The sequence below is a fragment of the Podarcis muralis genome, chromosome Z (assembly GCF_964188315.1).
Source record: "Podarcis muralis chromosome Z, rPodMur119.hap1.1, whole genome shotgun sequence".
Lineage (NCBI taxonomy): Eukaryota > Metazoa > Chordata > Lepidosauria > Squamata > Lacertidae > Podarcis > Podarcis muralis.
Genome location: NC_135673.1, coordinates 3953253 through 4025341, shown reverse-complemented (window position 1 = coordinate 4025341; position 72089 = coordinate 3953253). Strand labels below are relative to the sequence as shown.

The following is a 72089-nucleotide window of genomic DNA, read 5'->3' as shown; positions in this document are numbered from 1 at the left end:
AATTCAATTTAACATGCCTATATTGACAGTTTAAAACCTGTTGGATCAGTGCCATCCTGATAGGTCTCTGGAAAGTGGGGCATGTCTGTAGCATGGAAATAACCACACAAAAACCAGAACCAGCTCAACCATTTTGCCCCTTATGGCAAAGGACAATATTGTGCTCCCACCCCAATTCAACCACATGGAGTGGTGGCTGAATTATAATTCAAAGAGCAGCAACAGGGCAGCGTGTCCTTAATTGGATAGCATCCTCCACTACATCTGAGGGCAGCATGCTAGGCAGTCATACAGGTTACAAGGCACACAGTTCATCACTCTGGAACTTGTGGACATCCAACTTGTGGAGCTGAATGTAAGAAGATTCAGAAAGGATAAAAGAAAGTATGAAAGATGGGTAAATACTTCCATCCTTTAGTCTTTTTATATATTCCATTTCTTTAGATTAGACTCTTCTGGTATCCTACAGGCCCACAGAAAACTCTCACAGTGACTTGCGCCATCTGATGCAAAAACCCTTTGCTCTCCATAAAATACTGCTTCAATTAAAAAGAAGAAGACAGTTTGATATCTTCATTGTACTTTGTGGCTCAAGGTGTTTTATCCCTCATTTAACTCGCAGCATAAGTTTCTGAATTCTGCAGATCCTCTATACATCTGGCCTAATTCTTTGAATGTGTTTTTTAAAAAAATAATAATAATGGGAGGAGTTTTCTTTATATCCTCTTCCCGCCCCTAATAAATTCCATCACTTTAAAAGAAAGAGGGGAAAGGAGGGGGGAGGGGAGAAGGACCCCTTCCAAATTCTTCAGCTAGGCTCTCTAAAGTCTGGACACAGAAGTGTTTGGCCTGGAGGGGTGGGAAAACCCTCTAGGAAGCACTGACCCATACTTTCCCAATCCCCCCTCTCCCTCCTTTCTCTCCCACCCACCAGGACTTCGGTCAGTCCTAGTCCAAACCCGGGCAGCTGTGACCAAAAACAAAGCTATTTTCACACACAATGCCCTTCTGTCCATTCCCAGATGCTGACCGATGCAGTGGACAGAGGCCGAAGCTAGAGCCATTCAAGGTCCGTGCCAGGACCCTGCTGGCAAAAGACAATATTGGCAGTGATGAAGGGTAGATATTCTCAAAAGGATTTGTTGTCATATGACCCACAGAGACAGGCTGACCCTTCAACACCCCCCCCCCAACCACCCAGGCTCCACCGCCCCAATAGCAACTGTCCACATTCCTGACCTCGGGAGGGGGGAAAGTTTAAAAACTCTTAGTGGAGAAACAATAACAGTGTCATGGAATTGATTTAGGAGGGAACTCTTTCCATTACAAAGGATGGACAAAAGGACTTAGAGTGGGGGGGGGGAGTGCTCCCTCGCAAATCTCTGGAAGGAAACCGAATGTAGATAGAGCAACCATCTTTTGATGGACTGACAGTGGGGGTGGGGCGGATTTCACCTGTTATCCACACAGTCTTCTCCCCCCGCCCCAACTGTCGTCGGCAACTCACCCAGATTTCGGGGGCACCTCCAAGTTGTATTACATTTTAATCTGGTATGGAGTCAAATCTCCATGTTCTGTATTGCCACCTTTAACTCCCAGAGGAATCCCATTTCCCCACCCTCTGAAGGGGGGGGGGGAGGGCAGACAGGAGGGAAAGCAGAGAAAATCATCCTATGGGCCCCTCCAGGCTGGTTTTCTGCTCTGTTTTCTTCTGATGCGATTGAAACGGTAATAGTGTGTTGGATGTATACTAGACTGTCCACACATCATTCTGCTTTTTTCCTTGTTTTGCATTGCTTCCCTGATGTCACCACATTGCTATTGTTCAGAGGGGCACTCTTGCACTACAGCGCAATGAAACTGAGACCAAAAATCCCCAACAACCCTGGGACATTTCAGAGAATTTCAGGAGGAAGCTACAAAGCACAGACAGATTGGAAACCAAGGAACCGTGTCTGCCCTGAAACGTTTGCAGATGCACACGGTGTTGAAAGCAGCGTAGCATATAACTTCACCAATACCATCATGAGCACAAATCATCATGAATGCACAATGAAAAGGACACCTGTAACTTCCTGTTGAAATTCCACTGGGATGGTAGAGCTTACTTTTTATCTTATTTAAAGCCAAATCTACAAAATTCACACTCACGTGAACTGAAACACAGCTGTCCTTTGGAATTCACACTCTCTGAACTTTGTGATCCAGTTCTCCAACCAAGCGATGTTTACAAAAGTGATTACATGAGGTGAAGTCGTGCATAAAAATAAATATAATGGTAAAATTAACATACAAATTGTTTTATCTTCAGGGTATTTACTTGCAAAAAATGTGTACATAAGTCAAAACTGCATACAAAAACGTGCTAAAGGAGACAAATTTCCATAAAAATGCTCATTAATTTTCATAAGTGTATTTTTTAAAAAGAAAATCACAAATTTATGCAGAAATGTGGAATAGCAAATTTAAGATTGGAAAATTGAGAAACTGAGAAAACCAGAACTAACAGAACTTTCCATCCTGAGCAAAAATGGTCCATTTTGTTCTTGTCCCACCTTTCTTGCGCTGAAACCTTAGATGATCAGCAGCAATAATGTGGCAGCCAGTGCTATTTTTCTAGAAAAAGAGCTGCAGGAACTCACCATGAACACCTCCCTTGTTCTCTTAGAATATCAGTCGTGCCCACCTGAGAGCTTGTCAGGGAAGAAGTTTTCTGAGTGTAGGAGCTACCAGAACAGCACAGCTGCTGTTTAATAGACTGTTTACAACACTTGCTCTGGAGATAGCCTATATCTACTGTCTACTGTTATTCTCCTTCTATCCCCCCCCTCTTACTGGACTGTATTTTTTTATAAAAACTTTCATTTTTGCATTATATTGTATGGTGTATTTTTTACTGCTGGAAGCCAGATTTGCTCTAAATGAGCTAAATTTACATTGGTAGGGAGCTAGCAACGAACTGTACACCATGTGTCCACTACTTTTCTGATTAAAGGAGACGGGGGTGTCTCTGGTTTTGGAGCACCGTTTTCTCCTCAGAACTGGGTTCTGGCTAGTTCCAGCTGAAAAAAAATGTCCTGGTGGTAGCCTTGGGGAAGCATCACAGAACAAACTAAAGCAGAATAAATCCACCACTAATACACTATTATTGTGTCAAGAATGTGTTTCAAAATACATTCCCAATAAAAAGATAATCTGAAACCCTGGAGACCTGTTGCCAGTCAGTGCAAACAATACTGAGTTAGATGGACGAATGGTCTCACTGAGTCTAAGGGAGCTTTCTATGTTGCTAAAACAAAACAAAAGCATGCTAAAGCTGGTGCCAAAGGGCCCGCTCACACGTGGGGGGTGCAGGGGGGGCCGGCCGCACCGGGCGCAACATCTGGGATTAGGGCAAATCCACAGGTTAGGGGGCGCAAATCCACGGGTTAGGGGGCGCAAATCCACGGGTTAGGGCGCGCAAATTACTTGCCTTGCCCCGGGTGCTGACAACCCACGCTACACCACTGTGCAGGAACAACAAAGGCTTCTAGCCTGGCTAGTTAGCTGAGCTTATAGGTCATCATTATCATACAGGCACACCCAGAAAACTAGACAAGACTGCTTGCAAGACCCTATTGGTTGGGCAGCGTATTAACCTTGCTTGTTTATAGGGGAACAGAGCTTAGCAGAATTCCTTTTGTAGCATGATCTGACATAACACCGTATACACAGCAGTTAAGTGAGCAATTACCATTATGATCTATCTGCTGTTTTTTTGCACAGGCACCTCTTCCCCGCAGCTTTTGAAAGCAAGGACTCGTGCAGGTAATGCTTAAGTACAAAGGTACACTACAACATCATTTCTGAGCTTTCTGAGTCAACCATACCCTTCGATGCTCGGCTGGAAATTCTAACAGCACCAGATGTCTTAAACTAATGAAAAAGAGACAGCCAATCAAGGGCCCAGTTAATGCCATAGCTCAGTGATGGAACATTTGCTTCACAAGGATAAAGTACCATGTTCAACCTCTGCCATCTCCAGCAAGAAGATCTGGCGAGATGCTTGGGAGCCGCTTGCGGGGCTAAGTGGAAAAACAGTCTGGGCTGTATAAGGCAGCTTCAATCCAGCAATGTACCCAAATGGAGTTGCAGAATTATAAACTCAGGACAGAGATGCTTCCCAGAGACAATATATTAACATTGGTGCCTAGTAATTTGGTCCAGGGGTGGGGAACCTTTCTTAGCCCGAGGGCCACATTCTGTTCTGAACAAGCTTCCAGGGGCCACATATCAGGGGTGGGCGTGGCCAGAGAGCAAAAAAATGGGGCAGAGCAACAAATGTAAATTTCACTTGTAGCCTGGTTTCTACACCCCCCCCACCTCCCTCCACCCAGGCAAGCAAAAATCATCACCACTTTTAGCAGCCATGGGTTCCCTCAAAGAATTCTGGAGTTTGTTCAGGGTGTAGTTTGTTCAGGGTGCTGAGAATTAGTTAGGAGACTCCCTACTTCTATTCCCTTCACAGACCTGCATTTCCCAGAGTTCCCTGCTAAACTGCAGCTCCCAGAATTCTTTGGGGGAAACCACGACTATCCTAAGTGGCATCATAGTGCTTTAAAAGTGGCCTAATGGGAGCTGGGGGGGGGGAGAGATGAAAAAGGGAAAAAGGGGTGAAGATTTTGCAAGAAATGTAGGGCCTTCATCAGAGGAAAGCACACATCCACCCCTTGCATGACTTAACCCTCTCAAAACCTTGCACTAACTTAAATACTTTTTAAATTACATTTGCAGTGCCTGCTTTCTGCAGCAGAGCTATTGGAAAGAGCTGCAACTCCATAGCAGAGCCAACTAAAGTTTGTTCTTGGTATGAGCTTTCGTGCACATGCACACTTCTTCAGATGCACACGAAAGCTTATACCAAGAACAAACTTAGTTGGTCTCTAAGGTAAGGTAAAGGGACCCCTGACCATTAGGTCCAGTCATGACCGACTCTGGGGTTGCGGTGCTCATCTTGCTTTATTGGCCGAGGGAGTCGGCGTACAGCTTCCGGGTCATGTGGCCAGAATGACTAAGCCACTTCTGGCGAACCAGAGCAGCACATGTAAATGCTGTTTACCTTCCCGCTGGAGTGGTACCTATTTATCTACTTGCACTTTGACATGCTTTTGAACTGCTAGGTAGGCAGGAGCTGGGACAGAACAACGGGAGCTCACCCTGTCACGGGGATTCGAACTGCCGACCTTCTGATTGGCAAGTCCTAGGCTCTGTGATTTAACTCACAGCGCCACCCACGTCCCTATCTCTAAGGTGCTACTGGACAATTTTTATTTTTTTATATGTATATTTGAGTGCATCAGAGCAACACAGCTACCTACCTGAATCTAGATCCATAGCAGAGCATCTGCCTTAAATCCTGATTCAATCCCTGGTATCTCCAGGTGGGGTTGGGAGAGCCTCTGCCCAAAACCCTGGAGAGCCTCTGCCAGTGTAGATGGTATTAGGGGGGATACACCAGCATTCCAACATAGCATATGGCCACTTCCTGTGCTTTTTAACTGGACCCACCCTTATTTTTAGGTGAAGGACAGCAGCTCAGCGGTGGAGCGTCTGTGTCACATTTTCCATAGAATGGTAGAATTGTGGAGTTGGAAACGACCCCGAGGGCCATCTAGTCCAACCCCCTGCAATACAGGAACTCCCCTGGTTCAGTCCCTGGCATCTCCACATCAGTGCTTGGAGGAACCTCAGTCTGAAGCCCTGTAGAGCTGTGGCTAGTCATTGTGAGCCAGAAGTCTGACTCCTATGTTCGTACATCTCGGGACAGCTAATAACGATCAAATTGAAACAACAAGATGTAAAAACTAAAAGGAAACAGCATTTTTCTGAAAGAAGTGAAGAGTTAAAAGTAGCTGCCCAAACCAATTTCAATAACATAGCTTCTGACAGGTCAGCAACCCCACTAAAAAACATCTAACTAACCCACTTCTTGCCCACAGCCCATAACTTTATTTGTTCCGCACTCTTTTTCTTTCATGGGACAGAAGAGGAGATGAAAGACCCAAGAATTCTCTTCCGTGTGTGTGTGTGTGTGTGTGTGTGAGAGAGAGAGAGAGAGAGAGAGAGAGAGAGAGAGAGATTGCAGGGGAGACAAAAGTGACATATACGGTACGCACACGCACAGTACGAGGAAGTCCACTGGCCGAAGAAGAGAATGGATAATTCATTCAAGGCTCAGTCAAAAGTCCATTGTTAAGGCCCTTAACCCTTTGGCAAGCCTTGGAGATGTTTGCAATCTGCACCACCAGACACACCAGTGACACTGGGTCTCTCCCCGCCGCACCACCGGACTTATAACACAACAGAGGCTGAGATTACTGATGAAGAGAGAGGCAGAAAGGACACAAGAAAGGTGGTATTCAAGTAAGCTTTACTCAAAGGTGGCTCTATTCATTTCCAAGTAGAACATGGCTGCATGCAACCAAAGTACGTTTCAATCCCACCAAGCCATTTCAAGTGAAATGGTTCCAATGAGCAGACAAAACAGTTTGACTTTGATTGAAGCCACAATGTGTGTCTTTCTTTCTACACCAGAAGAAACACCTAAATAAGAATTATGTCACATGGCCTAAATAATATTATTTATTAATTACGCATATTCTGGAGTGCATAGGGTGTTATGGGAGGGGTAGTATCTCTGGTGGGGGGCATGCAGTGCTCCTTCTGGGGTAGTTCATCCCCCTTTGGTCCCCACCCTACACTCAGCTCTCACTGTGAGAAGCGAAGTTACAGGGAACCAGGAAGAGGGCCTTCTCAGTATTGGCGCCCGCCCTGTGGAACACCCTCCCATCAGATGTCAAAGACATTTAGAAGACATCTGAAGGCAGCCCTGTTTAGGGAAGTTTATAATGTGTGACATTTTAATGTATTTTTAATCTTTGTTGGAAGCCGCCCAGAATGGCTGGGGAAACCCAGCTGGGGGGGGGGGTTTACAAACAAACAAACAAATAATTATCATCATCATCATCTGTGGGGTAGGGCAGGTTCATAGACAGAGTGATTGGTTAAAGATTCACATACAAGCAGGGACCTGAATTGAAAGTTCAGTCTGTCGCTATTTCCACAACCTCACAAAATCTGGCTTTGTGGCTGTTCTGCTATATATTTGAAGTTCTGCTTATTTCTTGTCAACTAAAAATGAGGTGGCATGACAGAAGATAAAATGAAGCATGGCATGGAGAAAGCGTATAGAGGAAAGTTTCCCCCCTCTCTCACAACCCCAGAACTCATAGACATCCCGTGAAGCAGAATGCTGAAAGATTCACAAGCGGCATAGTTAAACTATGGAACTCCCTCCAGGGATGGCCATCAACTTGTATGGCTTTAGAAGAGGACTGGGGAAATTTATGAATACCAGTTGTCGGAAGCCACAGGAGAGGAGAGTGCTCTTGTGCTTGGTTCCTACCTGAGAGTTTCCAGGTGGACCCTGTGAGAAAGGGTTGCTGGATTAGATAAGCCATTGGCCTGATTGAGAGGGATCTTCTTATGATCCTTATTAAATTAACTCTGACCACCACTTTCCCTTCCAGCCCTTCTACTCTCCTTCGCAAAAGAGGCATACGATATCTGTACTCTTGAGGAAACCCTTCCTGATACCCCCAATAATAAATGCAGAAAAATTGAACTTCTAACATATCTGCAAATATAGAAAAACAGTTTGGAAAAAATCTCCAACTTACAGGGTTTTCACAAGGCTGGTCTCTGCTGCCATCAACATCACTCCAGCACTGAAGACATTCTGCTAAAACAGTTATTTGCTTCTAGAGGAGAAATATTTGTCCTGCTTTTTTGGAAGGATCTGTAGAAAGGGGGGCTGGGACTGGAAATAACTTCACTGGGTTGCGTTTTCTGACTGGCCCCTCCCTCTTGACCTATTTTCTTTCCTGGCAAAGTCAGGAAGGAAAGGGGGAAAGTTGGCACATGTGGGATTTATTTCATTTACCTTGCCAAAAGAATTTGCCTCTGTTTGGGGATTTTGGAATAATCTGATTATTGTTTTCAGTGGATCTCCAAAATGAGATTTGTGCCAGAAGAGAAATGGTTTTAAAAAACAACTACAACCAACGGCTAAAGAAAGTGGTTTGGGTGCCAGGGGCCCAGGTGACCAGTATTTTGGTTTCCTCTCCTGTCCACACCAGCAACTTGGAACCTAAAAGGCAGGTGGAAGGGCGGGTTACAGCACTCTATTTACTTTGCTCTCATATGTCATATATGGTTTTTTCCAGGTTGAAATTTCATTTGCAGAAATTACATCTGCAGAAAGGATGCCTTTATGCTTCAGGCTGCAAAGGAAATATAAAAAGAACCTGCTGGATCAGACCAAAGGCCGTTCTAGGCGACATTCTCACTTACCTTCCAATGTTCCTCAGATGAACACAGGGACATTTCTCACTCTCCCCACAACTGACCATCCTATAAACCCCCATTTTTTTTGTATGTCCCCTCCCCCGAGCATTTCCTTTCAGAAGAAGGGCAAGTGCCCCCACCACGACACCAAGAGGACACAGAACGCATGCCCTCTAAGGTCTTGAGAAAACCCTTTAATCCCAAATTTATGTTTATTCTTTGGTAGATTTACAAAAAGAAAAACACCCACCAATACCAATGGTACCTTGGGTTACAGACGCTTCAGGTTACAGGCTCTTCTAACCCAGAAATAGTACCTCAGGTTAAGAACTTTACCTCAGGATGAGAACAGAAATCACACGGCGGCAGCGGGAGGCCCCATTAGCTAAAGTGGTACCTCAGGTTAAGAACACTTTAAAGGTTAAGAACGGACCTCCAGAATGAATTAAGTTCTTAATCAGAGGTACCACTGTGAATAAATTTTTAGAAAGAGGCAAGATTAGATGTGGACGCACAAAGCATTTTTTAAAACAATCAAGACTCTTTGTGCTCCACTCTGCTCCCCCTTTCTTCCCGCCCAGGGCGGCCCTGCCCTCTGCCTGCCCCTCAGAGCTGGTGTGTCACACAGGGTGGGGCCTCGGTGGCAGCAGCCCCTTCTCCTCCCCACCTGCTCTCCAGCAGCAGCCATGGAGAGGCAATGGGATGCCCCCCACAACTGCCACCACCGCCATCGTCATCACTTGGGACAAGTGGCAGCTCACCCTGGCAGGTGGCACTGGCAGGGGAAATAGGAACATTCCAGGATGAAATCAGAAGATGGGATGGCTTTGTGATTCCAGAACTGTCCTTGGAAAATCGGGAGACTTGGAGGGTGTTCTTAATATACATGATACCACTTTAAACAGTCATGGTTCCCCCCAAAGAATCCTGGGTGCTGTAGTTTGTTCAGGGTGCTGAGAGTTCTTACAAGACCCCTGCTTCTATTCCCCCAAACCAAATATTCACACGCCAACCAAATATTGCCCTGCTTGGGGAAGTGGAGAGAGTTCGTGTTATGGGGCTATCCTGGTCAAAAACTGTCCCAAATATGTTCACATTTCTCATCCAGGTGTCCTCCTGGACTTGGGCCACATTCACAACACACATTTAAAGCCTCATGACACCACTTTCAGCAGCCATGGCTTCCCTCAAAGAATTCTGGAAGCTGTAGTTTGTTCAGGGTGCTGAGAATGTTTTCTGGAATAACATATATAATAAAATACTGCCCCTTACAATTATGCTAAAACTACATTAGCAAGAAGGGAAACACCACTTTAAAAAAAAAGGGGGGGAGATGAAAAAAAGGAGGGTGTGAGCAGGAAGAAAGCAACTCTGATGGCCTGGACGAACAGGGAAGCCTGAGGAGTTTCAGGGCCTGCATGAAAGGAGTGTTGATCTGGAACTAGCTATGAGCAACCTAGTGTGTGAGACACAGGCCTCCTCCAGGTGCTCTGACATGCTTGCAGAGAGGTCAGTCTTCACAGAGCATCCGTCCTGATTTGTTTGTGGGCAGTGTTATATAGAATCATAGAATCATAGAGTTGGAATAGACCACAAGGGCCATCGAGTCCAACCCCCTGCCAAGCAATGACAATGATCATCTGTCCTGTTCTCACTGATCACTTATAGGTCTTCCCATTAATCACTTCTTCACTCCATGCTTTCCTGTGCCTTTCCCCACCACATTCCTAACCGCAAAAGTCTGCTTTTTTCTTTGGGGAGGTGGCAATGGCTTTAAAGTGGATTTATGGCACCTGGGCAACAGAGTGCTTTAATCAGCTTGTATTGGTTTCTGGTATGCCCTTGCATCCCTCCTGCCAAATACTGGCAGTCTGAAGGCAACCAGAAAGGCCACATAGGCCTCTAGGGGAACATTCCTAAGTAATACTCACCAAATTCTCCGTGATCTCTTTTGGATGAATGGATGAAAGCATTTAATGTTGTTTTCCAAGGCTGCTCCAAAAATCTTCAAGAAGGCTTTGCAACTCACTTTAGCTGGATCATGGCCTAATCAACTCTTTGGCACCTGCAGAAGTTTCGACTTACTCGATGATTCTACATGGGCTTTACTATAATGGAAGGGAAACATCTTATCCTCTGGAATTTGTGCCCAGAGTTATAGATTCTCCCATGGAACAATGACATTGAGATTCTTAGCAACCTTCCCACCACCCTGATTTGGATGAAATAATGTGGAATCCAAAAGTTTCTCCTTACTGGAGGCATTTTCCTCCTCCCCTTTCTACCGTCCCCAAAGGTTCAAATGGGAGGTTCAAATTTAGTCAAGCGAAATTTCTCCCTCTTCCTCCTGTCCTGGCAAGGGGCTCCAGAATCTTCAGGTTCCCTCCTTTTGACTTTTCCCTGTTAATTTTGTTTAGCCGCTTGTCAGGATGGTACATAAATGGGGTGCAAAGATCAATCCAATCTTTTCAGCACTGTGGGAAAAAAGTATTTCACTAATCCATATTTATTGGTGTAAGAGAGTGAAGGGGGAGCCCCCTCTCACCCCACACTGGTCAGGAGCAAAAGACAGAAGGGACGTTTTTAAGACTGCCCTTTTTCATACAAGGGTCACATGTCACCAAAATCTTTAGCTTTGTCTTTGAATTGGTTACATTTTGTCCAGACTCTGTGTGTGCGCGCGTATGTATGTGTGTGTTTCAATCGGGGTTGCCAAGCAACTAGAAAAGACTAGCTAAGATATTTTCTTTATTACAAGTGAAGCAGAAAAGCATCGAGGAAAGGAAAGCTTCTTCTTCTGCTTCTGCTTTTTTAAAGGAAGAGACATTTTAGACAATCAATATGTATAAGATCACATAACTTAATTAATTCTGACACTGATTTGGGGGGAAGCAGAAAATCAGGAAAAAAGAAAAGATGAGAACCATTAAGAAATAAAGTTCATAGAGGGACACAGAGATATTTCCCCCTATGATCTTTAAAAAGTTGTTATCAACTAGCATCATCACCTATTATTATTATTATTATTATTATTATTATTATTATTATTACTACTACTACTATTATTATTACTACTATGATTACCACTACTATCACTTTAGAAGCTCAGCTTTAGGCATGGGCAAATATATCACTTTCAATTTCTCTCAGTTTCTCATGTTCCCAATATTAGTTCAATTCTCATTTACACATCAGTTTGCATCTTCTTCTTTTTTTTAAAAAAGGCCTAAAAAAAATAATCAGCATTTTTAGTGTGGGTTTCTACAAATATACATGTTTTTGGAGCACATTTTTCCTAAATATAATGCATTTTTTGTATGTTATTTTTGCTAATGTATGCATTTATACTTTATCCTAGTATGCGCATATTTGTACACATTACTTGGCTGGAGAACTGCAAAATTCAAAGAAGTGCAAATTTTTAAGGATGGCTGTGTTTCAATTTGGGTGAATTAGCCAAGTTTGTCCTTAAGCATGAACTGAAACAAAATTTATCCTCAAACTGTATCCCCATCCCAACTCATGGCCCAAGTAAACTGAGGAAGAAGTGTGCAAAAGCTTGGTTAGTCATTGCAGTGTACAAGAGTATTTCTTGATATGATTTTTGTGTGTTCCTTGTTGTTGCTTAAAATGGACAATAAGGAAAAAATCAGAAGCAAAGGCTTTCCCCAGATGTTACACAAGCAGCATTTAAAAAGTCACAGGTGAACATTTGTTTCCCTTTAGCATTACATTGGTTAATTTACAATAACACACACCATACATGGTGTGATGGCCTGGGATTCGGACTCGGATGCTGAACCGGAGGGATCCCAGTCTGCACAGGATTCCCCATCTCAGAACCAGCTGAGCTGGGGCTGGGGCTTGAGCCTGAAGGGTCCTCACCTGTGCTGGATCCTCAGGTGCAGGCATCAGCTCTGGCTCCTGAGGTGATGGAGGACCCATTGCCTGCAGGTGTTCCACTCTCAGCCCTGTCAGAGGAAGCTGAGGTTGCCTCTGGGTCCGGTAATCCTCCAGCCTCTCCTGAGCTGCAGAGGCTCAGGGCAGAGAGGCAGAGGGAACTAAGTTCCCGCAAGAGGAGTGTTCGCCTCCAGGCCAGGAGAGGGGAGTCACCAGAGGATCGGGGCCACCCTATGCCTTGGGGCAGATAAAAGCCGGCCAGCCCCAGTACCAAGTTGCGGGAGCAACATTGTTGGTTGCTAGTACCTGCCTGAACCCTGTCCTGCTTTCCTGCCTGAGCTCCTGACCCGCTTGAATGCCTGTTCCTGACTTCACCCAATCTTCATGCACCCCTTCTTCTCTGGTGGGGAGGGGGGCACACCTTTTTGTGGACCACCTCAGGTGCCAAAATGTCTTGGGCAGGCCCTGGTAGGGTACATTGTAGCCATGCAAAGCCAGAGATTTATTCACATATACACTCCTGTCTAGGTGAACAGGAGGCATTACCCCAGCTCAGCAACACTCCAGATGGGCAAAAGAGCCAGGACAGTAAGGGGTGGCATTTGCAAGGCCACATTTTGCCTATGGGTTAGAGGGTCCACAACCTTTCCCACAACCTTTCAAAGAATCTCCTGTTACCTGTGAATTTGCTCCTCCATGTTGATGGAGCATGCTTCCCCCAAAGGTCCTCCAGAGCTTCAGCTTATGCTGTACTCAGCTCCTTGAATAGAATGCCATCATATATATAATATAAAAAATATTTTTTAAGAGCCCTTCTGTTTTGTAAGGCATCATGGCAGGTTCAGGAAATTGTGGGAGTATTTTTAATTAGCTTTATAAAATTGTACTTTTCATGATCCTACCTGCTAAGCCTTGAGATAAGTAACTCTCAGATAAATAAGATATCCTTCGGAATAATAATAACAAAAATATATACCAGAAGAGATTTTGCAAAGTTTTTTCTGCCAAAGTATGATGTCTGTTTTCTTTGTAGTAAGAGCTTACTCGATCTGGATTTACAGAGAGGCCTAGGTGAGGGCAGCCTTTTGCTCTGACTCCCATAGCCATTTAGAAAGCTATGGTAGGGCACAATTTGGCTAAAACTGGGGAGAGTCGTTAAGAGCCCTGCTCCATTCTCTCTCTCAATTAAAACACTGAGTGCCCATAGATTCTGAGGTGCTTGACAACTACCACCCGGTCCCTAATACCTGCTTTTTGCTTACGGCACTTGAGAGGGTGGCAGTCTCTCAATTACAAGCACATTTCCAAAAAGCAGATTATCTGGACTCATCCCAGTCTGGGTTCAGGCTGGGTTTTGGCACTGAATTGGTGCTGGTCATCCTGGCCAGGGTTGCCAGAACTGCAGATCTGTCCTGAAGTCTCCATATTTGCTTAGCTCCCTTCTGGTGGTAGGTGGAGGGCTTGAATCTCCAAAGTGGGTGAGAGCACTGCTCTCCTCCGCTCCCCTCTCCCAATTAATCTCTGTCCCCAAGGCCTCCACTATATAACATCACCGGGGGCTCCCCAAGGTCTCGGGTCTGGGCCTTGAAAACTGTCGCTCAGCGGTAAATTAATCACGCAGAGTCTTCTTCATAAACAGAATAAAACTTTACTGAAGAAAATAAAGTTGTTCAGAAACAGCATAGTCAAAGAGCATACACAGAGTGCTCATAGCAGCTATCTGACTCTTCACAGAGGCACAGTCTTAGTTAGTGATTAACTGGAGTCCTGGAGCCACTCTTGTCTGCAATAATTATACACAGGCACATACTGACACTATGAACCGGACTGAAGAAGGACTGAAACCCATAGAGAGGCTGGCTACTTTTTATAGGGATAATGACTCATCACCCAAGATGAGTCACGAGTCACAGTGACTTAGCAGTTTGCTGTTAAAAGTTAACAGTTAGCAGGCCTAGGCTTGAATGATTGTGTAGGCCTTCCAGGCCTTACTGCTTCTTCCGCTCTCAATAACCTTTGTCTCATGACAAAAACATCAAAAACATTATACTTGGCAGTTGGCCTCCTTGCAAGAGACAGAAGGAGTGCATCCTGACTTTGAATCTCTTAGCAACTTGGCAACCTCCAGGACCATCTCCATGAGCTGCAAGCTGGAGGCATTGTTTTACAGTAGTTCCACTGCTACCCGCATGAATGGTAGAAGAGAAAAGCATTGGAAGACCACTAAATATCTTAGGGGTGCCACAAGGCACTGCTTTGTCCCCAATGCTATTTAACACCTAAATGAAACTGCTGGGAGCAATGATCAGGAGGACTGGGCCACGGTGTTATCACTATGCTGGTGGAACTTGCCTCTACTTTTCTAGTAAATCTGAGTCATTCTGTAAAATAAAAATGCAGCTGATTTTGTTCTTATTTTGAATAGTTTGCAAGTGGTTCAGGTGCTAGCAATAAAAGGAACAGTGATGGAGGGCAGGCTTGATTAATACCTTTATGTGCATCAAATGTGGAAGGAGTCCTGCCCATTAACTCTTAACTGCTGCCTTGCTGTTAGTATACAGATAATGTAATGCTGATATGAAACTATAATCAAAGTTCATTTCAGAGAGGAGGAGATACAAATAATTCGAAAGTGCATCTAACGAAGAAATCACACCTTGATTCCTCGACAGTTGTGCACAATATACTGCATTTGGCACCTATGTATGGGTTCTGCTATATATCTATGTTTAGCAAAACCTACTTGATCTGCATTTACCAATCTATTAGTTAAAAGTGCCAGTGAATATTTTAGGATCCTGCCCAATGAATGAAATGGGTCCATATATGATTCTGGAGTCTCTTCATCTTTGCCTCATTTCAATATTACCATTATTCTAAACTCTTTCCAGGATCTTGGGAGCCTTGCCCCTGTTAGAGTGCTGTTAAACAACCTGCTGATATGGTGGATCAGTGTTTCAGAAAATTTCTTATAAAAGTTACCTGTCGTATCATATATACCATGGCACTTCTTTGGTTCCACTGGAACTTAGTGTCAGATCACCCACATCCACAGAAGTAAAAACACCTGATCTAATTCATGTCCATGGCTATGAGTCAGGCCAAACTTATTCAGGAACATCCCCATGGAGGCCATGCTTTACACAAAGTCCCAAGAGGCTCCTTGTAATGTTATGTCGGCATGGATGTTAAAATCCCCCAGGACAACCAAACTAGGCGTCTCCAGGAGAACATGTGTCATGACCCGAAGCAGCTCTGGCAGGGAATCCTTGGTGCAGCAAGGAGATAGGTCCACAATAGGAATGCTGTACTGCTCCTATTGCCCAAGTTCTCGAACATGCACTCAGAAAACTGGGTCTCTCTCCCTAATAGGACACCTGGTGATAACTAATAACTTCCTAAAAATCACTGCAACCCCCCTTCCCACTCACATGCCCTGGGCTGCTGTGCATAAGAGAAACCTGGTAGACAAGCAGGAGCAAGAACATCTGCCATGTCTAACCAAGTTTCTGTTACACATGCCAGGTCAACTCCTCCATCCATGTTCATATTATGGATGGCAGTGGTCTTATGAATCTTTGACCTGGCATTGCACAATAGCACCTTAAGGTCATGTGGGACACCCTTGTTGATACCTGCATCCTTCTGGTCAGGACCAGACCTGCAGGCAATGACTAAACCTGCCTCCTTGGTAATGACATGGTCTGGCCCTTGAGTAACTCCTCCTCCTGCCCCCATCACTGAGACTGGGTATTCCAATGCATCCCCCCTGTGGAACTTCCCCCAGACATTGTGTTATACACCAAAGAAAATCCCATGTTCCAAAACAGAACACTCTAAACAACAAACAACACATCAGGTAATAAAATACTGACAATATTTTTATGACATTATACTATTTCAAAATTCATAAACAGAAGACATATAATATGTGCATGGAGTCACAAACACCATCATGCAGATACAGACCTACTTTACACGGTCCGATGGGTTAATCAGAGAAAATTTGAGGTGAGGAGAGACCATGTCAAATTACTGCACCAACAAGAAACCAGACTGATATACCTATTTAAATCCTTGCACCCGGGGAGGGGGGGTTGAATACTGAATTAGATTTCAATGGTTTTATTTAAGTTTTCTGACAAGGTGGGTACTGTTTGTATTCTCTTTGCTAGATTTTGGATACTGTATCTTTAAATTTCCTGAAATTTGATGTGATTGATTGCACCTGTGGGTAGCCTTTATAATGCTACTAGGGTTTTGCCAACAATATCAGCTTGCTACACTTTTAAGTGATTGCTGATCCATAGCCATTTGATGGACCTTTGGGGACAGTTTATTTGGTATGTATTTATTATTGGTTGTTTATTGCAGGCCTGCCTTTTCAATTTCTGTTTTGTATTGGAATGTAATGGATTTCATTGTATATTATTGCTAGCTGGTGAAGAATTATCATTGAAACAGTTCATTATCCTGGAAGAACTGTTCTGTCTGCTGCTGTGCTTGGAGCACCCTATTGCAATGTTCAGAGTACCCATTATCTCACATTTGGAGGATATTGACTGAGGAAAGGCATTCTGCCTCCATTTTAGTGATCATTGATAGTGACTTACCACTCCTACCATTTCTGTTTACCAGACATTGTGTTGGCTAGGACCCACTCCTGGGACAGCCCTGCCCCTCTTCCCTTAAAAACAGATTACATAATTAAACTATTAAAAATAGAAAAATAAAAATAAATCAATTTATTCTTCTTTGGCGATCACTCGTAGGTGAGTACAGTGGTACCTCGGGTTACAAACACCTCAGGTTACAAACACTTTCGGTAACAGACTCTGCTAACTTAGAAGTAGTATATTGGGTTAAGAACTTTGCTTCAGGATGAAGTGGCAGTGGGAGGCCCCATTAGCTAAAGTGGTACCTCAGGTTAAGAACAGTTTCAGGTGAAGAACGGACCTCCAGAACGAATTAAGTTTGTAACCAGAGGTACCACTGTAATATTGTCTTCCATTAACATGGCCTTAACTGTAAGTGACTGTGGAGGCCAATTCTGGAGCCACACTTCCTTCCACAGTGGGGACATAGGTTTCCGTGTGGGAGTTGATCAAGGTGAGGGTTTGCCAAGCATGCCTTCCTCTTAGCTTATTTCTCCTTTTCTCCCTGAGCTCATGCTTCTTCAAAGTCCACAGCACCATTGGTAAAGGCTGTTCTCCAATTGGAGCACTCACTGACGCACAGCATAAATTAATAATGCAGAGTTTTAAAGTGAAAGAATAAGAGCTTTATTGAGTTAAAATAAGCTTCTTCATAAACAACATGGCTCCAAACAGTTTGACTGAGAATACATACTGACTGACTGATATCTTACTGAGAACACAGAGAGAAAATGGCCGCCACTTATAAGGAGAATGAGTAGAATGAGTCACATGTCAGAGTGACTCAGCAGTTAGCAGTTAGGCCTGAATAACTTTAGTAGGCCCAAGTGATTGTGCAGTCCCAGCACTTCCCAGCCTGTTTTGCTGCTTCTGCTCTTATATGTCTTATATGTCACATGACACTCACAGGCCAGTGTTTCCCAATTATCAGTGCTTATACTGAAGGGGACAGGTTAGGTTACCCAAAAACCTGTGTAGTCACCTCCCCCCAACCAGGTCTCAAGACTTTTAAATTAATTTCTGAGGATTCACTAGCTAAAAAAGCATTAGCTAGCATTAGCTTTGCTGTAATTTAAAAGTCTTGAGGCCTGGTTGGGGGGGGGGTGACTACACAGATTTTTGGGTAACCTAACCTGTCCCCTTCAATAATGCATTTTTAAAAAATTGCTTTGAGAGCATCTTTAAACCTCTTATTATTCACTGGTATTTCACTTTCAATTCTGAAGTTGCTTTGGAAAATGATAATTAGGTATCCAAACAACATGACCAGTCCAACGAAGAATCATTGCTTCGACAACGGTGATCTTTGTTTCTTCCAGCACACTGATATTAGTTCACTTGTCTTCTCAAGTGATGTGTAAAATTGTTTGGAACCACCGTTGATGGAATCTTTTGAGGAGTTGGAGATGGAGTTTATGTGGGCCATGTTTCACAAGCATACAGTAAGGTTGCTAGTACAATAGCTTTGTAAACAAGCACTTTGGTTTCCCTGCGAATGTCGCGGTCCTCAAACACTCTGCACTTCAATCAGGAGAAACCTGCACTTGCAGAGCTCAGGTGATGCTTGATTTCCGGCATCAATGTTGGCCCTTGTGGAAAGATAACTGTCTAGGTAGGAGAAGTGATTGATATTTTCCAACGTTACACTATTAAGTTCGATTTGTGGCGCTACAGAGGGGTTGTTTTGTGCTTGTTGGTACAGCACTTTGGTTTTTTGGATGTTGAGCGATATGCCAAGCTTTTTGGTAGCTTCTGTGAAGATATTTAGAATGGTTTGAACGTCATCCTCTGAGCGTGCACACACTAAGTTGTCATCAGCATACTGAAGCTCTATGACGGAAGTTGCGGTAACCTTACTCTTTGCTTTCAGCCTGCTCAGATTAAATAGCTTTCCATCTGTTCAATATATGATTTCTACCCTGGTGGGGAGTTTCCCTTCAGCAATGTGAAGGATCATCCACCATCATATTATCATGGAGGAGCTAAAGGATGTTCACAAATTTATCTGGGCAGCTGATTTTCAGAAGCACAATCCATAGGGGAGTGCAATTTACAGTGTCAAAGGCCTTAGTCAGGTCAATAAATGCCATATACAGAGATTGGTTTTGCTCTCTGCATTTTTCTTGAAGCTGTCAAGCAGGGAAAATCATATCTGCTGTCCCCCTAGAAGGTTGAAAACTATTTTGGGATTCAGGAAGTGTATCCTTGGATATAGTTAGGAGATGGTTTGCCAAGATCCTTACAATAATTTTGCTGGCTGCAGCTAATAAAGAGATGCTTCGATAATTTCCGCAGTCCATTCTGTCATCTTTTTTAAAAAAGATTGATTTTTTTGGTATCCCTAAAGTCTGCTGGAATCTCCTCTCTCTCCCAGATTTTGTTGTTGTTAAAATTTTATTCATTTTCAATAACAATCTTCCTATTAATGACAAATTAAATCAGTCCAAATTACAATAATACCACCAATTATATATTCCAATTATAAAGATTTTGGGCGGGACTTCCCATGTTCCAGATGTCTAGAGATGATCGTCCTCATTCATGTCTCTGCATTTTCGGCTATTTTTCAAATTCAAAACTAATATTATCCATCCTTATTCTCAGTCTGATCAGTCGTCGTTTCTGTGGCTCACATATTCTGTAGCAAAGTTTTTACAATGTTAACACACAGGAGGCATCCCCCCCCCCATCTTATTCTCTGTCCAATTATATTGGTGTTCAGTCCTCTTATATCTCCTTTGTTCGTCAAGTTCTCATTAAAGGCACTGGGCTTCGTTCCAAAAATAGAGTTTATAAATGGCAAGTCAACAAGTTCTCTCTGATGTCTCTTAATGAGTTGATGTCCGTATATGTCTGTATATAATGCTGCATTGTGGGGCATGCTTCCCAGCTGTATATTATGTGAGAATTATTAAAAGTCCTCAAAGAACAAAAGGAAACCCCCCCCCCCAGCTCCTCCGGGCCCTAGAAGAGGGATCCAGCACACTCTGTCCTTCTGTCCACAATTTCTGTCCACAATCATGTATAAAATAATCCATACAAGCAGATGTATTTTAGAACAAAGTACACCCCAAGTCCAAAGGAGTTCTTTTCCATAAGAATTCCTTTCTTTTTGTAACTGTTCAATAATGATCGCCATTTTGTTTCCGTCTTCAGCCCAAGCTGCCATATCTGATCTTGTTTTGCCAGCTCTAATTCTCATTAAAGTTCTCCTTTGAGGGCTGTGTATCATACATTCAATTATAATTTTCGCCTCTTGTGTTTCATTTTAAGTAATTAAATTCTTTCTGGCTGAGCTTCGCCAAATCATGATGTAATATAGCAAGTATGGTAAGATAGTGGTTGCTCACCTCCTTCACCAACATTTCAAGATGAGAGTCAATTTAAAGTCCAAAATTCAGCATCCAAAGACTGTATAATTTGGTAGTTTTTTTCTTTTTTCTCCTCCATTTGGAACATGCCTATTTTTTGTGAAAAACTTATTATTTAAAAAAACAGGTGTCTCTTGCATGTAGGAGTGGCTCTGGAGAGTGCCAGCCGTGCTGTGCTCTTAGACCCAGCGTCCTCCCACACCCTGGGGAGTCTGCCCCCCATATTACCCCCATATCAACCCTGAATTACTGGCACGACTGGGGTCCGTTCGTGTGGGAGGCAGCCATTTCCCACAGCAAGAAACCAGAAGTCCTCTCCCAGATTTTTTCGATTGAGCTTGTGAAGTTGTTGTGTAAGTTCAATTCTGCCCACTTTGATTACTTTGGCAGGTATATCATCAGGTCTGCTGGCTTTGTTTTTCATTTGGTTAATAGCTGTACACAACTCTCCCAGATCTGGAGATACTGCAAGCGCATTTCTACTTTGTTTTTCTGCAGTTTGTGAGAGGACCTCAGCAGTACAGGGGAGTTGCAATTAGGGAGATGCTCACAATGTTCTTTCCAGCACAGTGCAATAGCTTCTTTACCATTTAAAAGTGTGGTACTGTCTATTGAGTATAGGGGGCATATGCCATGATTTATTGGCCCAAAGAGGCTGTAAAGAAACTCTGTGCATCATGAGTGTTGGCTAAGTGCTGGATTTCTTGAGCTTTTTTTATCCACCAGGTAGTCTTTAGTACTCTGGTTCTTATTTGAACTTCAGCCTTTCACAACCCCATCAAAACTGGTGCACTTTTTCCAGCACCTCCACATACACAGCCAGCTTGTCTCACAATTCTTTGTGCAAGGTATCCTTGGGCAGTGCCTAGTTCAGGGCAACATCAGGCTGGCTGGGGAGACTGAACTTGTCCCTTGGGTAGAAAGTGGACAGGCTCTCATGCTGCTGCTCCTTGAGCTTGAAGAGCCCTTCCAGGCTGCAGGTGTTGGGCATGGGGCCCAGACTGTTGGAGAAGATGTACTTATCCACCTCCCTTTTCCAAGCCTCAGCATCCACACTTGCAACAAAGACCCACAGCTGTTCTCTATGTGTGACTGATCTTCCTGGTGGGTACCTGCATTCAGATGGTACTTCTCTTGCTATAAAAAGTTCCATGTTGTTTTAATAAGTTTTTAACACCTAATGTTGTTCAGCCTGTTGTTGTTGTTGTTGAGCAAATTCTTTTCTCAAGCTCTCTTCTGTCTCTCATGGGGGAGATTCCATGTTATTTTTGGCATGTTCAAATCATGATTCAGCTATGCTTTTTGTCTCCTGGAGTTTCACAAAGTTTGTGAGATGTCTTTTATTGCTTTGTGAAGGACATTGATATCCAGGCATGATATGCTGCCCTAAACAGCCTGGGAACATGATATCTAAAGGTTTTTATTATTATTATTAAGAAAATGTATAAACAGCTTGCTTTTAAAATAAATAGATCTCCAGGCAGTGTACAAGTTCAATTTTACATGAAACACAGAAATCAATTAAAGCCAATATTCAAAGCACCATTTTTATGAATAATGGAACTGGCACATTCTGCATCTTTTAGAAATTGATCTTTTAGTGTGTCAGCACCTGCACTTTGGAACTCCCTGCTTATTGACCTCAGACAGGAGCTTTCACTGTACTCTTTTCATTGACTGCTAAAATGTTTTTGTTTAGACAAGCCCATGCAGATATGTAGAATATTGGTGTGTGTTGTAATCTGCTTTTAGTTTACTGCTGGTTTTAATTTTATAAAATATTTTAAACAGTTGTTTTTAACTGTTGTTTTCTCTTTGCAAATCACTTTAAGGTTTGTTTGTTTTGTTTGTTTTTTGCAATCAAGTGGTGTATAAATTTTATGAAATAAATTAAGAAAATTATTAAAAACAAGGATAAAAATAATCAGTAAAACATTTAAAGCAGCTGTAACTTAGATTATTTGCCTGGATAGATTTGCTGAAACAGAAAAGTTTTCAGCAAGCACCTAAAAGAGTACGGTGGAGGTGCCTCCCTCGTGTCAATAGGCAGGGAGTTCTGCACAGTGCTTTTTTTCTTAAAAAAAGAAAATGTTTAGGGGTACTCTCATTTTCCTACTCATATTGAAATACTGCCCCTCAATGAGGCCAAACTTAGATTCACAAAATGTTTAGGGGTATGCATACCCTTGCGTCCCCTCAGGAAAAAAAAGCACAGCATAGGTGTTGCCACACAAAGCAATGACTCCTTGTCAGTTCAGAACAAACTTTGATTGCAACGCTCATTTAAGTTCAACTTGCCCATCCACTGTGATCTTCAGGCAGGTACCTCCACCTCTGGAGTTGAAGCATGTAGAGAGAATTGTTTTCTGTTGTTGCATCCTGGCTCCTCTTCATGCTCTCCTAGGAAGCTTGCCTGGCCCTTGTTTGGGACACCAGGAAAAGGCCTTTCTCTTTCCCCAGAGCATTGCAGATAACTGATCAGCTATTTTAACCTCCGGTGCTGTTCTGTTAATGCTCTTTTCCTGCTAATTTATTCTTATTTATTGCTTTGCTGTTATTGCATGGCTTATTGGGTTATATTCGCTGCTGTTAAAAACCACTCCACAACATCTTTTTTAATAAAAAAGAATAGAAATAACTGTTTGGGGCTCTGCTCTGGGTGCCCCGATCTAAGGACCTCCCTCCTGAGATGCATTAGCCTGCCACCAACGCTTCTGTCCTTTTGGTAACATGTTGAAAAAAACAGTCTTCTTCTGTCAAACTTCTCTGATGATCAAACACATCAACCAGATTTTTATTTTTAATGGTTGCCTAGCTGAGCCGTTTTAGATGCCTATATGGTTTTAGGCTGTGTGGGTTTTTCCTGGCCTGTTTACTATGGGATTTTACACTGTTTGCAAATGGAGTCAGCTACCTGCTCAGTGTGGTGGACAGATGTGGGGGAGAGTGGAACAAAAGGGGAGGGTATAAAACATTTGTTATATCCCCTATCACATGTCAGCACAATACTTCAGGGCTCTAAATTTGCTTGTGGTCAATCTATGTCTCCTTTTTATCCATAATCCTAAATTTTTGCCTTAAACAGCCATTGGAATGTGGCCCTTCAACCTCTTTTGGATGTGAGGCCTCAGACTATCTGAAGCCATTTTAATGGCAACAGTGCCTTGGAGCACACACAGAGTGCCTCGCCTTCAACACTAAACACAGTCCACATCTCACAACCTTGGGACAAAGAGATGGACATCCTGACCAGCTTTCAGGCAGATTTGACTCCTGGGCACCACCACCTAAGCCAGCCTAAGTTACTGGTTTACCTAAAGAGCATCTTGCAACTTCCCTTTAGATGGGGGAGTGAGCAAGGTCTGATTATGCTCCTTTGCAGGGTTCTTTTTTTAAAGGTGGGGGATCCTCAACAGCTCTTCATCACCTTCTTGGAGGGGAAGTTCACTTCTCTGGCCACCCATCACTGCAATAGTCAAGAGTTCCCCATTCTCCATCCCCATTCATTGGCCTTTCTGCATTCCAAGAGGTTAAGCTGGACCCTTTGCTCATCTGGCTGTTTTGTTTGCTGGTTTCATTTATTTATGTATTTACAGGCTGCGACCTCAGTCTCTGCACTCTCCTTCCCCTACACACACACACACACACACACACACACACACACACACACACTTTCTGTCGTCCCTCCTTTGATAGGCTCTCTGTCTCCCAGCACCCAGCATCTAAGTGAGCACTGCTGATCTAGGATTCATCTGCTGCAGCTGCAATCCAATGGGTGTCAAGTACTATAGTATTCATGAGTGGGAAACAATGAGTATTATTTTGTGGCTCCCATTTCTGCTTGCAGCGGAAGGCAAAGGCCCAGGATGTTGGGCTCTTAAACAACCACTTTAAGAAGCCAAGGCCCCTACTGTTGAAAGGCTATGTGTGTGAGAGGATGTTTGTGTGTGCACCTGCTATTTAAAGTGAATTTAAGTAGCAACATTTTCCTGCAACGTTCCTATACAAAGACACAAGTCTTCATCTGTTACCACCTAGCACCACTACCCCCAACCATCTTTGGAGCGGCTGTGTATACACCCCTCAAAGGTTGTATTTTAAAAGTTGTAAAATGGTTCCAAACATATAACATATGCCTCTGCTTTGAAGGCCTGCAGTGCAGAGTGTGTGCGTGTTTTAAAAAGCTAATGCTGCAATATTGAAGTAAAAATCTTATCCTTTGTGGGGCTTACTGCTGAGTAGACATGTGAGGGGTGTGTGTGTGTTGGGGTGTGTGTTTTAATCAACTTCAACTACAGATTTACTTGGATTCTATATGAGCATGTGTTTCCTGCATGCTGAAAATCAATTACTCCTTTAAATATGTGGACATAATTAAAAAGGCACCATATGATCTGTGAAATATTGTATATCAGACCTGCAGAAATTAGTATCCCTTCCTAACACTTCCTCTCTGTTCACTTTCACAAAATCTTATAGCAAGAAAAGAAACACAAGGGTGATAGGTGCTTTGCAAAATACAGTTCACAACAAACCTTTAAAATTGTGTGCTTCATCAAGGCTGCTTCATTTTTAAAAGACAGAGAGAATGGACGCCTGATTGTTTAGGATAATATCCTTGTCCAACTTTTATTTTTATTTTTAAAGAATGAATAGAAATATTCTCTCTCTCTCTCTCTCTCTCACACACACACAAACACACACACACACACACACACACACACACACACACACACACACACCATTAGCTGACTAAACAGCTTGGCTTCCTTAACTTTGGGCCCAGGCTTTGGGTTGCTGTGTCTTTAAGAGATGGCCGGCTCCAGGTTGCAGCTGCTGTTTCTGAGCTCTGAAGAGAGCGGGAGATTCATTACCCCCTAAAACACAATGGACATTTATCACCCTGTGGTGTTATTCAAATCCAGTACCAATTGCAGACCATCCCCATTCTTTGCTAGCCCTCCTCTGCAACACACTTATTGTTGCCGGGCTCCAGTAAAAACCCTGCTCCAGCCAGACCCAGCCTTCAGTTAGCTGCTTCCTGAGCGACTTCGTGCATCACAGCTCCGGAGGCCTTTTCTGGACCAAGCCAGAGGATGCTCTGCCTCGCCGGCGCGCTCTCGTCTCCTGCATCCCCGGCAGCGAATGGGAAGCCGGCAGTGGATGCTGCTCGCTCGGACGGATTTGCGGGAAGCATCAAAGGATACAAGGCAGAGAAGGAGGGGGGGGAGCGAAGGGGGCAGAGGGGGGGCGCGGGTAAAATAAATAAAATAAAAACCTATCCAGAGGCAAAACAACCCGCGCAGGAGATTTGGGAAGGGGAAAATTTGGAAGGAAAACACCCAGCGTCTTGATATTCCGGCCCGCTTCCCCCCCTCGCGCCCCGCTCAAAAAAGTCACTTGGGGATATCTGCGAGCTGCTGCAGAAAGGTCTTGGCCAAGATCCACGTGCACGCTGCCTGGCTCGGAAGGAAAGGGGTAACAGGTGTAAGGATGGAAGGAACTCGGCTGGCAATTGCGGGTTCTCCACGTTGCATGGATTGGCAATGCGGGGGAGTGGAATCGTGCTTAGATATTGCTTCGACAGTAACTTTTGTAGACCAGTGTTAAAAAATACTGTATACTATTATTATTATTGTTGTTGTTATTACTATCTATTATGCTGCTCTCGTTTTTGTTTTAGTGCTTTGGTTTCTGGATGCTTGCCCCCACTTTCCTATCGGTAGGCGATTGATACTCACCGGTATCTGGATGAAAAAATCTAAGGCATTCCAGGGGGTGAAGGGAGAGAGATAGAGAGTAATTGAGTGCACATACCAAACTAACGGATCAACAGCTGTGTCTGTTGGGATCCAGTCGCTCCTGCTTCAAATTGCCGCGCCTGTGTTTTGTTTTGCTTTCAAGTAATTATCATTATAATCGTCATCAGTGGTTTGTGGGGGTTTCAAAAATATTAATGCTTCCCCTCTCTTTCTTTCTCTTGTCATCTGGATTGACTCTTATATAATCTGACTAGTGAGATTTTAATTTTCACACGTGTGTGTGTATATATGTGTGCCTGCGTGGGGAGGGGTGGTGGTTTGTAATATTTTCCTCTCCGCTAGCGACTCCACTTTAGGTTTACTAGACCAGTTCTGTGGGACCCATCTCCTTAGAATCAGCTGAGATGAAATTTCAATCTCCATTTGGACCCTTTCTGCAGTTTTCTAGACTAGAGGGCAAGCTGAGTCTCAGATGAGAGGTCTAACTATTTCAAGGGGAAAGATAAGCAAATGAGCGCAGAAACACTTCTATACAAAAGAAGTGAGGCTTTTCTAATTCGGATACCCGTAGATTCAAGTCCAGGGTGTTTATTACAGCAATAAAAAATAAAACACCGGACCACTGCAAAGATAAACCTTTAGGTTTGGTACCAGGAGGGAGAAAGAGACAGGCGACGTAATGGACCATTTGCTGCTCATCTTTTGAATCCCATTTTTGATCATGCAATTGAAACAGAGAAATGAAATAATGTGGTCAGGATTCGATAGTGCAAGAGAGCCTGCACAATGTTGTTATGAAGGGAGGGGGATTTCATCCTGAAAATTGGATGCCTGGCCTTTGCTGCTGGAAGCAGGAAAACTGCATCTAATTTTTACGGAGGAAAAACTGGATCTGGAAAAAGAGTGAGGATTCTGGAAGAGAATCCTAACTGCATTTCCTTCTTTCTGGTCCTGTTACACCAAGCTGGGAATGAAATGGTCCAAAATGCAGAACCACTATATTTATTTCACACACACGAATTTTCTTTTTTAAAACAATCATTTTGAATTTTTGTGACAAGGTGGTGGTGGTTGGAGATTGAAAATGTGTTCTCCGGAGGATGTTGGGCATCTCGGAGCCTGGCAACCTGTTCCGAGATCCCATTAAAAAAAGAGAAAAGAAAGAGTTTTATCCCGAAGGTGATATCTTTCACTGCACCCACGAGGAAGGGGGTCCACAGTGATCTCTTCAAATCTTCTGTGGGGTTTATGTGTGGAAGGGAGTGCGAGACCCACTCACACGCCATCCCTTTTATTTTATCACTTAAGCATACAACTTGGGCGTTATTATTTTAAAAGCCTAGTCAGTTTTACTGCTAAACAGCAGAACAGCAGAAGCTTAGAAGGGGTGGATCCCTCAAAATGCGTTTTCATCCCTCCCCCCCCCCCCCCCCGCAAAACGATCTGGCGAATTAGATGAAAAGTGAGAAAGGAGGAAACGACGCGAGAGGCAGAAAGTAGGAGGGGAGAAGTGGGAGAGGGAGGGAGGGAGAGAGAGAGATAAAGAGAGAGGACCGAGGAGGAGGGCAGCTGTGGCCGAGAGGGCAGTTTGGGCACACTGCATTTTTCCCTAGGAAAAGAACTATTTTGGTTTGCTTGTTGCTGCTGCTTCTTGGGTTGGTTTATTTCTCCCCTCGCAAGAGAGATGTCAACACAAAACACGGAGATGTCCTGGAACCTTTGCTTCTGATTGTCCAAACGCAATTCTTGTTCTGTTATACAAACCAAGAATTGTGTCTGGACATCTGTGGCCGAGTCTTCAACTTCATCGTCAACTCGCTCGCGTCGGCCTTCCGAGACGCAGAACAGCATCCGAACGAGCTCCTTCGGGTCTACGGCAAGCAAGGTAATATTTGCCTCTTAAACTGCTCTCTTCTGTGGAACTGGAATGTCTCAAAAGTTGGGACCTGCGATTTCGCAATGAAATAGGTGTGGAGTTATTTTATGATCGCTTGTTCTTCAGCTGACTACAGGATGCCCTGAAAAGCCCGACAGTTTGAGCGGTTAAAATATCTGCTTAATAGCAAGAGATTTTCCCTTGTTGGGAAAAAAAAGACGTTAAAGCAGAATTTAGATATCGTTTCCGTGTGTGTGTATTCGTATGTTTTCCTTCTTTGCTTAATTTTCATTTAATTGTTCTGAACCTGAATAAAGAATTTAGACTAATTTCCCATTGATTTTTTTTTAATTTTTTTCTCTGTTAAAAGAAATAAGGTACGGGATTTTTTGAAAGTCGATTAAAAAAAATGAAGCCATTGGTTTGAAATTCAATGGGATTTATAAATTATTATTATTTTAAGAAGGGAAGGAAGGAAAGGAAAGAGAAAGAAAGAAAGAAAGAAAGAAAGAAAGAAAGAAAGAAAGAAAGAAAGAAAGAAAGAGAGAGATGGGCAGAATGAACTGGGCGCAACATTCAGATAGGAAGAACGGCAGCCAGGCAGAGTACGGTGTGTCTTGAAATTTCCCTCCGTGGATGAATTTGAGTAACTCCCGGATTAAGCGCGTGTGTGAAGTCATGCAAATTGGAGCAGAGAGCAGCGCCCGGATTGTTTCGATTTTATTTTATCTTTTTTTGGAAGATGAGTTTGAGCTGCTTAAAAATGTAATATAAACATGAACGTGGTTGGCGCCCCACGTAGATTAGAAGGAACAAAACATCGCTCCATACCCCCAAATTCTCGCATCTTTGATTCTTCCTTCCTATTTAGAGGTGGGGAGAGAGAGATAATATTCTGACAGCAATCGAAACGAGGTCTCTTTCCGTCATTGCCAGGGACGAACGCCTTTTTGGAAATTATGTTTTGTTCTGGAGCGCCTATTTAGGTGTTCCGTTGCAGTTTTATCTGGTGCAGGCCACCAAGGTGGTAGGGGCCAGCCAGGACCCGCGGTTCCTCTCCCCTTAGTGATGTGATGACTGAGGGGAAAACCCGAGACAGTTGCTGGCTGGCAGTACCTGGAAGGGATGAGGAGGAAGGTGTCGCCACGTGGTTTCAAAAGGCCCACACTCTGGGAACTAGAAAGAGTCGCACATACAAGGGAGGGGGAGGCTTTGCAACGGTCCCTGGCCCTTCCAAAGGCAACGCATCTGGATCTCCCCACCATATAGCCTCCTCCTTGTCTCCATTTTCTAGAGCGTCCAGCTTCTAGAAATGCTCCTCTCTCCCCGAGGCTTGTCTTTTTTGCTTGTGCAGGTTTTGTAGAAGTCAGACTTCACCTCACAGTGAATAAATGGGGCTGGGGACCCTGAGAAGGGTTGGGGAGTCATTCTGTGATGAAAACCAGGTTGGAGGTGGAGGGTGGTGTTGGCGTGGGAGCCTAAGACACACATTTTGTGTCATGCATTTGTGCAAGGAGGTGGTGGTGAGTTAGAAAAAGTCTGAGAATGTGTCTGCTTTTAAGATAGGAGAGTCTTTAACTGAAGACTGCCTCCAAGTTTGATGCAGCCATTTCACAGATGAGTCTTCCAGCTGCTAGAGCCACGAAACAGACAAGGCTTCAGTGCAAGAAGAAGTAAAACATCTACCGATACAGCCTCAACAGGGAAATCCTGTCCATGTGTAAATCAACGGGATTTACTTCCAGGTGAGTGGGCAGAGGATTGAAGCCTATGGGTGTTCTGTGGGGTGACTTAATTTATAGGACAAAGTCTCCACTCTCTCCTGGAACCCCATAAGAGAGTCTCCTTATAAACCCATGCCATCCTAGCCTCATAACATCCCTTTAGCCCTCAGATTTTAGGGCCCTCTGTTCAGCATCCTGTTGCTTTAAGTTATTTGGAGTTTTTATCGGTCCTTTCCCGCCATGCCAAAGTCTCACGGCAGGAATAAAGGGAGAAGCGAGAAACCATGCACCTCCATCACCTGAAATCCTGCTATCAAAATCAGGCCCTGAGCAGCACAGGACAAATATATTATAGAATTTCTGTTGTAGCCTCTGCCTCCAAACCCTCCGCATTCAACACTTATCTCCCCCAAACCCAAGAGCCCATAGAACAGGTCACCCTGTATAACCATTAGTCCTGTACCTGTGTCGTGTGTCACTTCTTATGAAAAGTCAGGTTGCCTCACAGTCCCATATAACCCCCCAGGAGAATGGGGAGCAGTCCTAGGCCACAGAACAGATGCTCTGTGTGTGTGTGTGTGTGTGTGTGTGTGTGTGTCTGTCCGTGTCCCCTCTCCCATCAAATCCCTTTGTTGCACATGCCTTTGTTTTTTTAACATTGCAATCTAGCCATCTTTTGCAACCAGTGAAAACCGGGTTAGGATGCAGAAGGGAGAAGTTAATAAAATTAGGGTGATCAGATTGTGTTGCAATGTTGGGAGGACACACACACACTTCTGGTCCCTTTGATGTAGTTCAGAAGTGGGGATTTCCAACCAATGTAGCTTCCCTGTGCTCTGTGCTCTGTCAGGACCAAAAAAAGCCTCATAAACCCTAGAATTCTCTTTTCTCTGTGACACATGGACACACATACCTTGCCTTAGATCACCCTAGAGGACCGTGGTGTGTGTCTTTGTGTGTGTGTGTGTGTGTGTGTGTGTGTGTGTGTGTGTGTGTCAGAATCAGTACCTGAAACTTACAAAGATATATTCTTGCTCAGGGCTGAGTGAGGCTTCACAGTGCAGGGCAAAGCTTGATCCTGGGGTCTCTGTATGCACACGTGTATATATGTGTGTGTGTGTGTGTGTGTGTGTGTGTGTGTGTGTGTGTGTGATAATTATCTGAGTTAGAGCTGCCAATACACATCCACAACTGTGGCTCATGTATTTCCAACCATGTACTGGTACATAAAGGCAGCTTATAAATGCTCCCCCACCCCCACCCCGGGGGTTATGGACAGCACAGCACACAGCCAATAAGTAGTTGCAGATATCCCCATTGTACCAACAGTTTTATGGCTCTTAATAATCCAATTCATGGGGGGGGGGTTATTATAGGGAAACATCACCCATTAAAAAAAAGCGCAGTAACACAATTCACTATCATCAGGATCTCTTTTTGTGTGTGTATGTTTGTACTTCACCTTTAAAATAAAGTAAAGTGCAAGTCCTCTCTTAGTCACTCTTTGTCCAAACACAGCAATAATTTAATTACTTCTTAATCTTATTTGTGTCCTCACCCTTCATAGCATTCATAATGCACCTATTAATTTATGGAACTCCCTGCCACAATATATGGTTTGGACAGCTTTGAGGTCCATCCAGCTCCCGGAAATGCTAGTCTTCTACTTGCAGTGAGAGGTGTGTGTGTTTTTTTAACATGTTTAAATAGGGAACCTGCCCACCTGCTGTGGTACAGTTGACACTCAGAAATCCACAGCCTCATTCTGCAATACATGTGGACTAAGGCTCATATGGAATAGAGACCTTGGTGGTTGCATTATAACCCCATGGGAAATTGGTTTTATATGCTAAACTTATCTCTTTCCCCCAGATAACTCCAGAGTGTTTTGTTGCAAGCTAAATTACTCTTCAGATGGTAGGTACGCCCTGAAGAGCAAAAACTAATATTTAGCAAATTCTAATATAAATGAATTATGTTTGGGACGCGGGTGGCGCTGTGGGTAAAAGCCTCAGCGCCTAGGGCTTGCCGATCGAAAGGTCGGCGGTTCGAATCCCCGCGGCGGGGTGCGCTCCCGTCGCTCGGTCCCAGCGCCTGCCAACCTAGCAGTTCGAAAGCACCCCCGGGTGCAAGTAGATAAATAGGGACTGCTTACTAGCGGGAAGGTAAACGGCGTTTCTGTGTGCTGCGCTGGCTCGCCAGAGCAGCAATGTCACGCTGGCCACGTGACCCGGAAGTGTCTCCGGACAGCGCTGGCCCCTGGCCTCTTGAGTGAGATGGGCGCACAACCCCAGAGTCTGGCAAGACTGGCCCACAAGGGCAGGGGTACCTTTACCTTTACCTTGATATTTTATTAGCCAGCAATGGTTCAAGGACTGTCTTGTTATCTGATCATGTATCATTTTGTAATAGTGTCAAATAAGATCAAGTCCTATCAGTATTGTGGCAGCAGTAAGCGCCATGTTTCAGTTCCTCTTTGGTTCTTATTAAGAGGAATGTCAGAACATATATTTTAGCTTGATATTCAGTAGCTTAGGATACCAATTTGGAACAGAAAGAACCCACTGTTTATGAGAGGGGAGAGAACCAAGGTATCTGTGGGTCTTGACATACACTGCAGTTCCTGTCCCCAGGGCTGCAAATTCCGGAGAACTTACTTGTAATCAGTCTCATTGACTTAGCAGTGCAGTCGTAACCATGTCTACTTAGAAGTAAGTCCTATTGAATTCAATGGAGCCCTGCCCCAGGTAACTGGGGTTAGGACTGGACACTAAATGAATGGTTTTATTGTGTAAAACAACAGCCTATTAAAATAAGCAGTGTGTGGTGTACATATAAATAAACAAAAAGTTGAAAGGTTATACCCACATTCAAATTTCTGTGGGGCCATAAAGCTAAAGACATAGGTTTGAGCAAGGCACATTCTCTAAATTGAACCTGTCATATCTATCTGTATACATGCACATGAAGTTTGTGATAGGGTTACTTCAGTTGAATTACAAATAGTAACAAGTACTGTCACTTTGAATGAGACATTCATTTGTAATAGTTAAAGAGCTCTGTGTACTCCCCCCAACCCATATATGTGTGTGTGTGTGTGTGTGTGTGTGAGAGAGAGAGAGAGAGAGAGAGAGAGAGAGAGAGAGAGAGAGAAAGAAAGAAAGAAAGAGATTTTTAGATTTTTATCCTGGTTTTGGGGAGAGAGCAGCAAACACAGCTGATGGAAATTCAAAACACAGTTTAATTCTTAAAAAAAACAAATTTAAAATTCCTTAAAACACACCAGTACATAAAAACAACAGCTTAAAATTTGTTTCCTAAAAGCTGTGGAGAACAGATGGATTTTCAGAACCTGCCTGAAAATTTATAGGACTGGGGCTTGCCTGATGTCACTTGGAAACAAATCCCACAGATATAGGGCTACCATATGGGTTCAACTGAATGCACCTACACACACTTTCCCCAGGTTTACACCTCACTGTCTGGAACCAACAGCTATGGACTGTTTGCCGCACACAGTGTGCAGGTGATGAAGTAATCCACTTCCTGTTGTTCACCTCCAACTTCCTTCAGCGTTGGATATGGAGACATCAGGACTTGTTCTGTTATCTTCAGCCTTGGTTCCTCTGTTATTTTGAAGATTTGCATATACACGTGTATATGCCATAAAGCACAAGGGATGTTTGGCTGGAGTGCTTTTGATCACTGGAAAATTTCCCCGAAACCAGTAAGTTCAGGACAATTTGATCATCTAAGTCCTTTCTCCTGAAATGTAAAAACATCCTTTCCATATCCTCTCTCCTCCTTGCATATCTTGGTATCACCTTCCAACTTACCTCACTGAACCAACCCAACCAAAGTGCATTTTCTGTATCTCTGCAGTTGCCAAACACTGTGGCAACAGACACCTAATTATCTAATCCAACCCTCAGCAATGCAGGAATAGGCAGTTGCCCCATATGGGAATTGAACCTGCAACCTTGGTATTATCAGCACCATGCTCTCACCAACTGAGCTATCCAGGCAGTCCCACCCCTCATCCAAGCAAGCTCTTTGACAGTAGCTTTACAGCAGGGATGGTTGAATCTGTGCCCCCCCCCCCGAAGTTATTGCACTCCAACTCCTATCAGTCCCAGCCATCATGACTAATGGTCAGGGATGATGGAGTCAAACGAGCTGGAGGGCCACAGGCTTCCTAACCATTCCTTAAAAAAAGGTAAAGGGACCCCTGACCATTAGGTCCAGCCATGGCCGACTCTGGGGTTGCGGTGCTCACCTCGCTTTATTGGCCGAGGGAGCCGGCGTACAGCTTCCAGGTCATGTGGCCAGCATGACTAAGCCGCTTCTGGCGAACCAGAGCAGCGCACGGAAACGCCATTTACCTTCCCGCCGGAGCGGTACCTATTTATCTACTTGCACTTTGATGTGCTTTCGAACTGCTAGGTTGGCAGGAGCAGGGACCAAGCAACGGGAGCTCACCCCATTGCAGGGATTCGAACCACTAACCTTCTGATCGGCAAGTCCTAGGCTCTGTGGTTTAACCCACAGCGTCACCCGCGTCCCTTAACCATTCCTTAAAGGGACTTAAAATTATTCCCTGGAAAGATTCAAATTCTGGAAGCAGAAAAATATTATAGCACTGGTACAAGTTTCCTAGAGACCCACAAAATAAATCCAGTTTTGTCTTGTTCTGCACCAGTGTATTCATGTTCCCCCACCCCATTTTCCATGGCGCTCTAGGTGAAGGATGTGCTCTTCTGTGTCTTCACAATAACCTTGTGTGGTAGGCTTGGCTCAAAGATGCAGTGACTAGTTGAAAGTTACCCAGAAAGCTTCAAGGGCAAGTAGGCAGTTGGATTTTAATTTAAAATATTTTTATCCCACTGTCCCACATTTATTATCAAAACGGCTCATCTTTTTTTAAGAAAACGCACACAACAGCAGCTCACTTCAGTAATAAATAATACACAATTTGAAGCCAGGTATCAGCATTCCTAGGCTGAGATGCTTAAACATTAAACCATTTTCCATTCAGAATTTTGATTTCTTGTTCTTCTTCTTCTTCTGCTGCTGCTGCAGCAGCAACAACAGCAACCCATCACAAGCTTGTAGAGAATGTAACATTTAAAGGAGACCCAAGCTCAACTGTTGAACCCTACTCAAGGCTGAACCATGGTGGGACTACATCCCCCAGCAAGAGTCAGAGATGATGCAGGTTAGTTCAGGATCATTTGGAAAGCCACAGGTTCCTTACCCTTCAGTCAGAGGGCTACAGATGACAGCAGCTGCATATTCCAGACATTTTAAGCCCCTTACCTCTTTTTCGGCAAAACACAAGAGTCTGAGGTTAGCTGTTGCATGGGCTACTCCAGCCCCTTTAAACACTCTGTCCTCCTTTCCTATGACCATGGTAAGCTGCCATCAGACCACTGGCTCATCCAGCTCATTATTGTCTACACTGGCTGGCAGCAGCTCTCCAGGTTATCAGAAATGGGGCAGTCCTAGTACTACCTGGAACAGCCTTTCTCAGCCTTGGGTCCCCAGATGTTGCTGGACTACAACTCCCATAACCCCTGACCACTGGTCCTGCTAGTATGGTAAGAATTTACCTCTATACTACCTCTGTCTGTTACCCAGGTGAGTGACTACCTTTTAAATGAACGACAGAACCAAGGAAACTATTTCAAGTCCAGCATCCAGATTTAGGGACCTGGCACTTTTATTTATTTTATTTAGCTATTCTATTTCAATAGGACAGAGCTCAACCCAATGTGCCAGTTGAGAAGGTCTGCCCCAAGGCACCTCAGGACAAAAGCTTGTTTAGTAGTTCAAACACAGCAAACAAAGAGTCACAAGACATATTATTCACATACGTCAGGAAAGATTACAGGTAATGGGATAGAAAACACATACGGCGTGTTCCTGCTCTCTACTTCACCTGCTATCCCCTTGGCGTTGACCAGAAGCTCCTAGGCCTTTTGCCCATTTTAGGTATTGATGTCCTGGCAATCTAGTCTATGACCAGTCTTTATTGACATTTCTCCATCTATCTTTCAGGAAACTTCCACAGATTTCTGCTTAGCACCCTGGTACTAACTCATTCTGCCATTTGTGCCACTTTCGAGGTCAGATAAGGAGATGGAGCGCAGCATCGGAAGAAGAGGCTCACAAACGCAGATCTCACAAAAATCAAGCCTAATTCATTCGAAAAGGTTAAATGCAATTAAAGTGAAACACTGAAACATTATTTAAATTTTTTTAAAAAATATACACCTGGGGTCTCTTAATTCTTATATCACTAGCATAGATGATGGGAGTTGTAGTCCAACATCTGGGGAATCAAGGCTGAGGAAGGCTGACCTGGAGGATTGAGCCTGGGACCTTCTGCATGCATAGCAGGTGCTCTTCCACAAAGCTGTGTGTCCCTTTTGTACTCAGAGCATAGCTGTCAACCTTCCCTTTTTTTGCAGGAAATTCCCTTATTTCAGTGCCATTTCCCGCTGCTTCCCACTGCTATCCCGGATTGTTAGATATCCTGTAGACTGTCCCCGGGACAGGTGAGGCTGCTGATCCCTTATTTTCAAGGCTGTTGATCCCTTATTTTCAAATCTGAAAGTTGACAGCTATGACCCAGAGTGGTTTGCAAAAACTGAATTGCTTTCTGTGCAAAAATTACAACTCGAGTGGAAAATTCCCACAATCCAAAAATACAAAGCCATTTCCTTTACTTTAAAATTTTCTATGCACAACGGCTTGACAACGGAGATCCTTAGTTTTATTTATTTATTTCGCTCATAGAAAACAAATATCCAGGCTGCAAATCCTGTGCCATTAACTTGCCCTCTTGCTCTTGGGCAAATACAATGCTTGGTTTTTTCCCTGTACTGGAGGTATATAATGCCTTATAAAAACCACAATAAAGTGAGAATTAATAACTGTAACCACTCTTAACGCCTGTCATTTCTGAATTTGTTCCATTGTTATGAGCATGCGTGACTCAAGGCTGATGTTTCTGCTAGTTGTTTACTTGGGGTGAGGTGCCGGAGGTCAACTGGAACTATTTATTTACCGTGTGTGTGGAACTTTATGACATAATGAGAGTCTTTTGCTCGCAAGCAGCTTACAATGGGAAGCAAATCACACACAGGAGAGGGAGGTGGAGGCAGGATTTGCATCCAGTTTCGTATACCATGGGGTTACCTCCAGCAGGAGTTGTGGACCAAGGGGGTTGTGTCAAAGGCAACGTGGGAAAAAGTATGTTTTGAAGAGGGACTTGAAGCTGCATCGTGAGGCTGTGCACGGAAGCTGTTCTTGGCGCGAGGGAGAAGAGAGGGCAGCTGAGTGGTCTGCAAGCTCATACCTCAAATTTCAAATATAAAACTGATTAAAATTACATAGTAGCAAGAGAGGCACCCTGCACATGGCCCAGGGCTAAGACCAGGCATTAAGAACAGGTTCCAAGATTGAATCCTAGCTGTAGTTTTCTTTGCAGGATAATCCCTCTCTGTTAGCCGAAGTAGGAGGTGCTGAGAGCCTTTCCCCTCCGGGGATGCCAGCAGTGGAAGTGGCCACCCCACACTCTCACAAACCTACATGCCATCACTTCTGCTCTATAGCACATGCTCTCCCGCAGGTGCACTCAGCTGACATGCGCAGAACAGCTCCCTCCCTGCTCATCAAACAAGGATTTGATGACTGGGGAAGGGGCAGTGTGTATGCCCATCAGAGTGCTGTAAAGGAAAACTGCCCAGTTTGTATCTTACAGAAATATGTGACATACAAAATGGTTTACTCAGCTTCCCCTCCCTTCCCAGCATGTGGGGGCACAAGGTAAAATCCTTGGCTTAGTGTTACACCTGAACAGGGAACTGTGGTTTTTTACACCAAAACAAACCACAATCTGTAGCCAAGGTTTGTTTTAGCAAAACTGACCACAATCTCCAGTTCAGATGTAACATTAAGCCATGCATCGTGGTTTCTTTCATTCATCTGCTACCATGGAGGGGCAAAGTGGGTGGAAAGGGGGTGTAAGTGGTAAACCATTACCTATGGTTTACTGTGACGCATGAACCAGGTTGTTTCATTTAGTACTAGCATCCCAGGGAATGATCGGACTATAGAAGTGCCCAGACCGCTCAATCTATCTTTCTGCAGCACAGTGCCCTCCAGGTGTTTTGGACAACAACTCACATCATCCCTGACCACTGGCCATGGCTGATGGGAGCAATAGTCTTAACATCTGGAGGGTGCCATACTTGGGAGGTCCTTGTAGGATGGACATGACAAGGGTAATAAGACAACTATTTCCCAAGTGAAGCATCCACACAAGTCATCCCAACTGTTACGCTGAAACCTAAGCCAACAATTGTCATGTTGTTTTACTGGAGATGAGGAGTCTGGTTTCCTAGTACTTCAGAGGCCGTATTTCCCCAGATCATAGCCAACTGGAGCAAGCAACAACTTGGGTCTTCCTGCAAGTCCTTTTGATGTTGCTTGAATTGTGGACGAAGCAAGCAGCGTTTCTATTTAAGACTCTAAAAGCAGAAAAGTGGCATGCTGCTTCAGCAGTGAGAGAGAGCTCAAAAGAAACTCAAGTGTTTCCCTGTTTCCAACAGAATCTCAAGGACCACCTCAAAGCACATTGTAGATCAGAGGAGATCCTTGGCCCAGAATTAAAACAGAGACAACACTGACCAACGCAATGCAAACTGTGAATCATCACAGGAACTGTAGCATTGGTACCATTTACTCCTATACTCAGAATTGTTTCACAACTTTTATTGTTTATTGTCACAACCATCCTGCAGAGTAGATCATTTCAAATCTCACTTTACACATGTGGAACTAAAGTTAACATAGAGAACAACTTGCTCAAGGCCACCCAGTGAAGTAAGTACAAGGCTGAGGCAGAATCTGAGTCCAGAACACCCAGCTTCAAATGAAGCACTCTGTCCCTGCAACACATTGCAAAACTTTGCGACAGAACAGTGCAGAGCAAACGATTTGAAAAGGGAAATCAATCGCATGCATACGCAGCTGCTGCAGAAGAACAGGATCAAAACAACAACAAACAAACCTATGGTCACGTAAAGCATCCTCAATAAACACACGAGACGTAACCGGCTGTGTTCTTAGATAAATAAGGTATACTATTCATTGTATCAATTTGTAAATTTCAACAGAAGTAACTCATAAAGTACAACAAACGAACAAAGCAGAGGACCCAGTGGATCAGATCATTCTCTAGTCAGTTCATGCATAAGGTCCATCTGTGTAATGGTGTCTATTTCACCTGTCTGTTCATAAAGTCCAAACAATCCACATGAAAGGTTGTTACAGTTCCACAAAATCCTTTCACAGGGTCTAGACAAGAATTTCTGGAATATTGGCTTTGTTTTGCTGTCCTGGGCTTCATCAGTAGTTAAAGCACTGAGTAATGCAAATAAATACAATATCATGATCTCACACATTTTACAGCAAAAATAATATCAAACAATAAACAACTGTACATCAAAGGGACCTTATGCATGAACTGACTAGAGAATGACCTGATCCACTGGATCTTCTGCTTTGTTCGTTTGTTGAACTTTATGAGTTACTTCTGTTGAAATTTACAAATTGATACAATGAATAGTATACCTTATTTATCTAAGAACACAGCCGGTTACGTCTCATGTGTTTATTGTTAATGCAGAACAGGATCAGGCAGTGCCTCCAGAAGATTAAAAAAAACAGAGCATCATAGAACTGTAGAGTTGGAAGGGACTCTGAGGGTCATCTAGATTTTTTTTCTTTAAAAAAAGGCAAGCAAAAGTGCAGTTCATAGGCATCAAAATTCAAAGTAACCATTTGTGAGCTGGCTCTAGATGGGTACTTTTAAAAACCTTTTAAAACCGAACTGAAATCCATGCATGGTAAATCAAGAGCAGATAGGCTGAGGGTGTCTTGCATCTGCCATCTTCCCTGAATGCCCCCCATATCCCTTAATGACTGTTAATGGTTGCAACCTGATCCAAGGCTTGGATTGGAAGGAAGGAGAGATCCCCTCTTTGATCACAGACCTTCCCCTGCTGCTGCCAAGGAGAAGCCAGCAAACAAGTGTGACAGCCACAGTGAGCTCAGCCGTTCCACACGCAAAGCGGCTCATTTTCAGCCATTTGTTCCATGGTGTGCGCCTCCTGGAGCAGGGAAGAGGGTGACCAAGTGCAGAAATTATTTCGATCTTCTTGGACAAAAGAGGAGAGAGCTGAACCACTGGGTGGGAGGAGCCAAGTGTCAAAAGGGCAGACTTCATTAAAGAAAAGGAGCTAATGAGAAACCAACTCTGATCTGGGGTGACAGCCAAGAGAGCAAGGAATGTGTATGCCTGGGCGAGGAATCCCTTCTGCACACCAGCACAATTATTCTTTTTCATACTCCCAGCAGTCTAACCACCATGCAAGGTGGAGATGAAAACGACATTATCTTGGTCTTGGAGCAGATAGTCCAGCTCCCCCTAAATGAAGGAAAAGAAAACAAAATGAGAATGATTTCTTTATATGAGAGATGTGAAGTGTGCAGCTTTCCAGATGTTGTTGGACTTTAACCTCTATTAGCCTCTCTAGCTAACAGTCAGTGATGAGAGCTGGAGTCTAGCAAGATCTGGAGAGCCACATATGTTCCCCATCCTTGCTCTATACATTGACCTTAATGCTTTAGCTTCTGTTGCTTTTATAGTCAGAGCAGCCAAAACTAGACCAGAAACCTGTTTTGCACTGCGGCCAGTCAGATGTCAGTTCATTTTCAGGCCAAATTCAAGGTGTCCTAATAATTTTAAATGTTAATAATAATAATAATCCAAGATGCACTAATAAATTATTATTATTATTATTAGTAGTAGTAGTAGTAGTAGTAGTAGTAGTAGTAGTAGGAATGCCTCTAGGAATCCCACAAAATATTTTATTTCATTCTGGTGTCTATGCACCACATTTCTTGGCGTAAAGCAGCTCATACACAAAATTAAAAAACATAAAAACACTACTAAAAACCATCTCATTACAATTACAAAACTGAGGTAGTCGTCCACAAAAGATCAGAAATCCAGGCACCATTTCTTCCCTCCCTGAAGTTGAGGGGGAGCCAGTCACTCTAACAATGGTCAGCAAGAGAATTTGCAACACAGTTCCAAATAAACAAGATCCCCAAATGGCAGAATCCATACAAACCATCAACTCCCAATCTGCATCATTGATCAGCACCAAGATTCCAGGCCGCCTGCAACAAAACAGAGAAGCTGTTGACACAACAGGGAATACCATAAGTCTCTGAAGGAGGAGGGGAAGGGCTGTAGTTCAGTGGGAGAGCACCTGCTTTGCGTGCAGAAGGTTCCAAGTTCAATCCTTGACACCTCCCTGCCTGAAACCCTGGCAAGTCAGTTATGTAGACTACACTGAGCTTGGTGGGCCAATTAGGAAAGGTAGTAATCATAGATCTAGAGCAGTGGTGTCCAAACGTTTTTCAAAAAGGGCCAGATGTGATGAAGTGAAGGGCCGTGAGGGCCGACCAAAAGGCCAGCCAAAGTTGTTAACCTTTTTTTAGGACTGAAGTTGTTGAACTTTTGTTTAGGATTTTACCCCCGTTGTTGAGCTTTTTTAAGGATTTTACTCCAGTAAATAAATTGCCACAGGGGCCGGATTAAACCAACTGGCGAGCCGGATTAGGCCCCCGAAATGGACTTTGGACACCACTGACCTAGAGGGTGTCTTGTAGGTCAAGTCCCTTCCTTGAGGCAGGAAATCCAGAGATCTAGAGCACTGCAAGCAGACCTAGTCATCAGCTGTCCAGCGTCTGCATGGAAACATCCAGTGAGGGACAGCCCAACTCTTAAGAAATTAGTTCCAGTGTTGAACTGCTTTTGCAAGCTTCTCCTAATGCTCAGCCCACATCAGTCATCCTGTAACTTAAGCCTATTAGAGCTAGTCTTTGCCTTCTTCTGTACAACAGCCCTCTCGTGCCGAAATGACACCACCACATCTCTCCTCAGTCTTGTCTTCTCTAGGCTAAATATGCCCAGTTCATTCAACATTTCCTTGTTGGACTTGTTTTTCATACAGATGGTATCCAACTCTGAGTCTACTCTGAGTATAACTGAGTATGCAACTGTACTATTACTCCTGGAACTCCTGAAAGGATATTTGTCTACATCCCTCTTAAAGAGTGGCGTCCAAAAATCACATTCAACTTTTCTTTTTTATTTTCAGCATCATGTTCAGCTTGTGATTTACTGCAGTTAATGCTTATTTTAAAAAGAAAAAAAATATCCTCCATGTCTTCAAAATGACTTCAATATGGCTAACAAAAGTAAACTAAAACACTACCAAGTCACCCCGATATCATTTTCACATGTACCACAGCCAAACATCTCCCATATATATTCATTATTTAAGCCAGATTTTGCTCTGGGTCATTGTGCCCTCTGAGCAAAAGACTTTCAGACCTTGGGTTCATACATTCCTCCTCTTCCCAGAAATAATGAAAAGCCTTTTGCTTGATAAAGAACTTCAAACAGATTAACACCTGCCAATTCTTAGGGAGTGGTATGACCAAAGACTGAAAGCTGTCCGCTGTCTGCCAAAATGCAAGCACAGTTTTGAGCAAAATTTGAAACGCAATGCAGAAAAAAGGCAATTGAGCATCTGAGAACAATATAAGCTTTCATTTTTGAAGTTTCTGGATCTCATGCTTGCAGAGTTGTGACTGAAAACGTACAGCATCTGAAAAGCTGCCTCACATCTGGTCAGACTATTTCTCCATCAAGACGAATTCTACTTACTGATGGGAATGATCTGTTACTGTTAAATAGAGATGCCATTGGAGATTGAAGTTGGGACTTTCTACATGCAAAGTTGCTGCTCGGCCACTGAGCTATGGCCCTTTCCCTTCTTCTGCCATGTACTCATCTGCTTACTGCTGAAAACTCAGTACCTGCTCAGCAAATGAGATATCACCAGATGCTGCCTTAGCATTTTTCGAGCTTAGGTTATCTTCACCTCCCTATTATTATTATTATTATTATTATTATTAGTAGTAGTAGTAGTAGTAGTATGCATATAACAACGCAAATGTTTAAGAGATACACAAACAGAGAATGCCCTGCCTTTTTGACATCATATGTTCCACAGACTAGCTCTATTCCGTCTTTAAAACGACTGCAGAGATTAAGGATCTTGAAATCTGCATTCAGTACCAAATTTCACGCTGGCATGGTGTAATCACAGAATACATCCAACAATGACCATTACTTGCTCCTATGCTTGCGTATAGCTTGTGTGCTAAATATACATCATTTCCCCAATTCAACAAATGGCGCAAGGTTTATTTATTTATGCCACCACTTCTCAGCCATGATAGGTTCCCAAAGCAGTTTACAGACACTCATGATCCACCACAAAATACTGAATCTAACCCCCTCTACAAATTAGCCCCCCCAAAAAAAACCCCCTGCATTGCTTCATAGAATCCAACTTCTTTGCCAATTCAGTGGTCTTTTTGCTGGCTCTACAACAGCCTCTTGGGATTGTGTGTATGTGAGGCAGGGGGTGGGGGGCTGACCGAAATGGCACTTCCTCCTCTCCTGCAAAATAATCCCTTCTGTTCTACAAATTGTTCTGAAGGGGGCGGGGTAATGAATTAAAATAAATGGAAGAAACCGCAAAATGGAGATGATGGGCACTGCCCATTGCAAGCTTGGAGAGGAAGACCAAATGCAGAGGCAAATTGCCCCAAAGATGGCTGTGAACCAGCAGAAGCTTTTCCTTGACACCACGCAGCCCAGTCCCGTAATTGAAATCTGTTCCCTGCAAATCGAGCACAGGGGCAGGTTAATGCGGCTAGAGTGAGCAACTGCAGCCATTTCGCTAAATGGCTGTAAACAGACAGGATCAACTGTGAAGCCTTGGATCAGAGACAGAGGGATTCCCCCTCTTCTGACTGCCAACAATTGTCGCTGCCAGGGGACTTGGCGCACGCTCCAGCTCACCACAGAGCAGTGACGAATGTTAAGTACGCAGCCGCCCCCACTCGCTGCAGAGGAGGGCTCTTCCTTGCTCCTAGAGGATGACAGGGGGTGGGGGAGGACTCCCAGGAAGGCTCTGCTACTCAGCACTTCCATCTTGAAAAGACAGAGGCGGCGCCTGTGTGAACATAGGTGGCAGAAAGCACAGGACGTCATGTGATGCTAAAGTGGGGTGCTGGTTGACCGAGCCCATAAGAATTAAATGAGGGGTTTATTTTCCTTTTTCTGCCGTACTAGAACTGCTGTGGGAGCAGGGCTACCTGCAGAAATTCCACAGCCTGCACACGAGGCACAAAGGACTTCTAGAATTTGCTGGCTCAGGATTTGCTAAAGGCCACCCATCTAGATGGCTTTAGAAAAGGTGACTAAATGCTGCAATGCGATATCCCAGGGGTTGGAGGCTTTTTTTTTTAGTCCGAGGGCCGCATTCCCTTTAGGGCAACGTTCCAAGGGCCATATGCCATTGGTGGGTGGGGCCAGAGGCAAAAGTGGGTGGAGAGAAACAAATGCATTTTTCAGCTGTGTACAGTAGGCTATACCCCAACCCTCGCCACTCTCTCCCCTCTCTATCCAGGGAAGCAGAATGCACCCTCAGAATTCAGGGACAAATCTCAGCCAAGCGAAATACATTCTGGGAGTGTGTGCACCCTGGGGAGAGGGGTTGGTGCTGACTGGGTAGGAGCTTGTGGGGCTCCGTTTGGGCCCTGAGCTAGAGGTTCCCCACCCCTGCTGTACCCCCTTGTAAATGAGAACAAACCCCAGTGAATGCAGAGGGTCTTACATGGGAGTAGGCATGCCTAGGACTATGGAGTAAGGCAATTTCATGGAGCACAAGGAATCCACCAACAGCTAAATGGAGTCACAGCATCCCTCTAAATCAGGAACAGCCAACATGGTGTCTTGCAGATGTTGTTGCGACTCCAACTCCCATCAGCCTAAGCCAATTGTAAAGGGCTATAGGGATTGTAGTCCAACAACATCTGGCTGTCCCTGCTCTAAATACTGGTTGCTTTTTGAGGTGGGGGAGGCAAACAAGTGGAGGGGGCAGCTGCCTTCATGTCCAGCCTTCCTGGGGACATGCAGAACAGGACGATTTCTGGGCAATCACAGTTACTTACACAGAATCTCCCTGCACAAACAGTTCCGGCCTCTCTTTCAACAGGTTCTCTTTAATCCACACCAGCAAGTTTCGAACATCCCCTGCAATAATTTTTTTGGGGGGTGGGTGGGGGGAGAAAAAGAAAGAAAAGAATTGATTTGGATTGTGCTTTAGCAACAATGCCCAGTAACATTTTCTGCCCATATGAAATCAGAACACAGTATTGCTAACATTTCTTCCTACCCACATAAAAGCTGATTAAGAAAGGAAAGTTGTCACTGCAGTAATGCCAGTGAGCGAAAGGAGCTACCTGCAAAAGGACGCTGGACGACCAGGTTGATGCCACCTTATTGCTTTCAAGTATTTGCATGGACACCCCATCATCTCACACCAACGACAGTCTCACAAGCACCCCATGCACACATCCAGAACCCTGGCTTGAGGAGGTGGGGCAGGGGAAGGGGAACTAGAAATAAAAATAGAAAGGGAAAGGGAAGAGGCAAGTGTGGAAAGGGTAAAGCACCCACTTCCAACCCACCACTTCTCCTCTGCAAAGCACACTACTCAAATGCCACGGTGGGGAGTGGGGGAAAGGTAAAGGTAAAGGACGCCTGACAGTTAAGTCCAGTCGCAGACAACTCTGGGGTTGCAGCACTCATCTTGCTCTATAGGCTGAGGGAGCTGGCATTTGTCCGCGGACATTTGTCCGGGTCATGTGGCCAGCATGACTAAGCCGCTTCTGGCGAACCAGAGCAGCGCACGGAAACGCCGTTTACCTTCCCGCCGGAGCGGTACCTATTTATCTACTTGCACTGGCATGCTTTTGAACTGCTAGGTTGGCAGGCGCTGGGACCGAGCAACGGGAGCTCATCCCATCTCAGGGATTCGAACCGCCAACCTTCTGATCAGCAAGCCCAAGAGGCTCAGTGGTTTAGACCACAGCGCCACCCGCATCCCTGGGGGGAAAGGTAGTGGTTGGGATTTACAAATGCAAGCAGTCCATGGGATATGTTGTCCTGCCTTTGGACCATGCATAGTATACACAATGTTCATGTTTCATTCTTCTCAATGATGGATTCTGTTGCAATGGCAGGGTGGCTTTCGGTTCAGGCTTGCGGGATGTACTTTTGGCGGTATTCAATGAAGTTTTATTCAGAGTAGACCCACTGAAATCAATGGGGCTGACTTAATCATGTTCATTAATTTGTTTAATTTTTTTAAAAAATATAATTTTCATTTATATACATTACAAGAATTATTCAATCATAATTTTAACAGTTCTGACTCCAACTCCCCCTCTTTCTGTGGTTTTTTACATTTATTTTTGACCTTTCGTGCGTACTCCAAATTATCTTAACTTATTCTTTTATTTATCTATTCTCATATACAGCTCATATATATATTTGAAACTGCAGGTTTTTACAATCTGTTTACACTTTGTTTCTAAATATTCAATAAACCATTTCCATTCCTTTCTAAAAAGTTTGTTATCTTGATTTCTTATTCTTCCAGTAAGAATGGTTTCTGTAACCATTCTTCTCTCATCAGGACCTCTTCATCCTTCCATTTTTGGGCAAATAGAATGCATATATAAATAAATTTCTATACTGTTTACTGATCCCATAATTTCCAAGAGAAAAGCTTCTGGTTGTTTTTTTTACAAATGTTATCTTAAACATCTTTTCTAATCCATTATATATCATTTCCCAGTAAGCTTTGACCTTATTTCAAGACCACTTTCTTTTTCTTTACATTTCCAACACTTTTTTAATTTTGATTTATACATTTTTGCCAATCTACTGGGTGTTAGGTACCATTTATATAACATTTTCATATAATTTTCTCTTAAACCATAACATGCTGTAAATTTTATACCCATATTCCATAAGCATTCCCCTGCTTCCATTTCTATATTATGACCAATATCAATTGCCCATTGTATCATCGAAGATTTCACTCTTTCATCTTTTGTGTCCTATTCCGAAAACATCTCATACATTTTAGACATCACTTTAACATTACAGCTTAACAGGTCTCTCTCTCTCTAGTTGTGGTAGTTGTTCCCCAAACCCCAGCTTCATATCCTTTTTTAAAAATTCATTCAAATGATGATACTGTAACCATGTTGTTAACATCCCTGATAAATCCTTAAACTCTTTTAATTTAAGTTCCCCACTCTCATGTTCATTAACTTCAACAGGTCTCCTCTTGAGTAAAACATGGTTGAAATACCACCTTTTATTCTTACGAGAACCCCCGAAATATAAAATGTCAGCTCAGGCAAATGGACATACACTAAGAATTAAGGAATTTTACATGTCTCTGAGAACGGCTCAAACCAGGAATTTGTGATCAATACCAGAACCAAGCTCACAATTCCTTTCCCCCCAAAATACATTCCTGTTCCCCATTTTAAAAAATAACCTATTTTTTTCGGGGGGGGGGGGGAGAGGGGAAACCTCTTAGTTGCTAGTTTAAAGGAAAGTACTTCTTCATGCAACATATAGTTACAACTATGGAACTGGGTCCCATGGGAAGGCAGTGATGACCACCATCATCACTGGAGAGGGCTATCAGTGGCTACTACCCATGATCCACACCTGAAGGCAGCCACGCTTCTGAATACCAGTTGCTGCTGGAAACCACAGGAGGGGATCTCCAGCAAGGAATACTACTTTGCCAGTTTCCTCTCTCATTCTTTGAAAAATCAACAACAGCCCTTTGTCTTTGCCCCATTCCTTATTAAAATCCATCCTTTATCTTTCTATTTAGAAAGCTGACAAGGGAGATGGGCACTGTGGGTTGCGGTAGCATTAAGGGTGGGAAAGAGAGAAGAAATGGGTGGCAGGCTGTTTTTCTTTTCATACTATCAATTTGACTGAGACAGCCAAAGAACAATTTATTTTAGATGGTGATAGCATCAGTTCATTTCCTACTGGACAGGTGAGAAGCAACAGAAGAAAGAGAGAGAAAATAATTTGTTAAAAGGATTTTAAGAAGGTGACAAGTTGCCAATGTGGAATGTTTTTTGTCTTGGAGCCTTGCCTTCATATTTTCACAACTTTCCCTGTTTTTAAAGTCGCTCATCCACAAGCAACAATGTTCCTTTTATTATTATTATTATTATTATTATTATTATTATTATTATTATTATGTACCTGAAGTGTACCTGAAGGAGTGTCTCCACCCCCATCGCTCTAAGGGTTTCTGTTGGGAGCTGCCCAGAGTGGCTGGGGAAACCCAGTTGAATAGAATAGAATAGAATAGAATAGAATAGAATAGAATAGAATAGAATAGAATAGATTCTTTATTGTCATTACACAAGTGCAACATTGCACAAGTGCAACGAAATTGGATGCCATCCCTTAAAAACAACAAAAGCAAAACAACAACAACAACCAAACAAACCACATTCCAGCCACACCCACACCAACACCCATCAAACTCCCAGGTCACACTATCGAGTTACAGCATTCAAAAAGGCCACAGCTCTTGGATAGAAACTGTTTTTCAGTCTATTTGTCCTTGACTTGATGTTTCTATATCTCCTGCCAGAAGGCAGTAGTGCAAACAGACTGTGTCCCGGGTGAGATGAATCCTGCAGGATGTTGTTTGCTTTCCTAAGACAACGGGAACCGTACAGTTCTTCCAAAGATGGGAGAGGATGACCAATAATCCTTTGGGCTGTGGTTATGACCTTCTGGAGCACCTTCCTCTCCCTAGCTGTACAACTGGAGAACCAAGCACAAATACAGTATGTAAGAATGCTCTCTATGGAGCCTCGGTAGAAGGACACCAGCAGTCTCTCACTCAGATTGTTCTTCTTTAAAAGTCTGAGGAAATAAATTCTCTGCTGGGCCTTCTTCACCAGAGCAGTGGTATTTGCGCTCCAAGTCATGCCCTGATCGATAGTTACTCCCAAAAACCTGAATTCCGCCACCCTCTCCACCCGTTCCCCGTTGATATACAAGGGCTGAATGTCCGCCTTTTTTTTCCTGTAATCCACCACCAATTCCTTGGTCTTAGCCGTATTAAGAGCCAGATTGTTCTCTCCACACCAAACACAGAGCCGCTCCACCTCGTCCCGATAGGCGGACTCATCCCCTCCTGAAATGAGCCCTACCACCGTAGTGTCATCAGCAAACTTGATGATTTTGTTGCTGGAATAGATGGCTGTACAGTCATACGTATAGAGAGCATAGAGCAGGGGACTCAACACACAACCCTGTGGTGAGCCGGTGTTAAGGCTAAGGGCTGTGGACATATGTGACCCTACTCTAACCCTCTGAGAACGTTCTGACAAAAAATCCAAAACCCAGAGACAGGTGGAGTTGGAGAGTCCAATCGCCTCTAGCTTGGACACCAGTCTATGGGGGAGGATAGTGTTAAAAGCAGAGCTAAAATCCACAAACAGCAGCCTCACATAACTCCCCGGCTGCTCCAGATGGGACAGAGCAGCATGGAGAGTGGTGATGATAGCGTCTTCTGTGGATCTATTTGCCCTGTATGCAAACTGGTAGTTGTCAAAAGTTGATGGAAGACAGGAAATAATGTGACGGCGCACCAGTTTCTCAAAACACTTCATGATGATTGGAGTCAGTGCAACTGGTCTGTAGTCATTCAAACTACTGATTGTGGATTTTTTAGGCAGAGGGACAATAGTTGACGACTTCAGGCAGGGTGGGACAATAGACTGGTGTAAGGACTTATTGAAGATCTTAGTAAAGACCCTCGCCAGCTGATCCACACAGCCCTTCAACACCTTTCCAGTGATGCCATCAGGTCCAGCCGCCTTCCTCGGATTCGCCATCCTCAATACCTGTCTCACCTCATGCTCCTCTACCGTGAATGAGGGGCCCCTATGGGCTGGTGGCTGTAATACCGGCGTCTCAGGTGGCTCCTTCTCGAAGCGAGCAAAGAAGAGGTTAAGCTCCTCCGCCAGCAAAGGGTCACCGTCGACAGCACCAAGGTTAGGTTTGTAGTTGGTAATATGCTGAATCCCCTTCCACATCTGTCTTGTGTTGTTGCTCCTTAAATTATCCTCAATCCTCAGCCTATAATCCAGTTTTGCCCGTCGAATACCCCTCTTCAAGTTTGCTCTTGCCACACTGTAAAGCTGCACCTCGCCTGACCTGAAAGCCCTGTTCCTTTCCCGCAACAGGCACTGGACCTCTCTATTCATCCAGGGTTTCTGATTGGGGTAAAACCGGATGGATTTATTTACTGTGACAGTGTCTGTGCAGTGATTGATATAGCACAGAACTGCCGCCGTGTGCTCCTCCAGGTCTGAACGATCGAAAATATCCCAATTAGTTCTCTCAAAACAGTCCTGCAGCTGGTGAATAGCACCTTCAGGCCAGATTTTAACAGATTTTAATATTGTGGGAGCCCGTTTCCTGAGTGGGATATATGCTGGTACCAGGAACAGAGACATATGGTCGGACTGGCCCAAGTGTGGCAGCTGTAAAGCCCTATAGCCGTGATTTACATTCGAATAAACTTTATCCAGTGTCTTGTCCCCTCTTGTGGGACATTTCACATGCTGATAGAGCGTTGGGAGCACTGTTTTAAGTTCAACATGGTTGAAGTCTCCCGCAATGATGTGCACAGTTGGATGGGCGGAGTATAAATATTATTATTAATATTAATACTCCACCCTTTTCCCTGACAGGGAGTCAAGGAGGTTTACAGATAAAACTAAGAACAGCTAAAAACACAGAAAAAAACCATTAAAAATAATTAAACATTGATAGAGTTAAAGCGCGCACACACACACACACACACACACACACACACACACACATTTTCATCCATTACTGCAGCCTGTGAACAAACTATTGGATACCAAACCAAGAAACACCAGGACAGGTTTGATGAGAATGACAGAGAGACTGAACCAATAACTGACAAGAAAAGGAAGGCCTTTCAGATCTGGCAAAAAGATATAAACTACGCCACTAAGAAAAAAATCTATGCCAATGCTAAGGCTGAGGTTCGAAGAAGAACCAGAGAACTAAAGAACACCTGGTGGATAAAAAAAGCTCAAGGGATCCAGTACTTAGCTGACACTCATGATGCACAGTTTCTTTAAAGCCACAAAGACCCTCTTTGGGCCAAAAAATCATGGCATATGCCCCCTACACTCAACAGACGGTACCACATTACGAGCATCTCCTTAACCGCAACTCCCCCGTAGCTGCCAAGGTCCTCTCAAAAATTCCACAAAAACAAATTAGAGATGAGCTTGCAGTATCTCCAAATCTGGGAGAGTTGTGTACAGCTATTAAACAAATGAAAAACAACAAAGCCAGTGGACCTGATCGGATACCTGCCGAAGGCTTCAAAGTGGGTGGAAGAAGTGTGTAGGAGAAGAAGGGTGAGACAATTCAGACAAAAGCCACAGAAGTCAAGACAAAATGGAAGTACTGCTGTCTTGGTAGCTCAGTCAGAAGAGCACGAGACTCAATCTCAGTCCCATGAGGTCCAGCTCTGAGGGCCTTCTGGCGGTTCCCTCACTGCGAGAAGCCAAGTTACAGGGAACCAGACAGAGGGCCTTCTCGGTAGTTGCGCCCACCCTGTGGAATGCCCTCCCACCAGATGTCAAAGAGAAAAATAACTACCAAACTTTTAGAAGACACCTGAAGGCAGCCCTATTTAGGGAAGCTTTTTAATAGGTTTAATAGGTTTAATAGCTTATTGTATTTTAGTGTTTTGTTGGAAGCCGCCCAGAGTGGCTAGGGAAACCCAGCCAGATGGGCGGGGTATAAATAAATAATAATAATAATAATTACTACGTTGGGCAAAAGATTCTTCCATTACAGGGGGCTGGACCAGATGACCCTTGTGGCCTCCTTCCAACTCTATGATGCTATGAAAGAGGCACCATCATGATGGTCAAGCTGGTCACTAAGGAGGTGGCTGAGCAGGTGCTGCACCTATCCTTCAACTGCCTCCTCTGACCCCCTCCCCATGGAGTACCACTTTCACCCTGACATCACCCTCCTATCTTCTTCCTTTCCTCCCTCTCCGCTCCCCACTCCCCTCGTAAGAATGAGATCATTTATCATACTGACCACGGCCAAGCTCCAATTTGCTGAGGTCACTAACTCCGGCCAAGCGTCACCTTGCCTACATTCTCAGCCACCGTAGTCATGACAAAGCTCTCCCACCCTCACCCCCACCACTTGCCTCTGTCGAGCCTCTTCCTTTATTCCGGGTTGCATGGATGGGAAGAGCACTTACAACCTCCAGCGACTGACAGATGACTTATTCTTTCAATACTGAGGGAGGGGGCAGGGAGGACAGGAAGCCAAGCACCTCCCCACCCCCACACCAATGCATTGCTCTGCAAGAGATGGGCCCTTTGCCCAAGAGGCTGAATTAAGGGCACCATTAAGACAGGAGCATTACCAAACCAGATTACTCACAAAATAATCCAGTGCGTCTTCACATTTTGATTCCCTCCTCCCCGAAAAAATACCCAGATGGTTGAGTTCCATAAGCAAAGCAGAACAGAGCTGGGGCTTTCTGGGTGGGGGGTGGATATGCTATCAGAAGCCACCTTATTGCAGGCCAGGCCAGGGGTGGACTTAAGTAATTTTAGACTCTGGACTTAAATAGAACTCTTTAGATCAGTGGTTCTCAAGCTGTTTACTCTGGGCCACACTTTCAGAATAAAAATTTACTCATGTCACACCAAATTTTTTGATAAGAAATTCATTGGGAAACAAAAAGAAATAACTCCTAGTAGTGCTTGATTTATAACACAGAACACAACTACTTTATATGATCATAGATCATACTATATCCAGAAAGTATAAAACAATGCAGCTAGATAAGAACATGAATAATTCCCAAAATTAAGTAAACAAGCCTCTTAAATATGTACCTTAAGTATGTCTACAAACTCATTGAGAGGCTTTGGCCAGGCAATCTCATTTATATTATGTCTAATTTGAGTTAAACACACTCTCATCTCCTCACAAACACAAAGAAGCCTTTCTCTTTTCTGATCTTGATACTATACTATACTATACTATACTATACTATACTATACTATACTATACTAGTGATGGAGAACCTTTTAGAGACCGAGGGCCCAAACTGCAACCCAAAACCCACTTATTTATCGCAAAGTGCCAACATGGCAATTTAACCTGTATATCTCATTTTTTCGGTGTGTTTCACGTTTCTTCTTTATGACTGCTGTTGCAATGATTAATCCTTCATAAAAGTTATTGCATTACATTCTTCATTAAATTATCTTTCCATTGATATATAATTTTATGGTATAACTCGGTGCTTTTTTTCTTAAAAAATGTTTAGGGGTACTCTCATTTTGACTCAAGAAAATCACCACCGGGGGGAAATATATACAGTTCAAATCGGGGGAAATAAATACAGTGAATTTCTTCTCCCGTTCAATTCACAAAATGTTTAGGGGTATGAGTCCCCCTGCGTCCCCACAGGGGGGAAAAGTATCACTGTACTATACTATACTGAAATGCTTAAATGTTTCTATGATGGTCCTTTAATCTTCCTGCTACACTTGTGTGTTGAACCTAAGTGAAATGTTCCCAAAGGCCTGCAAACGCTGTCTTGATAGTCAAGATAACCGCAGAAATAATTTGTAGTTGTTGTGAGAATAAGCTCACATATGTATATATTTCCTTGCTTTGATATATGCTAATTTGCTCGCTTGATGTTGTGCTTATTCTGTGGACATTGGGATGCTGGGCTCTGGGCATCCCAGGAAGGGGAGAATCTACCTATGGTCCCACCAGCCAGGCATGATGGGAGGTTCTGGGCAAACTGATATGCGCTGCTTTATACACTGAGGCTTTATGAACGCTTACTTAGATGTGGACAAGCCATGGCAACCTCTCACTGCTGCTGTGTCCATCCTACATCTATAGTAGCAGCAAGGCCTGGCAGGCTGATTTACTGGTAAGTCTTTCTATTAATAAAGCACTAGAACTGATCACTGTAGCAATCCTTTTGAATCCTTCTTTCATATACCTGCACCAAACCACTCCCATGAGCCAGTGGCGTAGCGTGGGTTGTCAGCACCCGGGGCAAGGCAAGTAATTTGCGCCCCCTAACCCGTGGATTTGCGCCCCCTAACCTGTGGATTTGCCCTAACCCCAGATGTTGCGCCCGGTGCAGCCGGCCCCCCCTGCACCCCCCACGCTACGCCACTGCCATGAGCCCACCTTTGAGTCAGTGGGTCAGGACAACTTGCCACCCTCTCCTGCCACACCCTTTGAAAACCACTGCTTTAGATGATATTACTTCAAAATATGTTAAGCTGAACCTTCTGCATTTGGGGTGACCATCATCATTCACTTCTGGTGAATGGGCTGGACCCTCCAGCTTTCTTAAGCAGGTAAGCAGAAGAACTTATTTACTGCCTTTGTTTCCCACCTTTTTCTCCAAGGAGTCCATGAGTCCCCCCCTCCTCAGTTAATCCCTACAATGACCCTCCGAGGTAGGTGAAGAGGCTGTGATCCACTCCAAGGTCACCCAGCGTGCCTGATGACTAAGTGGGGATCCGAACCCTGATCACCTAAGTCACACCACATGGGCTTCCCAGAATACTTCTGCTATATAAATTAAGTAGCTAAATAAATATGGGGAAAGCAGAATGTCCCTTAGAGAAGGATCTGAAACATTTTCCTTGAAGCTTGAATTTGTTTTATTCTGGATTGTTTTGTTGAAATTTTAAATGTGTTGCAAACCACTTTGAGGGACACGGGTGGCGCTGTGGTCTAAACCACAGAGCCTAGGACTTGCCGATCAGAAGGTCGGCGGTTCGAATCCCCGCAACAGGGTGAGCTCCCGTTGCTCGGTTCCTGCTCCTGCCAACCTAGCAGTTTGAAAGCACGTCAAAGTGCAAGTAGATAAATAGGTACCGCTCTGGCGGGAAGGTAAACGGCATTTCCGTGCGCTGCTCTGGTTTGCCAGAAGCAGCTTAGTCATGCTGGCCACATGACCCAGAAGCTGTACGCCGGCTCCCTCGGCCAATAAAGCGAGATGAGCGCCGCAACCCCAGAGTCGGACATGACTGGACCTAATGGTCAGGGGTCCCTTTACCTTTAAACCACTTTGAGATTATTTTCCAAGATAAAGCAGCATAGAAATGAAATGAATTAACAATAACAACAACAATAAATTCTATTTAAAAAAGTATGGCGCCTAGACATTCTGTGGTGGCGACCATAACCAAGGTTTAAGGTGCCATTTGGCAATTAGCTTATCTATCTGCGTTTCTCACACTGCCAGCTGCACATATTACATTCAGTGGTGCGATTCATTGGGTGGCCTGTTTGATCCGAACCCAAATTATAAACCCACCTTGGTCAAGGCTTCTCTCCCAGTTTTAATTCCCCGTTCTGTAAAATGGGAAGAGGGACCGACTCCTTCAAAGGGCTGTTTCAAGAATGGGGGGAAATCACAACATCTGACACAGGGCAAAAGTCTTTTCAAAAACCCAAGGTCACTATTTCAAGATGCAAACCGCCTGAAGCAGGGACCTGCCCCCTTGTAGTCTGTAAGATGCTGCTACAATAACAACAACAAATTGTAACACATTAAAAAGTGTGTGGATTTCTAATTCATACAATGTACAGATTTACTATCCGGAAAGATTATTCAGCTTTTGTTCCTGGCCCCAAAGTTCCTAGTCTTTAAGGCTAAGAAGATACATTGGGAAGTATATGCATACATAGGAAAAGCCTGTTTGAGAGGAGGAATAATTGGCTCTTGGGAGTTGGGAGCAGACAGAACTCCTGGGGGGTAGGAAGGGAGCTCAGTGGCCTGCATTGCTTTGTGCACATGACCAGCAGAAGAAACACGATGCAGGGCTTTTCCCCCACATGGACCATAAGGTTCAGCTTTAAATGACAACAGGGAGGTAGGCATGGTTAAGAGACAATGACTGGCCCATAGTCACCCAGTAAGCTTCATGGCTGAGTGGGGTTTTGAACCCGGCTCTCCCTGGTCTTATTCCAACATGATATACACACTGCTTTGGATGAAAGCAGTATATAAACCCTACTAAAATAAATATAAATAAACAAACATTCCTACCCAGCTTTCCCTAAACACTAGATGTCCTCCAGATGTCTAAAAGTCTAGGACGTTGAGTATTACAATCCAAAACATCTGGAGAGCACCAGGATGAGGAGGGCTGCTCTAACCACTGCACCAGGGTTGGCTTTTTCAGTCCCTGGGTCAGACGCCCCTCCAAGAGCTATGGGCCTGCAGGGCATGGAAACAAATGGTCCTTCTTTTGGCTTTGGAGAGAGCATCTCTGAAGACCACTTCTCAATCAGGCTGGTGCACCACTTTTCATGGCTTGGTGGGCTGGATGAATTTTAAAAAGTGATCTTGGGTTTCAATAACTTTGGTTCTTAAGAGGATGCCTTGTGTTTCTCTGCAGATGGCACCTTCTGTGGATAGATTTGTGAGTACTCAATTGAAATGAAAATTAAAAATTGCTGCCCAGCTGGGGCCACCTTTTTACAACTATAATCAAAATATTTCAGTTTATTAACTAACATTTTGGGTGATAAACCTAAACTAGCTGCATAGTTTATCCCCCATTTAAGAGAATTTTTATTTATGAATTCTTAGGTCTTCGCAGTGAAGTGCGTTCATTGCTTTAATTGAATTTTTTGTTTGTTTGCTTACTGCCACATTGTTGAACTAACTTTGTTGGTGGGAAAGAGGCATACAGTCAAGTTGAATTTAAAGTCCCAACAGGCTCTGGCAGGTGGGCAGGGGAGAGGCATCTTCCAATAATCCCTTTAGGACGTTCTTCTCAAGGGCAAGCAGCTTGATTAGCTGACCCACTGGGCCTGTGCATGGAAGTGGTGGCCATCTCTGATGGTCCTCCCCACCCCACAAGACCCACCAAATCAGACTTCTCAGCTTCACTTGAAAGGGGAAAGTCAGGGTGGGGTGCGGAAAGCCAGTGAGAGGGATGGGGGGGGGGAGCAAGGGAGATTTACAAGTGAAAGGGATTGAGAATGGAGCAGTTTGTGGGATAAAGAGACTGCAGAAGGGGCTTTACAGATGTGCAGGGGAGGGGCGGCTCATTGTTTAATTAAGCAGAAAGTGGCTCTTTTGAAAAGCAATTTTGCACAGGAGCCCCCAGCTCAGCAAACAGTCCCTGGGAGGGAGGGCAGGGGAAGGGGGGCGAGGAACAGCTGGCACCACGAACCGTGTGAACTAAACCCGAGCAACTTAAAGGGCTTGTGGACCTCCTACAAACTTGCACACAAATACACAGACACACCACCATCCCCTCCTCCACCCATTCCACTCACACCACCACCAGTTCACCCTCCTACCACCTTTAGGTGTCATACCTGGACGGTGGGGATAGAGAGGTAGCCCTGATCGATTACTGTACTGAAGTCTAAAGGAGCTCAAGGCAGTGGCTTCTTCTTCCAGGATGCCTTCATTCCACACAGCTCCCTTCCAAGGGATGGCATGATTGGACCACACCAGCAGGACCAGCCCCTCCTACTTGCTACTGCATTCCGCTTGCACACCTGCCCCTTGCTCTGGTCCAGATGGGGAAAGCTGGCAAACAAGTGCCAGAGGTGAGGAGAAGGAAGAAGAGCTGTCTGCCCACCCGCTTGCTCAGCAGTGGCAGCAATTGTGTGGCAAAGGAGCAGCAGCAGCTGGCAATAGTGACAGCGAGGGAGCAGGCTGGATGAAGGCGGGTGGGCCCACTGAAGGCACCTTGCACAGTAGCCCCCAGAAGAAGCTTAGAGCTGGCCCTGGGTGTCCCCTCCCTGACCCTCTTCTTCCCCTTCCCACAGCTTGGCCAAAGCCCTCCTAGGGATCGGCTCCTGAGGGCCTCACCCTTTGCCTCCCACCCTCTCATCAAGTATGTGGCTGGGAGCAGGGGACAGCCAAGACAATCTGTCTTAGGCCATTTTCTTTCTTGTGCAGAAGAGAGAGAGAAGCTTGATTTGAATAGCTGACACGCCTTGTAAGAGCCCCTGAGTCATAGTTCAACTACTGTTCTCCAAAAGGGCTTGCAGGAAAAGGCTGAGAAAGAGAGTCAGTTTGATTATTACCAAATAATCGAAGCGTGCATGTGGGGCGGGGCACCCTCTGGTAATGGGGAAATTCCTTGTGTGGCCTAGAGAAGGCCATTCCACTTATGGATGTGAGGTTTCTGTAAGATCAACCCTGCAAGGTCATTGGCATAATGTCCCATTCTTGGCCACCACCCTCTTTTAACCTCGCACTCAACAGCTGCTCCTCTCTTGGTGGATGGATCTATACATGCCACACAACCTGCCATGTAGTCCTAAACTAACCTGCTGTCCCCTGGTGAAGTGAAGGGCGCTATCATTAAGAAGGCCATTAAGAAAGCCCTTAAGAACCTAAGAAAAGCCTTCTCAATCCTTGTCAGGCATGATGGAGGAAGAAGAGGAGGAGAGGAAAAGGTGAGCCTATTTTGGACACCAGGGCAAAGTTGTCCTACATTCCAAATTTATGTTTGGAATGATCTCTCTGTCTTCAAACAGTTGCACACTGACAGTTGCAGTTCAGCATTAAAACCTGAATTTGTTGCTACAAGAAAATCCGGGGGAATTCTAAGATTCAGAAGGGAACTATGCAGGAGGGGGAAATGTTAAAAAACCAACACCACATACTTTCCCCCCATGGCTTTTGAGGCAGCTTGTTAAAACAACAGCACAGAAGGTCCACAGTCCAGTGGAAAAGCCTGCACTCCAGTTCCCATTAGCCCCATGAAGTATAGACCAACTGCCCGATGTGGAATAAAAGAGCTTCCTATATGCTCCTATCAAACATACCAATAACTGAAAGAAAATAATAATTCTAAATAATGAACAGAAGAGCAACAAAGCAATTGAATCATCCAGCAGAGTAAAACTACACCACCTGCTGTTCTCCAAAGGCATGTGTGAATAAAACAATTTCTATGGAGTACCAAGTCCAGTGCTAGGGAGCTGCTACTGAGAAGGCACAATCAATGGTTATCACCTGCAGGGAAAGCCCAAGACATTTTGTTGCCTGAAGCAAATGGCAAGCAGTTGCCTCCTCCCAGTCCCATGCCATGCACGAAAGCTCGGCAGACTGCTGGATCTTATTTCAACATACTTCACTGTACCCTGAGGGCAGTGGCTTATTTAGTGGATGCAGGTAGGTTTCATAGCGCGCACACACAGCTCTCTCCACTTGCTGCCCTTCGATATTTGCCACCTGAGGCAGCTGTCTCACTCTGTCTCATGGTAAGGCCAGCTCTGATCACCTACCAAACCTCAGCAGGTGGGCATACCCAAATCTATGTCTCCCTGAATAGGCAAGGAGGCAGGCAGCCTTTGAGACACAAAGGGAGCCCCACATATGTTGAAATAGGTGCTTTTGCTTTGAGCTCACAAATGCAAAGGAAGCTTGTGAAATTATTACAACAACAACAAATAATAATAATAATAATAATAATTTGTTTTTATTTATACCCTGCCCTCCCTGGCTCAGGGCAGCTAACACCAATAAAATTACAATAAAACATAATGGGGGGAAACAAACAAACAAACAAACAAAAACCAGTTTATTAAAATACAGGTTAAATACAATTTAAAATGCAACCTCATTTTAATAGTACCCCATAAATCGAAACCCTAAGGGGAGTGAAACATAAGGATCAGACTGAGTCCAAACCAAAGGCCAGGTGGAACAGCCCTGTCTTGCAGGCCCTGCGGAAAGATGTCAAGTCCCGCAGGGCCCTGGTCTCTTGGGACAGAGCGTTCCACCAAGTCGGGGCCAGTGCTGAAAAGGCCCTGGCCCTAGTTGAGACCAATCTAACCACCTTGCGGCTTGGGACCTTCAAAGTGTTGTTATTTGTAGGCCCGCTAGCTGTCAATCCCTCCCTCCCTCATGGGATGGACGAGGAGCTATTAACGCTTTCTGTGCCTTTGGGAGTATTAAAGAGGCATATGCTGTAAAATGGGGATCACTACCCACCCTGGAAGAATGGCAGATGAAGGTGATAGACTATATGGAACTGGCAGAAATGACCGGCAGAATCCGAGACCAGGGAGAAGAGTCGGTGGAAGAAGCTTGGAAGAAATTAAAGACTATCTACAGAAGTATTGTAAAATTAATGAATGTTAGAATGATGTTGGATAAAAAGTTAAGTGGTTTTTAGCTATAACACTATAAGGAATATGAAAAAATGGAGTAATAACAGGTAAAAATTTAATGTTATAATATTTTAAGATTAAAGACCAGGATAAACAAAGAGGGAAAGGATTTGCTGAACTAATAAACTGAATTGGAATACAAAAAGGGAGGTGTGAGGAGGTCCGGGAAACAAGCAAATGAAAAATAAGTGATGGAAAGATGGAATTGTTTTTTTTAACTATTTTTATTTTGTATTTTTATTTATTTATTTTTTCATTCTGTAAAATCTTAATAAATATCTTTTAAAAAAAATAAAATAAAATGGGGATCACTAGCCAGCAAAGAGCCAGCTTCATGCTCAGGAACTCCAACCGTCCTATCTTGCCAGTAATGCAATAGGGAAGAACGGTCGTCCTTGTAGATTTTGGGAGTGTTAAGCAAAGGTCCGGATATAACCTGGGTGCTTAGTTTCAAGAATCTATCAGCGCCCTGAGGTTCTTTGGGAGTTATTAACATAGGAATGTCAGGGTCGCCAGACTCCTACTCTTCATCGCTATCGCTTAGGAAGAGATCAGAGAGTTGCACCGATGTCCTTCTTCGGGATGGAGAGCTGTTGGGAATATTTAAATATTGTGTTCCAGACTCTAGTGTCCTTATATTTTGAATTGAAATCTCAGACTTTATACTTAATAATCTCCTCTTCAGTTCTTGTATTTCTGAACTCATGGATTTCTCTTCCTCCTTCGGACTCGTAATGTTTCTATTGTTTAATTTAGTCTCCCTTATCGGCATTTGCTTTGATTTCTGCCAGGGACCAACTTTCTCACTGTTTCATCTTTGAAAACCCTTATCGGGTGAAGAAAATGAGACCACCATAGGATCTTTTTCATCTCCCTAAGTCAAGACGGGAAGGCCGGTTTACTAAAAGTCATAAGTAAACGTTTGGTATTTCTTGTGTTGGGCAAGAAATGGAAATTTTCCAGATCTACTTTTTAATAATGGCAGTTCAAAAGCTGGGATAAGATTCATCCACCTGCGGTGAATCTCAGCATTATCTGGTTCTTTTGAAGAACTTGGCAAGACCTTATTTCGTCCGTGACTCATCTTGGCAAATCGTTAAGATAGCTATGCCTTATCATCCTTTTAGCCCTTTGAGAATTTGTCAAGGGAGGGCAAATATCCAAGTTTTCTTCTATGTTAATTATTTTAGTGAGAAAGATTGTGATGGGATCTGGAGTGCCTCTTTCAGGTCCTCCAAACCAGGAATATAGTTGGATAGAATGTCATTTTCCCAAACATATTTACCTGCACTGACATGAGACCTCTTTGCTCTCCCACTGTTTTGACATCTGCTCCTTTTGGGGCCCTATAAACCCTCTGGGTAGAGGAAAGCTGTTGACATGACATTGAAGTTACCCTGCAGGTATCACCATTTATAAGCTACTTAAATGTTGCAGCAGCAGCAGCTAAGCAAGCCCACACATGGGACTAAATAGATGTCACAAGGAGAGCAAAGCCTGACTTAGAAGCTGCCATCTATCAGAGCTCACCATTGAAAGAGTTAAAATTATTCCTGGATTGTTGTTTAGACACAGACACACAGAGGAGAAAGTGATGCTTCTTTTGACGACAGACAAATGCTGCACTGTATGGCTACAGGAGAAGGAGGCAGTCGCTCCGACATCTCTGGTTGCTGCAGCCATACAATGACCCGCTTCACTACTGAGTGTTGGTGGAGTTCACAGCACTCACATCCAGGAGGACACCAATAAATAGAATTCTTATCTTTCATGATTGAGGGTTTCCAGTTTATTCACCATTGTCTGCAACTGTCTGCATCAGAGGTAGGCGCTGCAGGGTAGCATGACACCCCTGCAAAGGGGGCACTGCTGCCTGCCTCACCCTCTTGAGCCAGGACAATTCACCTGTCCTTCCTGAGCTGGTATGCAGGAGCAAGGAAGAGGAGCTAAGGCAGCAGCATCCCCCTTTAAATATGTTTTTGTTGGGTTTCAAACAAATGGAGAAACCATCAACAATACAATGGCAATAAAACAACTATATGGGACAGGAGGTACAGTAAAATGGGGTTGTCAAGAGAACAAAATACGTAAAAGTCAATAAGTAAGAGTGGAAAGAGCTGTCTCAGTTCACAGATTCCCATGATTCATTGCAGGGGTTGGACTATATGATCCTCAAGCTCCCTTCCAATTCTATTATTCTACATTGATTACAAAAATAATACACAAAAGCAGACCAGCATCCTTCACTTGCCTTGTGCTCTCTGTCTCTGGACAGTTGTATGGATTTTGTCCCAATAAAAAAGGGCAGATGGGTGGGTACTGGGAAACATCCTGTGCAGGTTTACTCAGAAGAAAGCCCCACTATGTTTAAACAGAGTTCCCGGGTAAGTGTGTATAGGACTGCAGTCTTAGCTAATGAAAACCTCAGTTCAGCCGGGAGCAAGGTGAGGTGAGAAGACACTTCTGGCTCATGGGCCCCAGTTGGGGGTCCCAATTTGGCCTGAAAGGCCATCTTCCCAAGCCATGTCCATATGCCCAATATACAGGATGTCAGGTTTGGGGCAGGTAAATATGTAGTGCCCCACGTCTACTTAAGTTGTTCAATCAGATGGCTCCCCTAATTAAGAAATCCCAATGTGGAGCAGGACTTGGCGAGGCTTCTGTCCAAGAACTGGCAGCAGCTGAAGTCAGCAAGATTGAGCTAGATAGACCAGCGGCCTGACTTGGTGTGAGGCGGCTGAGTATGGCCATAAGATTTATTCTTATTTATTTATTTAAAGCAAATAGTTGTGTGCCCCATTCATTAAAAAAAAATATCAAAGCAGTTCACAACAACTGAATGTAAAACCATACAATAAAAAAACCATATAAAGTTAAAATCAGAGATTGGGTTATCTGTTGCAGAAAGTTGTATTAATTGTCCACAAAGGAAAGTTTCAGAAAGGTGTTTAAAAGATGGAGCAGAAGGTGCCTGCTGAATCTCTGTCAGAGCCAGCTTTAGGGACTGGGAGTTACTTTGGTCAAAGGCTCGCATCTCCTTAGTTTAGGCTTCAATCAAATTTTGATTAAATTCTAAAACTAAAATAATTTAATACGAGTTTTAAGTTTGCATTAAGAATGTAAGAACAGCCTCACTGGATCAGTCCGAAATCATGCCCGGTCCAGTTTTGTTTTCCATTGGCAAAGCAGGACACAAGTGTGATGGCCATTTTCCACTGCTACTCCCCAGGAACTGATATTAAGAAATACACCATTTCTGACCCTGGAGGCAATATGCAGCAACCATAAGGAGTTTGCAGTAATCCAGGCCAGTTCAAGTTGGCAACCCATACCTGTGGCAGCAGTTTCCATAGTTTAACCATGGGATGTGCAAAGCAGTATTTCCCTTCGTCTGTCTTGAAGCTCTCACCACTCAGCTTCACTGAATGACCCTAGATGTTTGAATCTAATGCTTACTCCCAAGACTGTGGCAGGTGACCAGATATTCTCACACATATTCAAAAGCACATAACTTGGAAAAGGCAAAAAACATCCTCAGCTGCAAATGGGAAGCACAGTGGTGGATTGCTTCTGCCATTCACTTGTTCCTTGAGTCAGGAATCCCACTACACAGGAGTAGAAACAGGAGATCCTGGACCAGCCACCACTTCTCCGCCTAACCTACCTTACATGGCTGTTACATGACCCTAGCATACCCTGGTTGTGTCAAGTTTCTTCTTGATGCACTATTGTTTACACATTATTGCAAAGGTATAGGGGGCAGCATCAGCATCTCATTTCTCATTTTCTCCCATATGCAATGATTTATTGCTGCATTTCTTCCATTGTGGGACACAAGGTGGGGATCCCTAAGCCTCCTCCCATCCAAGGGCAGATTAGACTCAGATTAGTCTTAGTTGCAGAGAGGTTGCGTACATCACATGCCTTCAGACTGTTTTCTGGGACCTGAATTTTAGGGTACCACCAACCCCCTACAGATGAGCAGCAGAACTAGCTGGGTGAGTCAGAACAAACACTGCCTGTTTCTAAGAGCAGCCAACTAAATATCTCTGAGAGACTCACAACCAGGGCAAGATGTGCCCATGGCGCTTCCTGCCTTCTGTCCCCAACAGCTGGTGTTTCAGAGGAATACTGTCTCTGTATTGGGAAGCCCTATTATAAATGGCAATAGTCAGTGATAGAGCTAACCTCTAGGAAGCTGTCTAATCCCAGGGGTTGGTGTGAGAAGTCACCCTTTGTTCTTTGCAGTAGCCTTCATTTTGCAGACCAAAAGCACTTCACTATATCCTTGCCCAGAAACATGTATGAATGTCCAGAGGCCACCTGGATCAATGAAGCAGCAGCTAAGCACCTGATTTCCCTGAAGAAGGTCCTTGGCTCCTCCAGTTAAAGCAGGGGTGTGGAACCTGCAGGCCGAACTTGGCCTGCCAGACCTCCCTTTTTGGGCCATGAGGCTGTTTTGGGTAAACCATGCCCACCACCCTACACTCGACATAAAAAAGGTCTGATGTGGGGCAAATAATGGCTTAAAGGGAGCTCCCGATTGTTCCTTTACACACTACCATCATCCATCATCACTTCTTGCTCCATGAGGGAAAAGCTGTTTCCAAGGCATGGATATTCCTTTTCCCTCCCAGCGCTGCTACTTGAACCTCTGGTTTTTGGAGATTCAAATAACAGAATGGAACTGTTTCAAACAAACCATGCTGTGCTTTGAAGTTCCAGCAATCAGGGCTTCAAAATGCATCACCCCCTGACATCACAGCAATGTCAAATTTGGCAGTATGGGTAGGTAAGGCTCTGACGCAACAGCCAGCAACTGAGTTGCAGGCAACTGGAGAGGGCTTTCTCTGCCCAAAATCAAGGAGCCATCACGTCTAGGAAGTGGACAAATAGTCTGATCTACCATAAGGCAGTTTCCCATGTGCCACTGGACATTGAGCATAAAAGCTTCACAAATAGAACAGGTTTTCATTTTCATCTTGGTCCATCAATAAGAACCAAGTCTGGACCAGAAGAAGACAGAACAGACAAAATACTCACAAGGTGTTTTCTGGCTGGGCAGAGTCACCTGATGTTTTCTTATCCCATCAAACAAGAGCTCTGCTCCACCTCTGAAAATTTAAGACAAGAAACACATAATCAGCAACATTCTGAAAGACAAAAATCATAGAGGCACCAGCCTTTTATAGTGCATGCATAATTAAAAACAAACTAAGGTATTTCCCCTCTACATACCCCTCACTTCATGTGCATTACTTCATGTGCAAATGCAATAAATTAACTCATTGACTTAGCATACAGGGTTGATCCAAGACAATTTGACGCCTGAGGAAAAAGACAAGATACAACCTACACCCTCTCTTTTCACACAGAGAAGCCTACTCAATTGGCAACTGAATCTTATTACTCAATGGCTGTCCTCCTTCCTTCTTAACAGAGGGAAGAAGGGGCAGCCTAGGGGGCACATGGCAGGGTGTGTGATAAACTGAGCTCTGTCTTCTTAAGGGGGTTCAGAAAGATCAACTGCAGGGGGCTGCCACCTCTGTTCCGTAGCCACTGCCCCATTTGCCATCCAAGTTGGCTGCCTCACTTTGCCTACCAGTAGAGTTGGCTCTGCAACTTATCTAATTAGGTAATAGCCCCATTGAAAACCAATCCAAATCAGTTTTAAAAGAAAAATACACATATAAGGGGAAGAGGCTGTACTAGGGAAAGAGGCACAGGAGAGAGAACTACAATGTAAATAAAGCATCTTTAAATAAAGCATTTCTGAAGGATGAGAAGAAACATATAAAGTTTCAATTGAGGAATCTGTTCAGTACAGGCCTGAACCATCATCCATTCTATATACACCCACTCAAGGAAAAACCTCACTGGGTTCCAGAAAAGCACATATAACTGTTTTCCCCAACCTGGCACCCTTCAGGTGTTGCTCAACTATAACTTTCATCATACTTGACCTTGGCCATGCTGGCTAGAACTGATGATGAGTCGTAGTCCAACAACAGCTGGAGGGCACCAGGTTGGGAAAGGCTGGTGCACATGAATACTACCTAAGACACACAGCTGAGATTGATGGAGAGCAGGCAACATCTAACCATGGAGCCATGAGGGAATGAGCCATCATCAAAATCTACTCCAGCAGTTAATTGGTATTGGCTTCTTGGCATCCACATGCTTCATGATTGCCATGTTAACAGAGAGATATGGAAAAGGAATTACGGTATCAAAATACTTACGGTGAAATATTAGCATTAGACCCAGTCCCTTTAAATCTAATTACGTGGAGGGAGATTTTTGGCTGTACTATGGAACAGCACAACAGTGCCTTTGTAATGCTCACTGCAATGCTATTACTTATACAAAGCCACACTCCCCAAGGATTGCTCTGTTAGTGCTATCTAGGCTCAACAAAAAAGAAAAACGGTTAACTGAAAACTGAAGTAGCAGTTATTAATGTTAGACAAATCTGGAGATTCATGAGTGAGAACAATCCCTACCAATGATAGGAAAGAGGCATCTTTCTGCTTGCTGTGAAAACAAGCTCACACTTTGTGTTAATCGCAGATACTGGGATGGGAGATAAGGTCCTTCTGTAGCATACTAGCTGGGGGGAGAACTCAGCTGCAATGTGAACACATAGAGCACTCTTTTAGGCACTTCCAAGAAAAGTGTGGGGGGGACCAAATAAACACTGCTTTTCTGGAAATCAGTTCTACAGTGGCTAGCATGGGTGGAGTAGTTATCTCAAAATGATGTACTAGATGGTGCGAGCATGGAGGAAGGACATTATTTATTTAAGTCGAAGAAACTCTTCAAGGTTTGGAGAAAGGTATCTACTAGAACTGATGGGGAGTTTATTTAGAATGTTTATATACCATATTTCAACTAAATGTTCTCCACACGTTTACATAGTAAAATGGGGCACCTCTTAAAATCTCTTCAGAAGTAGCTTCCACCGGCCCAATGTTCTCCAGACTGTAAGTGGCGCCAGGAAGCACAATGGAAGTTCTGAACCAAAGTATATGTTGTTGAAGGCTGAATTTAAGTTTAATAGGGTACTCCTCTAGGATGTAAATCAGGGATGTGGACCCTAAGGTCCTCCAGATGCTGCTGGACACATCATCCCCAACCCCTGACCATGCTGGATGTGGCTGATAGGAGCTGGGAGTCCAGCAACAACTGGGAGGGCCACAGCTTTCTCCATTGCAGTCCACAAACATTTATGCCATAATAAATTTGTCAGCCTTCAATGTGCTACAAACCCTTTTGCTCTTTTTGTTATGAAAAACACGGCAGCCCCTCTGGAAATTAACTACATTATCTAAGGCACTTCATCTACATTATCATAGTAGGTTTGGTTCTGATAAGTGTGAATTCATATCCTAGCTCACTGAGAATGCAATTTCCCCAGGATTTTCCCCATGAAGACCCACCATTCTAGTTAATGCACTACCACTAGACAGAGACAGTTATAGCCAGCTGCAGGAGAGAGGGGACATCATCAGATACTGAGGGAAACATTTGCAAAGTCACAGGTGGGCTTGTTTGTTTAAAGAAGGATCATTTGTTTCCTTTCTATACCTATACCTGTGATATTTCAAAAGCTCAACATATTCACTGTAGCACAAACTTTTAGGGACTAGAGATACTGGCATTTCTCTTTTTCATAGCTGTGTTGCTTCCCTTTTGTTTGATTCCAATGTTGCATGCTTGATTCCCTTCCTTTCTTGATTACATATATAGTCAAAAGTTGCAATCCATTCTATTCCCATTCTGGAAGGAGTCCTGTACTTCACATGTATGCTTTGCTATTGTTGTTGTTTAGTTGTGTCTGACTCTTCATGACCCCGTGGACCAGAGCACGCCAGGCTAAGTGATGTTCAAACCCCCCTCTTTAACAAGAGTGCCTTTTTGTAAACTTTTACAGCAGATGTCCTCAGTCTTGTGATCTCCAAATGCTTTGGACTACAACTCATCAGCCCTGACCAACATGGCCAATGGTCAGGAATACTGGGAGTTGGATTACAACATTTGTAGCACCAGGGTGAGGAAGACTGCTTGACAGACTCATTCATCACTTTCCTCTGAGACCTATTTTCATGGACCTTATAATAAACACTTAACTACAGAATGACTTCAGACTATTCAATGCAGAAAGCAGCATTTGAAAACTAAACATCAAGCACCTTGATGTCTGATGCCTAGCTGGATTTTTATCTCCCTTTCAACATTACCGAGAAAGGAAATACATTCAAGACTGAGCCACCTACATGGCACTAATGACATAATATTGTTTCATACCACTTTGTGCATTCATTAATTCATTTATTTTCTTTGCCGCCCTTCGTCTGAGGATCACAGGGTTGTTTACAATGTAATTATTTTGTGGTCCTTAAAATGTCTAGCTCTTTATTCAACAAATAGAATCATAGACATAGAATTGGAAGGGACACTGAGGATCATCTAGTTCAACCCCCTGCAATGCAGGAATATGCAGCCATCCCATATGCGGATCAAACCTGATGAACCATTAAAATCAGGAGAGGCTAACATGTGACCCTCTTGATGAGTATTTCCCAAACTTGGGTCTCCAGCTGCTTTGGGACTACAATTCTCATTATCTCTGACCACTGGTCTTGCTGGCAAGGGAAGATGGGAGTTGTAGTCCAAAAATAGCTGGAGACCCAAGTTTGGGAAACACTGCTCTAGATTTTGCTATCCTACACCTCTCATCATTCCAGGCCACTGTCTGTGCTGGCAGCAGCTGACGGGAGACTGAAGTCCAGAAAAACCTGGGGGGGCTATAGCAACCTGATTTAAAGGATAGTGGCAGACTATGTTCCTTCTGGTGCTAAATTTCTACATTTCTAAAACAAAAGGTGTTGGAACTCATACCTTCCACTGCAAGCTAGCGCTCTGAAAAGGGCTTCTCAAGACCCAGCAGTCAACTGATTGGTGGTGCCTGCAACCTCCTGTTTACCTTACCTGCCCCACACCTAACATCAAGTATGTGAGAGGTGAGAATGACTTGGCTGATATGACCTTGCCATTTGGCTGCCCTATTTAGACCATTGGGCTGCAAGGTCCCCAACCGTATTCTATCCTGAAACACTAAAGGCGCGTATGTAGTGACTGGTCCTGCCTATGCCTATTGAGAAAATGGCCATTATGCACATGCTCAAATTCATCTTTTATTGTTACTTCACACATACCAGTGTTGACTTTAAAAGAAAATGGATTCTTTGTGGGGAGGGGGAGTTTAAGGACCAACTCTTTGAAGGTACAGAGAACAGTTAAATGACATAATACTGGTATATGATGCCCTGTAGTTTCCTTTCTCTTCATCAAGTTCCTTTAATCTCACACAAATTTTATTATTTATAAACCTTTCTTTAGTATAACCCAGGGGTCAGCAACCCGCGGCTCCGGAGCCGCATGTGGCTCTTTTACACCTTTGCCGCGGCTCCGGGGCGGATACTAGTGAGGGGAGGAGGCGCATTGTGTACCCTGACACTCCCCACTGTTTTAAATGTCGCAATGGTTTTGCGGCTCCCAGTTTTTTCTTCTTCGGTCCAAGTGGCTCTTTTTGTCTTAAAGGTTGCAGACCCCTGGTATAACCAAATTCTTACCCACTTCACTTCACTCCTAGAATAGGAAGCCTCATTTGTGGGCCAAAACTGGATAGGGCTATATTCATGCAAGCTTTCCTTCTCTCATGAAACCTGTGAATCTGCCACCTTGGCAAAGTCATAAGGACCAATGACAGTCAGTCTCATTTTCAGTTCTCTGCCTCCCAACCCTTTTAAGGTCCACAAGTAACTTTAAGTTGATGGGAGGAAATCTACCTTGCCTGTTAAGTCTCTCGGCACCCCATTCTTAGTCCCCATCACCACCAGTTTGCCTCAGTATGAACTCCCCCCCCTCCACAAACCACTGGGAATCATTAAGTATACACACACACACACACACACACACACACACACAACCACCCTCTTTTAATCTATGGTGCTTTTAAACAAATAATGAGAAGATATTGTATGTATTTATGAGGGAGGAAAGTGTATGCCTCTCCACTTTCTCCGCGCCGTGCATAACTTTGCGCACCTCCCCTGTGTTCCCCCTTAGCTTCCTTTTTCCTAAGATAAAAGCCATGATTTGTCACCTCCCCTTGTTGAGAGGAGTCATTGTGTGATCCCTGTGTTTAGATGCGATTCCTGCATTGCTGTGGGAGGCGGGGACAAGCGACTGTCCTGAGTCCCTGCTGTTGGGGAGTGCGGGGCGTGGGGGGCGGGGCGAGGTAGGGAAAGAAAGATTCCTATGGGGAGAAGAGTAGCCTGTGAGGGCGAAGAAAGGAAGCTTTAGAAACCAAATGGGAAACAATGGCACCCCCGTTTCCCTCCACCAGCCCAAAAAGAACACTCTCAACCCAAACCCAGACCCTCCACCCCCAGACCAAGCACCCCCTTCACCGGCTGAGCTCCCCACGCGGGATCTCGGCGAGGAAACCCTCCGCCGCCCCGATGGCGCCTCCCTTACCCGAACTCCAGCTGAAGAGACAAGGGCGCCGCCATCTTTTGTGAGGGAACGGCGTTGCCAGCAGCGGAAGTGCGAAGCCGCGTCTGCTTCCGTGGGCGGCGGAGGTTGCCGAGCAACGGCGCGCCGGAAGAGGCTTGGCCCCGCCCGCCCGTTTTGAAAAGGCCTCGGAGCAGCCGCCTTCTGCCCTGGTTGGAACCGCGAGGATGTCCCGGCCAGATTAGTGTTGCCTGCTCTGGCTGGTAGCCAGGGTGTCCGAAAAAGTTGCCAGCCGTAACTGAGAAGTATCAGACTTGCTGATCAGTTTTAGGTCCCGCAGTTTCTATACCCTGGAAATCATGGCTGCAAACAGGTTGTTATCTTGGACCATAATAATAATAATAATAATAAATAATAATAATAATAATAATAATAATAATAATAATAATAATAATAATAATTTATTTATTCCCCAGCCACTCTGGGCAGCTTCCAACAAAATATTAAAATACAGTAAAGCATCAAACATTAAAAGCTTCCCTAAACAGGACTGCTTTCAGATGTCTTCTAAAAGTCTGGTACAGTGGTACCTCGCAAGACGAATGCCTCGCAAGACGGAAAACTCGCTAGACGAAAGGGTTTTTTGAGCTGCTTCGCAAGACGATTTTCCCTATGGGCTTGCTTTGCAAGACGGAAACGTCTTGCAAGTTTGTTTCCTTTTTCTTAACACCGTTAATACAGTTGCGACTTGACTTCGAGGAGCAACTCATAGAACGCGGTGTGGTAGCCTTTTTTGAGGTTTTTGAAGCTTTTCCAAAACTTTCCCGACACTGTGCTTCGCAAGACGAAAAAAATTGCAAGACGACAAAACTCGTGGAACGAATTAATTTCGTCTTGCGAGGCACCACTGTAGTTCTCATTCTTCCCACAACCACCTTGTTATTGTTTAGTCGTGTCCGACTCTTCGTGACCCCCTGGACCAGAGTACGCCAGGCACTCCTGTCTTCCACTGCCTCCCGCAGTTTGGTCAGACTCATGCTGGTAGGTCGAGAACACTGTCCAACCATCTCATCCTCTGTCGCCCCTTTCTCCTTGTGCCCTCCATCTTTCCCAACATCAGGGTCTTTTCCAGGGAGTCTTCAAAGTATTCGAATATTGGAGCCTCAGCTTCACGATCTGTCCTTCCAGGGAGCACTCAGGGCTGATTTCCTTCAGAATGGATAGGTCTGATCTTCTTGCAGTCCATGGGACTCTCAAGAGTCTCCTCCAGAACCATAATTCAACCCCCTAGCCTGCACCTACTCAGCTGCCTGTTACATATTAAAGCAGTGGTTCTGGGACATTTTTCTATGGGCCACACTTTCGGGCTACAATTTTCTTGTGCCACACCATTTTCTAAATTGATAAATACATTGGAAAACAAACAGAAACAAAAACTAGCAGGGCCTGATTTGTAACATGGAGCACAACTGCTTTATAATATGATAATGGGGACATCCAGAAATTAAAAAAAAAAAAAGGCAGCTACATAAGAACATGATTCATTCCCAAAATGTAA

At 44.1% G+C, this 72089-nt stretch overlaps 1 protein-coding gene and 1 long non-coding RNA gene across 2 annotated transcripts; one reads left to right on the top strand and one right to left on the bottom strand.

Moving 5' to 3' along the window:
- The first annotated feature begins 27777 nt into the window (after positions 1-27777).
- Positions 27778-36614, top strand: LOC114589247 (uncharacterized). Its single transcript, XR_003704625.2, has 3 exons — positions 27778-27958; positions 29512-29694; positions 35731-36614. It is a non-coding gene; the product is annotated as an uncharacterized LOC114589247 (long non-coding RNA).
- A 1824-nt stretch (positions 36615-38438) lies between these two features.
- Positions 38439-70660, bottom strand: URM1 (ubiquitin related modifier 1). Its single transcript, XM_028715257.2, has 5 exons — positions 70556-70660; positions 65057-65127; positions 44845-44926; positions 40878-40926; positions 38439-40168 (listed from the first exon to the last, which is right to left on the bottom strand). The coding sequence occupies exons 1-5, from the start codon at positions 70588-70590 to the stop codon at positions 40100-40102; spliced, it is 306 nt and encodes a 101-aa protein (XP_028571090.1). The 5' UTR covers positions 70591-70660; the 3' UTR covers positions 38439-40099.
- Between the last annotated feature and the right edge of the window lie 1429 nt (positions 70661-72089).

What these genes read in the sequence shown, in the direction of transcription:
- URM1 (XM_028715257.2), bottom strand. Translation starts at nt 70,590, where the DNA reads ATGGCGGCGCCCTTGTCTCTTCAGCTGGAGTTCGG. An exon ending in TCTCTTCAGCTGGAGTTCGG is followed by an intron (nt 65,128 to 70,555) that starts GTAAGGGAGGCG and finishes TTAAATTTTCAG; the next exon opens with AGGTGGAGCAGAGCTCTTGT. An exon ending in ATGCAGATTGGGAGTTGATG is followed by an intron (nt 40,169 to 40,877) that starts GTTTGTATGGAT and finishes TCCTTCATTTAG; the next exon opens with GGGGAGCTGGACTATCTGCT.